The sequence below is a fragment of the Helianthus annuus genome, chromosome 17, assembly GCF_002127325.2.
Source record: "Helianthus annuus cultivar XRQ/B chromosome 17, HanXRQr2.0-SUNRISE, whole genome shotgun sequence".
Lineage (NCBI taxonomy): Eukaryota > Viridiplantae > Streptophyta > Magnoliopsida > Asterales > Asteraceae > Helianthus > Helianthus annuus.
The window spans coordinates 170726998-170799086 of NC_035449.2; the positions used below are offsets into that span (position 1 = coordinate 170726998).

Sequence of the window (72089 nt, forward strand, 5' to 3'; positions counted from 1 at the left end):
TAAGTTTCTGGGGAAGAAAGGACCACATGTTACAGTTACACAGTGTCCTCCAATCCCAAGGGCTGAAGTTCGAAAACAATTTGGCAACAAGAAATTACCAGCAATGCCAAAACAGCAAAATCACACCAAGCCCAAAGGAAAGGCACCGGCTCAAGTCCAGAAGAAGCCGAATCAAAAGAAGAAGAAAAATGTTAACTTTGTGAAATCGACGGGAACGGACAAAATTGAAACGTTTGAAAATAAATCTAACTTAGATTTTGTCAAGAAAGCTACTGTTTTGAAAAGAAATGAACAAAACAGTTCACAGCCTAGTACCTCGGGTTCACAAAGTTCAACATCATCGGCTAAGAGAACACATGATTCTTCGAGGTATGTTGAACGAAGATCATGTTTTGAGTGTGGAACCATTGGGCATATAATTCGAAATTGCCCTTATCTTCATAAGCAAAAAGGAAAGGTTGATGATCCCCGTGGCAAGACTGACCGTAAGCCATCTGTTTCCACAAAACAAGATCCCCGACTTGCAAAAGAAAGGGAGAAGAAGCAGAAACGCCAACAGGTCAAAAGGATTGAAAAAGCAATTAAAACCGATGTGGTTCAAAAACAATCTGTTTCTGTAAAATCAACAAATTCAAAAACTTCAAACTGTAATGAAGTTAAAATTTTAAAGAATGACACTGATAAAACAAAACAGACATGGAAACCTAAATCGGTTACTGAATCAGGGGGACCATCACAATTTACAAACCATCAAAGACAAGAAGTTATTGTCATTGATGAAAATGGAAGACCCAAGACCACAATGGCTTGGGTCCCTCTCTCCAACTAATCTCTGAATGAGTGTGCAGGAAGTTCCAGGAGGAACTATTGATAGTCTTAGGATTGTTGATAGTGGAATGTCCTTGCACAAGATAGGCGACAGAAGAAATTGTTGCCTTTGATGGAGAGAGAGGAAAGAAAAAGAAAATGTGGCTGAATGAAGTTGCAAAATTCGACCAAATGAAGAACGTGTCAAAATTTGGTCATTATGGTTTTTGATCGGGTCCACAGGAACGAATGAAGTGAAATGTGTGTCGATGCCTTGGCGTGGATTGAACATCCGCACACCATTTCTGAAAGAGAAAGTCAAAGACCTTCGCTGGTGAAATGTGGAAGACCAGCCGGACCCGGAGGTTTATGAGCTTGTTGCTGTCAAGAGATTTTACAGTAGTTGCAAATTCGACTTTGAAGTCCACACCGGGTGGATATCCAGTTGGGAGAGTACTTAGATTCCTTGCAATGCACGGAACAGTTGCAGGATACGCATTTAAATTCTTAATCTCTCCTATACTTGTCGATATTTAAGCTACTTTGTGATTTATTATTATCTCGAACAGCACTCTTTGACCTGACACGTTGATCTCAGATATCACCTCACACGTGATTGTTTCAATATGAAACTCATCAATGTTGTCATGGTCCGCACCGCTTACCGACATGCCAACTCATTTTTCCAAAATTTGTTAAATCTTTTCTGATAAAACTTAATTTTGGTAAACGGCATTAAGGTCAAGCACAAGAGTAAATCCAACATCGGAAAATCATTTTTGTAAATACCTTTGTGTTTTAAATTTATCTTAGTTTATTGATTTTAGGGGGAGTAAGTCCAAAAATCTGAAAATCCAAAAACATCGAAAAATTCAAAAACACAAAAACAATAGAAAAACAAAAATGAGTTTCCTGGCGAGCAAAAGAGAAAATGATAGTACATCAGTGGTCTATCCTAACCTCTTTAAACCTTAAATGCAAAACGATAAGCAGCTCTATATAAGATGTATCGGTAGGCTCACAATCATTTTAAAATGTGCAGGGTGATATAAATCTTAATCGACTGAAGACCAGGTGGGAACCATTCATTGGCATATGGTCTTAGTACCGAAATTTCGTTTGATAGATTGCCGAGGTTCTGAGATATTCGGTCTTTATGCTGCTTATCATCTGGGTATCATGGTTGTATCTTTTACCGAAAAATAACGGGGACGCAAGTCTAGATCTTCCATGATACTATACATACGTGTACATATTGCATACTGCATTCGACCTCAATAAGTGATAAACAATCACATGTCCAAATCAAATAAGTGATAAAATGTCACATTTATCCGGGTGTCAAGTTCGTCTCTCTGCTGTACGAAAGTACTGACCTGTTCACGGACTTGCACCTGTGCCCTCATGCATACGAAAATCAAGTTCCTCATCAATAAGTGATTATATCACATAGGACTTGTTTTCAAATCAAAATAAGTGAGTATCTCACAATTTATACGGTCAAACAGATGATAATCGGTATACTCACCGGTAAGATGAACTCTCGTGCATACCTTGATACGGGAATGTGTCGTGATGTGGATGAACACCGGTCGGTAAGTATAAATCATACATTAACGTATCCTCTAAACATGATTACATCTGATAAGTTGAGCTTAAGTGGACAACAATACCGATAATTGTTATAGGATGCTTCTTAATGTTAACTAACTGAACAACAAGAGTGTTTTGGCATGACCGTACACTGATATGATTCTCTTACCCTCGAAACTCGCAAAAAGAATGTCTGTATATATTTATTTACTGCTTAACTTTTATTGCTTTTCTTTTAAAACAGTTTCATCGTTTGGTGCATATCAGCACGACATTAGCGGTGATGTCGTTTGATAACACTCAAAGGATTTTAAATTGTTGTCTTTTAACTTCAAAAATACCAAAAAGATTTTAGGTCTGTTTTAATATAAACTTTATAAAAGCCAAAAAGATTTTATTTCTGCTTTATTTTCGATAGTACGATGTTGGAGCTCGAGTCTTCGTTGCCTGAAACCTGACTGAAAACCGAACTGACTAAATCTTCATAAACGGTCGAAATTTGCATGTTTTGAAAGTTAGAATTTAAAATTGATAAATTTATTAAACTTTCAAACTGTCGGACGGTGTTTGTTTGTGACATGGTCATTCGTGTGTCATTTGTTTATACTATATTCCAAGCAGTTGTTCTCATTACGCGTTTAGATTTCTTGCATGTGCAGATTCTAAAGGCTAGGAGAACATGGTCGATGACAAGCTCTGGAATGAAGACACGACGAGAAGGCGCTCAAAAGATGAAGATGATCGAGTTGCCGCTGGCCATCATCAACACCACAAGGATCTCACTTCATAAAGATAAAGTATTTCACGAGCATAACTCAAGGGGGAGCTTATGTTAAGGGGGAGTTTGTCAACACACTTCCTACATGATACGGGTAGTTTGTTGATACACTCTCTGCTTTCAAGACGTGAAGACTTTGAAGATCCTCCGACTTTGAAGACTTGAAAGGACATCAGAGTCTTGAGAACTCGAAGACCCAAGACCGTCGAAGTTCGAGACGAGTCTACAACCATAGAAGATAAAGACAAAGCTACAGCCAAGGGGGAGTTTGTTGGTGCACTTGTGTCTGTACTTTGTCTGTATTCGGTCACGATGTAAACGATGTCCTGTTCTTGTGTTGTAAGTTGACCAAGTCAACCATCCTCCGGTTTGACTTGGACAACAGTTGGTAAAAGTTGAAAGATGTACTGCCTCGAAGGACAAGAGATCGAAGGATGATGTGGATCCTTCGATCTCATCGAAAGATATGCTTCGAATGATTAGACCTCGAAAGATGATCTTTCGAGGTCCCTGCTTATCCTTCGAATACTTGTCTTCGATAGATGATCCTTCGGACCATCTATCGGATCCTTCGATCAAACATCAGATGTTTCGGGTATATATACCCATGCAGTGTTGAGGACAGAAGGGAGATGCACACAGATAGTCACACCGAGAGATAGAGAGTTGAGAGCATCCTGTCCGAAACACTCACACACTTAGAGAGTTTATAGAACATTTCTGTAAACATTGAGCTTGTAACCGAACCCTCATTGCATTAATACAAGTTGTGTTAATCGGTGAACTTGTGTGTTTGTTTCTCTACTTGCTACTAACTCGGTTTGCTTGCTAGCTTGGATTCCGCACTCGCTAGTAGGTTTGTATAACAAGGTTTAGGTTCGTAATCCTCCGCGAAAAGGGACCTACATCCAAGTATGACTGACCAGCAACCGCCTGATGTACAACAAGATAACCGGGGTTGCCCAACTACGAAAGCAAAACAACAAAAGAATGAGGAGCTTGAGAGACGTAAAGATAAACAACCCCAATCACAGAGGAATGACGACACGCAAAAGACAGTTGTGCGACGTAGTCGTTCAAAGAAAAGTAAAGCAAAAAAATACAATTATGATTCTAGATGAAGACTTTCCACTGTTGGCGGTGCACAGGTACATACGTACATACATACATATTTTTAGAATTCTTTTTCAATCTTTTATTTTTAAAAATTTTTGAGTTATTTTTTATTTTTTTACTTTTAGAATTATTTGACTTTTTTTTACTTAATTAAGTGATTTTAACCCATCCTGACCCGCTTGGGTTTTATCTCAGTTTTTTCCTCTGTGTATTTCCAATTATAGGTACAAAAACATGATCGATCGTTTTAAGGATTGGCTTCTGTATTGGAGATACATAACACATATCGAAGATGCCCAGTCGGACGGTAACTGTGAGTTTCGATCCATAGCTATGGGTTTTGGGTTGGAGCAGAAAGAGTGGAAGTGGGTCCCCCAACAGCTACTCGACGAGATGTTCATTAACAAAGAGCGGTGGTGGCCTATACTCGACTCTTTCGATTAAAGATGTTACAATGAAGTGTAGCGATCAATAAATTGGTTGAATGTGGAACCTACACCAAAGGCATGCTGGATGTTGTTTCCCTACACGGGGCTGTTAGTCAAACTTACTTCCTGATGTTCGATGGTCTGGGGGTTTACCCGAACCTTTCAGTTTTATCGATCGCTTATGTCGAAGGTGGCCATTTCATCATGGTTAAGTTAACGGATGATTGCCCGATGCCAATACCAAATGGACTTTGGAGTATATACCGAAGTATAAAAGCTATGGAATGAGAGACAATGTACATGTCTCGTATTATACAGGGTAGGGTGTTACTAGTTAGTAATAGAACTCAACGAAAAGAATTTATTAACTTGTCATAGGTGTAACATCCGTCAAATATGGCGTACGCAACAATTTTTTTATAAAAAAATGTTAATTAGAGTGTTTTATAATATAAAAACCCTGAATTACATCACAATATTTTTTTAAAAAATAAGAACCATACGCATCGTATAAAACTTATGGAAGGATTCTTTATAGGGTTTGTGTAACTGTTACAAGAAACTGCTGAATTTAGTAAACAGATGGAACAACCCAATAGTTGTGGGGCTAATTCTCAAAATGGCAGTAGTTTTTTTATAAGGACTAGAAGATGACTTTAACAAGGGTTTTTTTAGTGCCAAACACTTTTCAATGATATTGATTTAGAAGCCAGGGTTGTGAAATGTTAGGCATGCTTCCATTTATGATTAATTGATAATTCAGATTACTGCTTTGATGATTCTTCACACTCTTTTCTTGACGCAATGTCTACAATTTTGATATCCCCAAAGGTTTCAACATAATGTCTACAACCAGTAGTTGATTCTACAGTTGATAATTCAATGTGTGGTGTAATGCATGAACTAGCAGTTTCGTTTGTGTCTTGGTCAAAGATTAAACTTACGATATCTCTAGCAATTAATGCAAGATTTTCATTACCATGATCCATAGCAACCATTCCAAAATGTTTGTCATTCAAACCCTCAGGCAAGCTACTCCAATCTACAAAGTTTTGAGTAAAAAAGCTTTGTTGAGTAGTTTCTGGTGCAGGGCATCTGACAGTTTGTGAAACAACTGGTAAGGAATCCTAGGATTGAATATGTGATTGTGAGGGCATTTGGACGTATCCATTTGTGTTGGACCATCTTCCAAGTATGCAATATACTGTGTGGATGGACCAAAAACATTTTGAGAAGCGTTTGATATGCATTTGAAGGGATTGGTTATTGTCCAATAGTTGAATCAGAATGAGTTATTTGGCTAGGATATGTCACAAATGAGGTGGGGTTCTATGAAGAACTCCTACATTACCTGGAAAAATGACCTAGTCTATGACATTTGTAACATTCAACAACCTTGGACTTATCCTTTTCAAATTTACGCTTACCCTCTAACCCTAGAAACCTTCTACCAGTTTTGTTGTAAAATTTGTTTGTCCCGATGCTCAACAGTGCAAGCTGGTACAGAAGGTCAAATTCTTCTTGATATGTTGGTCCATAGGTCTTTTTCATGCATTACTAAAGCAAAATTTTGGTTTCCAGCAGATAATGAGTTGATCTAGGAATTGAAACCACTAGTTCAACAAAGTGATAATAACCCTGATCACCAATACTACTGGTTGATGAAGATTCGTTGTGGCTAAATAAGGCAGTGTTTCCAAATGAATAAACATCAACAACCTTTCTAACCAACAACTTTTGTTTCTGGTCAATTTCTCTTTCAAATGTGAGGAGTCTGCCATGAAGTTGTGTTAGAGTTAGTTCTTTGAAACCAATATATTTTCTCAAAACAATTGCAACTGTATCCCACTTGTCAGGGAGTGATCTCAAAAGTTTGTGACTCGGAGCAGCATTTGTAAATGTTTCATCCGTAAGCCTTAGCTCACTGATTAAGCAATTGAATTGCTCAAACTGTTGAGTCAGAGATTCTACCTTAACATAGGTAAATGTTTCATACTGTTGCATTAAAATTTCCCTTAAGTTCTTCGGTACTTCATTTATACCGCCAAATTGTTCATTCAAAGCATCCCACGATTCTTTGGCATTCTCATAATAGAGCAATCCAGCATAGATTTCATTGGGTAAGGCCATGGCAAGTATCCCGAATGCCTCAGCATCAAGCTCCAATTTCTGAAAATCTTACTCGGAATAATCAGCGGACTTCTTAGGAATATTAACATTTTGTTGTTTAGTATTTGGTACAAAGGGGACATACGAACCAAAAACCACAAATCTCCAGCAACTTGTTTTCTGCTGGGACAAGTGGTGACACATCCTTTGTAAATGTTTCATTAGTTAGCCTTAGCTCACTGATTAAGCAATTGAATCGCTCATACTGTTGAATCATATATTCTATCTTAACATGGGTAAATGTTTCATACTGTTGCATTAAAATTTCCCTTAAGTTCTTCGGTACTTCATAAGTACCACCAAATTGTTCATTCAAATCATCCCACAATTCTTTGGCATTCTCATAATAGAGCAATCTAGCATAAATTTCATTGGGTCAGACCATGGCAAGTATCCCGAATGCCATAGCATCAAGCTCCAGTTTTTGAAAATCTTGCTCAGAATAATCAGCAAGCTTCTTAGGAATATTAAAATTTGGTTGTTTGGTACTCGGTAGGACATACGAACCAAAAACCACAGATCTCCAACAACTTGTGTTTTGTGGGACAAGTGGTGTCACATCCTTTATTGTCAGATTTTGAATTCATGGCGAACGAGCATCAGAGGCATGTTTGTCGATCTGGTATTGTGAGGATCATAAGTGATTGCATCTCTCTGAGTTTTGTTGAGAATTACTTAGAAAACAGAGTATCAGAATACATATAATGTTCCGATTGGTCTAATTCTTCTCAAGTCCTTTTGATCACTCAACTAGTTATCAATATGAACCTTATCTTCTGAATCAACACTTAAATAAATTCAGTGTAACCGGGCTTCGATACCAATTGTTAGATCTGAAAGTTTGTGAATTGTGTGTGTTTTTGATAAATTTGTTTATAGTTAACAAGTAATAAAGAAAACAAAGATAATAAACACATCATCATAAACACTGCTGGATTTTGGAATGATTGTTAATGATTCATATATTATTCATATGTCAATCTATAATCAACAGTATAGTAGTACTCCCCCTCACCAGTCGAACTCTCTCCCCCCCCCCTCTCTCTCTCTCTCTCTCTCTCTCTCTTAGGTTCTTCTACTTTTCAACTCCTAGAGTTGAAGTTTACTGACTACAGAGTGAACTATTTATAAAGGAGAGAACTGTTAGTGACGTCACCATGAAAGTGACCCAAAACAACCCATAAAATGTGTAACTGTGAGCAGTTGTCCAGAACTGCTTGACAGTTGGAAATAAACAACTAAAACTAAACAGCTGGAAAATTACAAGCAAACAACTCGGACTCTAAAACTACTAGTGGAAACCAGTACGTTTGGAATCCAGTACTTATGGTCTTTCTTTGACTTGTTGAAATTGGTCTTTTGGTCTTCAGTTTTCATTGTGTTAACTTTGACAATTGACTAGTTGACCCAACACTTTTCATTCAAACACTTGTACTTATTGTCTTATATCTTTGAGCAGCAGTTGTCTATTACAGTAGTTTGGGTGGTTGTTTGCTAACTTATTCCATCAGGTAGGGAGATGGTTTCCCTTTGGTTTCGGCTTTCATCATCAGCACATCTAACATAACCCAACAGTATCCCAAAATGTTATGCTTATTGTCCCATATTTTCTCTTGAATCGCCTTCACAATGTTTGCAAAACAAACAAACAAACAAATACAAGCATAAATCCGACAACAAACAAAAAAAATGTGTACATAAACTGCCTTGCGCATTACCAATTGCCCATAACCAATTGTGCATGTCCAGTTAATAACGCATGTCAACATTTTAGTTCAATTTCGTATGACAACAGTTCAACACTTTTTGGTTCAAGTGCATGACTCATGCGCTGCTCTTCCATGAATAGATTTATGCACTTATGTAAGGTCACCTAAAATAGGATCCATAACAAACAAGGATCACGTAAGATGTGCAGAATCCATCATATATACATATACTGTAAACAAACTATAAGAAATGAGTAGAAACAAAGAAATCTTCACAAATATGTTGCACTTGTATTATCACCATAAGACACACAGTTAATCAAGTACACAAAAGTCAAAAGTCTACTCACACAAACACCCAAAACCCATATATATATATATATATATATATATCACACCCCAACCGATGGCGGAATCATCGGGGCGCGGCACTGATCGAAACAAATTGTCCAAGAGAAATTCCATAACAACTACTTTACCGAATAGTTAATATTATGTCCAATCCCATAACCTATTAAGCAAGTCAATTATTATAGACATCGATATCTCATAGACAAATAACATGTTCTGACAACTCAGATTTAAATAAAATAAATTGACTTTGTTTCTAGCCTCTCAATCCAACTTGATTCCATAAAAAGCAAGCAACATCCTAGCACCTTAAACACCTGTCACATACGTTAAAATAAAGTCAATACACATAGTGTAAAGGTGAGCATACAAGTTTGATATTAATACAAGACTTCGAAATCGTTTACGCATAACCAGCATGTAACATGTACAAAGTGAAGGCAAGTAGGTTATCGACAGAGAAATATACACAGACGTGACTACGAGTTGTAGAATGCGCAACACATATCCCCACTGGGACACATGAAGTAAAGCCCTTAACAACCCCTGTCCATGACTGGTGCTGAGTCCAAACTATAGTACTATCGTTGCTAAGGTGTCAGGCAACAATCACTGTGTTAACATAACATAACATACAAGCATTCATCGAATAACACGTAGCATGCAATATCGGTCAGTGTATAAATAGTGTTTGCATTGTGTGCCGATTGTGTTTTGAATAAGTAACATATGTAACACCCAAAAGTGCGTAAAGCAAAAAGGGTTCGGGTATACTCACAGATTGTGTTTAAGTTAATAAACATTCTCTTGGATTAAAGGGAGCACTGAGAGATTAGCCTGAACAGTTAACGATAGCATAAGAGAAGATCAGTGCGATAAACGGTGAAAAGTGACTAAGGGTCGGATGGTAATCCTGTTGGTGCATCCGTCTGTCGTCTTCGTCTTGTATCGAGTCTTGTATAGAGTTAGTTAGATCAGGGCACGAAAAACGAGATAGTGGAATATAGTAGAGATTTCGCTTGAAATGACAAGAGAACATTTCAAGCGAAATCACCTAGTTCTGATTCCGCTTGAGTCTAGTTGTTTGATTCCGCTTGAAGTAAATGTAATGATTCTGCTTGAAATGAATATGCACATGTTCAAGCGGAATCAGGATGCCTATTAATAGGCAGTCCCAAGCGAAATCTCATAGTTAGTTGTGTGCTGCCGAAGTGTCGTCACGCTGTAAAAGTCATTTTATCAATCAAATCGACAGTTTAAAGTGTATTCTTGCTGAATTGACCTCTATTTGTCTGTTTCCGCCGTTCAAACGGAGCAAAACTCTTCTGATCGACTCGTTCGGGTCTGAAAACGATCCTACAAGTGGTATCAGAGCTCAGGAGGAAGAGTTCATACCAATTCAGCTGCATTTTCTGATTTCTACACTTTCTTTTTCAAATTGAACAACTTTTCACGGTTAAAATCGGATCAAATTTTCACAGTATATGCGTAATCATGATTTAACAAATCCTTAAAAGTTTCAGGCTAAAATTCGAATTAAACTGGTAATTTTTGATATTCCGCTTGAAAATCAGCGATTGTATGATGACGTCAGCAGCATTTTGAGTCTGATTTCGCTTGAAATCAAGGTTCCGCTTGAAAGTTCTTGCTAATTTCGCTTGAGACGAGTTATTCCGCTCCAAATTGTTTTGTGATTCCGCTCCAAATTGCTTGGTGATCCCGCTTGAAAAATCTTGGTGATTCCGCTCGAACCAAGGTTTCGCTTGAACAAGTATTGTCTTGATTCCGCTTGAATCAGGGGTTTCGCTTCAAAGTGTTTTTGTTTGAAGTTGGTTATTTCGCTTGAACTGACTGTGTGTGAATTTCTTGAAATCCGAATCATGGACTAGGAATTTTATAACGCATTCGCTACTCCGGTTACCCCGATCACTCTTGCCCAGAACACGATGTTGGAAAATGAAACAGGAACTATGCAAAAACCACCCAAACTCATGAACATAGAGGAGTATAAAGGTTGGGAAGGTCGTTTCGAGAACTGGGTTCAAGCAAATTATCTAGATGCTTGGGAATGTATTGAAACAAAATACGTTAGACCGACAAATGACGATGAAGAGGAAATTGCTATCAAGGATATGAGCATTGATGATAAAAGAAAATATAAAAATGAGAAAATGATGCTAAATCTGTTGCAACAAGCCGTGAAAGAAGACATCATGGTCTTATTACAACATACTGGGAGTGCGTATTCGATTTGTAAAGCATTACGATCTAAGTTTGTTGGAAGCCATGAGATGATCAAAAACAAGAAATCGCTTCTGAAAAAAGAGTTTGATTTATTTCGTGGTTTGAAGAATGAAAGTACAAAGCAGATAATTGAAAGATACTGCAATCTGTTGGTTAACATGAAGAGAGTTAGTATCAACAAAGAGAATGAAGAGTTAATTGAAAAACTGGCTGATGCATTACCACATAAGACTTGGGGTACATATCTTATGATGCTAAGAAACAAGAAAGGTTTCAACAATCTGACACTTAGCAAATTCATTGAAAAGATTGAGGCTCAGGAGATGGAACAGAGAAAGATTTCCAGAATGAAAGACTTCGATGGTGAACAAGACATCGGGCTTTACTACAAAGCAGGATTGAATGAAAAATCCACAAATTTTTCTCCAAAAGTGGAAACTGCTTTCAATGCCAAGAATTCATCTGGAAGTTCTTCAACAGGTTCAAGCAGCAAAACAAGTTTCTCATCATTTCCTTCATTTGATCCAAACTTGACTGTGACAAAGAGTGGTAGAAAGTTACAATGCAACATTGTTCTGAATCTGGAGAATGATCAAGATTACACTGAAGAAGTTGCAAAGAGTCATATGTCTTTGTTGGGAACGGTTTTAGAATCCTATGGAAGTTTTGTTGCAGGTCGAATCGGGAATCCTATGCTAACTAAAGAAGATTACGACCAGATTGATGCTGAAGAGATGGAGCTAATGGATATAAAATGGTGTTTGGCTAGCGTGTTGAGGAGAGCTGAAAAATTCAAGCAGATCACAAGAAGAGATGATCTCCGTGAGGCTAATATTTCTACTTTGGGTTTTGATAAATCTAAAGTCACTTGTTTTCGTTGCAGGGAAAAAGGACACTTCAAGAGAGAGTGCAAGAATCGCGAAGCAAGTGGAGCTCAAAATCCTTGCAACAACAACAACGATTATTATCGGAAGGCCATCTACCATCAAGTTGCTCAACAACCAACCCAGCAGCAGGCATAAACAGCACATGGAAGGGTTGTGATTGAAGAATATTCAAAGAGAGCTTGTATGGTGAATCAAGATGAAAAGAAGTCATCAACAGAATTCAACTGGGATAAATATATACCAGCTGATGGTAAAGCATGTGTGATTGATCAAGATGATGAAAAATTACCTGAAGGGTTTAGCTAGGAGAATTTCAATTGGGATGACTATAATCCTAATAAAGCTCCAGTTCACACAGCTTTTGTTGCTAGAGTTAAAGAAGACAGTGATGATGATACTGAGTATTATGCTAAACAGATGAGAGATCACCTGAAGATGATGGTTGAAAGTGATAGTGAAGATGATAAAGCCAAGAAGAAAAAGAAAAAGGTAAAGACACTGGTTAGCAGTGATGATGAAACAGTACCGGTGGTAAGAAGAAAAGTTAAAGAAGTTCCAGCTTTCAAGATTGATGAAGAAGCTGTTGCAAAGAAGAGTCAAGTAATTTGTGAAAATTGTGAAGTTATGAAGAAACAAAACAGTTCATTGATTCACAACATGAATAGATTAAAGGAGTCCTACGATGTGTTGAACAAAGCAATGAACATGTACAATGACACAAGTGAAGAACAGGCAACGGCGATGAAGACACTTCAAGGAGCATTCATGACAAAGCAAAAAGTTGTGAACAACTATATCGAGAAGTGTGCTGCTCTTAAACAGAAACTGGAATTACAAAGAATTGAAACTGAAAGAGTAAATCGTTTGTTGAAAAGTTACTCATGTACTTCTTATGTCATTGACAGGATTTATCCAACTGTTGAAGGCATGAAGGCATTTGAAGAGGATGAAGTAACTGAAGAAAAGAATGCTGGAAAAGTTTCTGAAGAAAATACTTCAGAAAAGAAGACTGGGAAGAAGAGTGACACAAAGAAAAAGGATGACAAGAAAAATCCTGGTAAGAAACAAGGTGTCAGTTACAACAAGTGTCCACCCCCGCTGGAAAATGGATATTTGCCCAGAAATCCAAATTCTGAAAGAGTCCAAAAGGCTACAAACTTACAGTGGGAGTCGGAGTCGTCAGTCAATTTTCCAGAATGTATTGATGTCACGTTTATATCATCTGACACTGATCAACAATCTCAATTGATGAAGAAAGTGGTGGATCATGTGTTAGATAACGATGAAACTGAGGAGTCAAACTCGGAGTCTATGTCAGAGTCAAAGTCTGAGTCCAGCACTCCGGGTCAAAATGAAAAATAGGGCAAAAGAGTTTATGATAAAGAATTCCTGTTATCAAAATCTAATTTGAATGATGAAACATTTAAAGTAGCATATACTTTGAATGATTCGGACAAATTATATTCTGATGAGGAATTTCCAATAAGAGGTGTTAAACCAGAAATGATAAAAAAAGGTTTTCAAACTAATAGAAATTAATATTTCTGAAATAAAAGATGAAAATCTTAATGAAAAACCTAAACCTTACACCTCAAGAGTTAGACAAAGATTAAACAAGAAAAAGGGTTACGGTTCTGGTTCTGATTTTCAAAAGAAACCAAATCATAACGGTAATTTCAAAAAGAAAGGTCTTGGTTTTACTCCAACAGAAAAACAGAAAAATGAAAAATATGTTCGAGATTTTAAATCAAAGATGACATTTATTTCAGGTACATCTTCTGAAGAAGAGAAAGAAAAGCTATTCAGAAGGCAGTCAAACAGTGAGTTCCTTGCAAAGAAGCAAGAAGAAATGAAGACTGTTGATCAGAAGAAGAAAACTCGAACCTATTTCAAGTGTGGAAAAAGTGGTCATATTGCCATGAACTGTTTACAAGCAATCCAATCCAAACAGGGAGTTTCAAAACTGAAAGAAAAAGTGGTTGAGTTTGAACCACCAATTGATAGAACAAAATTATTCAAAAATTCAAAATTTGAAATTGGTGAATGTTCAAATAGATTTTACAAGAAAAGAGCTAAATCTGACAACCAGAAATGGGTTGCTAAGAGGTCTGTTGATAGTTCTAGCGATGATTCTGATAGGTCAAAATCAGATGAGTTATTTTCTGGCAATGAATCTGATTCCACAAAATCAGATGAGCCACAGGTTGTTTCAAAAGGTGAAGGATCAGTTCCGATTGTGGATGATGAGAATTTTCCACCACTTCAGGCTGAAAATTTTAAGAAGAAAATTGGTAAAATTGAGATTTCAAACCAATTCTATTCTGACAAAAAGGTTTTCGATGTTGAAAAGGCCTTTAACCCCAAAGTGAAACACATCTTTGGAAAAATGATTGACCGAAAAGTCAAAGGGGTTAAAGAGTTCTATGAAAAGAAGATGGGGGGTAAGAAACCGAGTGTTGGTAGCTCGGTAACACCCAAGGCTGGTCAGGCTTGGGTGGATATATTCTTTGAATAGAAAAACCTGACTTGCCGGACCTCCCAGGTTGGTAAGCGTGGAGCAGGAATCGGCATATTTCTTGAGAAATTCACGGAAAGTGATTTCGTTGTACAAGTGGTACAGAGGTTGGTTCTTTCAACGTGATTAATCAAGGTCATTAATTTGAACTTGATATAATCTTTATATATTTGGTTTTAAGACAATATGATGAACCACATCCCCGAACTTACAAAGTGGTAAAATCAACTAAACTTATTTTCCGGAAAAATCATTTTGATTAAAACAAACTTAAGTGTTTTGAAATCTTAATGAGAAAATGGTTCGTTGAAAGGGGGAGTTCTGATTGTTTATGCCTAGTGGATGGCGAATTGAAGCCTGAAACAACAGTTGTCACTTTGCCTGTACAGTTTGTTTTTAAATTTTCTTTAAATGTGTTTGCATTTTAGGAGGAGTAAAAATTTTCAGAAAATCCAAAAACATTAGAAAATTTGAAAAAGACAAAAACATGATAAAATCAAAAACGAGTTTTGTTGAGAAAAAGAGGAAATGATAGTACATCAGTGGACTGTCACAACATGCTAAAGAAATGGAAAGATAAAATGTGATAAACAATCTCACTATGGATGTGTTAGTAGGTTTTTGCACATTTAGTAGATTGTGACGAGATATAAACCTAAAATTCAAACTTGCTTATATCATGGGGAAACATTTCTTGGATATATGGGTAACCCCCGAAATCTTGTTTGAAAGGTCCCTCTTTCTGAAATACTAGGTCTTTATACTCAGTGATATCTGGGGTATTATCCCGGGACTTCTGCTGAATAGAAATTCTGACCTAGTCCCCGTATAATACTTTCTGCAAATGCTTGAAACATAGCACAACCCTCAGCAAAATTGATGAAACAATAAAATTGATAATCATTGCTGTTGAAGAAAAGATCCTCTAAAGGGGACACACCTAAAGTCGAGCCGTCATCTCTCTGCTGAATGGAAGTTCTGACCTGAGCTCTCACGGTTTCGCATCTAACCCTTTACAGATATCATCTGTAGTATACTCACCTGTAAGACTAAATATTGGGATCTAGATACGGGAGTATATTCAAGTAGTGGGACATGCGAATAAGTTTATGTTCTTAAGACATTAATCTCGTATCTCGGAACATTTGAACTTTGTGTATGAATTTAAGTGGACCAGTATACTGACAATCTAGGTGAATTATTTAGAACTTAAAATGAAATCAAGCTTAACGGTGTTGGTGATTTGTCTCATAAACTGATATAATCCTTTTACACAAACTCACAAAAATATGTTTGTAAATATTTCTTTACTGCATTTCATATTATTCAAAAATCCAAAAAAATTTTAGTGTGTTTTAGCATAAATTTTGAAAAATTCAAATAGATTTTCGACAACTGGTGTTGAAGAGCTGATGTTCAAAATCTCAAGTGCTAAACATGATGAACAAATGGTTTAGATGAAATTGTTTGAAATGTATGAAATGAAAACAATATTCTTACAAGTGGTTCATCAGAGACTAAATGATAAATCATTTTGTGATTTTTACAAGTGGTGTCTGAGTGTGTTAAAGTTTAATATCATAAAACTTATGTTTACGGTAGAGAATGTGCAGATTTGAGCCAGGCAACGATCTTTAACCTGTGAAAGCCAGACTGCGATCCCAGCTGATTGAGAGGGGGAGTCTGAATGACAAAGAACAAGGTTGGTTGGTGATGAATTTAAAGACTCAATCTTCGAGGGGGAGTGTATGTTGGTGCTGATGCCTAGAGTAGAAGTCAACATCCGAGGAAAAAAGTTTGTTGGTGATGATAGAGAAGAGAAGCTAGAGATTGAGGATGCTTACAGTGTCAAATACTTCAAAAAGAAGCCCAAAGATTGATAAAGATTGAAGATTCGAAGACTCGACACTGAAGACTCCGTCAACATCCGAGGGGGAGTTTATTGGTGCATCCGTCTGTCGTCTTCGTCTTGTATCGAGTCTTGTATAAACTTAGTTAGATCAGGGCATGAAAAACGAGATAGTGGAATATAGTAGAGATTCCGCTTGAAATGACAAGAGAACATTTCAAGCGAAATCACCTAGTTCTGATTCCGCTTGAGTCTAGTTGTTTGATTCCGCTTGAAGTGAATGTAATGATTCCGCTTGAAATGAACATGCACATGTTCAAGCGGAATCAGGATGCCTATAAATAGGCAGTCCCAAGCGAAATCTCATAGTTAGTTGTTCCGGTTTGCAACGAAGTGTTGCCGAAGTGTCGTCACGCTGTAAAAGTCATTTTATCAATCAAATCGACAGTTTAAAGTGTATTCTTGCTAAATTGACCTCAGTTTGTCTGTTTCCGCCATTCAAACTGAGAAAAACTCTTCTGATCGACTCGTTTGGGTCTGAAAACAATCCTACAAATCCGATCGGATGGCTATCTGGTCGGTTGGCCGTTTGATTGGATTGACATTCGTTTGGGTTGGATGTGTTTGTGTATGATGGCTTTGAAGTTTTCATTGTAGCATTTTGAAAACAAAGAAGTATCTCTACATTCGTTTGGGATCGGATAGCGATCCGATTGGCAGGACACTTAGTGAGAACAAGTTCACAGCAGGATGGTCACTCAATCGGATAGTTATCCGATCGGGTGGCATTCCGTTGGAAACTGATGATCTTTGAAAATTATTAAATGTCGAAGTTCCAAATGTCAAATGGTCGGATGGTCGTTCGATCGGATGGCTATCCGATCGGACGGCAATCTGTCCCAACGAACCAAATCGTCTTGAACTTGATTATTTTTTAAAGTCTTGTAGTTTGGTTGAGACGGTATGATAACGCACTAAACAACAGAACCTCGTCAAGTCCCAAGTCGTCCGATCGAATAGGAATCACCCTAGTCCGTTCAGTTAACTGTTCATGACGGTGGTTCATATTCAATCCGAAATCGGTTGTCTCTTTAATAGAAACTAGATCTCAGCCGACGCTTCACTAAGAAATGAATAGAAGATCTGGGTGAGCTCCGATTCTATCGGTTTTGAGTGCATTGAGTGTAAAAGAGTTGAAAGAAACATGGAAAAGCTTCTTTCAATCCTTTAACTTGGAAAATGTTTAGATCTATACAAAATCGTTGTGAAATCACGTGGAAATCCTTCAGATCTGAGTTATTCTTGGTGGAATGAAGCCAAACCTTGAAGTTCATAAGAACTCCATGATGACATCACCCTAGAACACCTCAAATCCGTTGATTGCACGGTTAAAAGTTAAGATTCGAAAGAGAAAATGATGAAGAAGTGTGTGTAGATCATAGAAGTACAAGATTTAGGTTGAAAACTTACAAGAATCGCGAGAAATCGAGAGGAAAGAGGTCTGGAACGCTGCTGGTCGAGTGAGGGAGCTGTCACATCACAAATGATGTGATAGGGGGTATTTATAGGTTGGCAAAAAGGGAAAGGTGCACAAGTGTCGAATAGGAGAGCAAGTGTCGAATAGGATGACACTGATCGGATAGCCATCCGATCGGATGGCCATTCGATCGGTTGGCCATTCGACCGAAGGGTCCAACGAGTTTGAGTTTCGGTGTTTCGTTTAGTGTGTTGGGCATTACGATGCATTTAAGCGAGTTTTGGTTAAGCAATGCGATAGATTAATAATAAACACACAAATACTATATCTAACATGCAATCATCATAATTAACTTGTGTTTAGCGGTTTGCGATTAAATTGCGATAGAGTTGCGATTACGTTTCGATTAATCACTACAAACATAAAGTACACATGCACAAGTAACACATAAGTAGCACACACACGTAAAACAATATTCAGTATCTACCAATCAAGGCGCGAACGCGATTGCGATGCGATTAGCGATAGAGCGATAAAGCGATAAAACATGCGATAAACATCGATTAAATCTCGATTATTAATAAATACTCCACATAATACAACTAAAGCGATTAAAATAAAAGATTCGATTACAAGTCGAAGAAGTCAAATCAGTAATTAAGCAAGGAGTGACAGATCGCAATTAGCAATCTTTTCTTCCTTTGACTTCAATCTTGACTTTTACTTTGACTTTCGTAACCCGAGGTGTTACAGCCTCCCCTAGTTAAGGGAATTTCATCCCGAAATTAGGCTTAAGCCGTAACAAACAACTACGGGTACTTCGCCTTCATGTCGCTTTCGAGTTCCCAGGTGAACCCTGCGCCACGTTTGCCTTCCCAGCGAACCTTCACAATGGGAATGTGTGAGCGCCTGAGCTTCTTGGTTTCTCAGTCCATGATCTCGACAGGCTTCTCCACAAAGTGTAACGTTTCGTTCACTTGCAGATTCTCAAGTGGAACGTGTAAATCTTGCTCGGCTAGGCACTTCCTGAGGTTCGATACATGGAAAATCGGGTGGACGTTACTAAGTTCCTCCGATAGTTCGAGTCTGTAGGCCACTTTTCCGATCCTTTCCAGAATCTTAAAGGGTCCAACATATCGTGGTGCGAGCTTTCCTTTCTTGCCGAATCGGATCACACCCTTCCAAGGTGATACCTTTAGGAGTACGTGATCGCCAATGTCAAATTCAAGGGGCTTGCGGCGTCTATCGGCGTAACTTTTCTGATGACTCTGAGCTTTCAGCAGGTTGTCTCGAATTTGGAGGATCTTATCAGTCGTTTCTTGCAATAGCTCAGGACCGGTTAATTGCGTATCTCCGATCTCGTGCCACACAATCGGCGATTGACATTTTCTTCCGTATAATGCCTCCAATGGTGCCATTTGTATGCTAGAATGATAACTGTTATTGTACGAGAATTCGACCAAAGGTAAGTGCGCGTCCCAATTACCACCGAAATCTATGACACGCGAGCGAAGCATGTCTTCAAGAGTACAAATCGTTCTTTTCGTCTGACCATCGGTTTGGGGATGGAATGCGGTACTTAGATCAAGCGTAGTACCGAGAGCGGATTGAAATGTTTCCCAAAGTCGCGAGGTTAACCGAACATCACGGTTAGAGATGATGTCACGAGGTGTACCGTGTCAACATATAATTTCATCGGTGTAGATTCGGGCTAATTTTTCTGCCTTGTAGTCTTCTCGTATCGGCAGGAAATGAGCAGATTTAGTCAAACGGTCAACGATAACCCAAATACTATCGTGACCTAAGGTTGTACGTGGGAGTTTCGTGATAAAGTCCTTGGCTATGCTTTCCCATTTGAACATCGGGATCTCGGGTTGCACAAGCAAGCCAGATGGTATTTATTGCTCGGCCTTGACTTTCGAGCAAGTCAGGCACTTCGAAACATAGATTGCGATATCCTCCTTCATTCCAGGCCACCAATACCTTTGACGAAGGTCATGGTACATCTTGTTGGCACCAGGATGAATAGAATATCGAGACTTGGGGGCTTCATCTAACAGGATTTGTCCCAAGTTGGTACGCTTGGGAATCCAAATTCGATCCAGATAATGGAATATCCCATTCGATTTATTCACTAACTGCTCGCTGTCATGGCAAATCCTTTCCTTCTTTAAGGTGCACTCAGTGAAACAAGCATGCTAAGCGTCACGGATAAGAGTTTCGAGATGATGTTGGGCTTGGATATTACGAACGCTATGAAAATAGCTTCGTCTGCTTAGAGCATCAGCAACGACATTTGCTTTGCCAGGGTGATAACGAATCTCACAGTCGTAATCGTTGAGAAGTTCTGCCCACCGGCATTGGCGCATATTTAGTTCTTTTTGGCTGAAGATGTGTTGTAGGCTCCTATGGTCGGTGAAGACTGTACACTTGGTACTGTAAAGGTAGTGTCAACAAATCTTCAACACAAAAACAACTGCGCCTAGCTCGAGGTTGTGGGTCGTGTGGTTCTTCTCGTGGATCTTGAGCTGACGAGATGCGTAAGCGATAACCTGTCCCGTTGCATGAGAACACAACCATGACCAAGGTTCGAGGCATAACAATAGACTATAAAGTCATCGTTTCCGTCGGGCAAAGCGAGAACGGGGGCATTGCAGAGCATATGCTTGAGAGTCAGAAAGGTAGTATCTTGTTCGGTTCCCCAAACAAAAGGCTTATCTTTATGCGTCAACGAAGTAAGCGGAACAGTGATTTTCGAAAAGTCAGCGATGAATCGTCGGTAATAACCCGCCAATCCAAGGAAAGAACGAACATCGGATAGTGATTTTGGAGTAACCCAGCTCTTAACAGCTTCGATCTTCGCTGGGTCGACATGAATATCTTGACTACTGACGATGTGACCGAGGAATTGAACCTCCTCCAGCCAAAATTCACACTTGGAGAACTTGGCATAGAGTCGATTCCCCTGGAGTAACTCGAGAACCAAACGTAGATGCTGAGCGTGTTCAGTTTTCGACTTCTAATAGATAAGGATATCATCGATGAACACGATAATGAAGCGGTCAAGAAATGGTTTGCACACACGGTTCATCAAATCCATGAAAACCGCAGGAGCATTGGTTAAACCAAAGGGCATTACGACGAATTCATAATGGCCATAGTGGGTTCGGAACGCGGTTTTCGGTATATCTTCCTCCTGAATGCGTAACTGGTGATAGCCAGAGCGTAAATCAATCTTCGAAAAACATGTAGCACCTTGCAATTGATCAAACAGCTCATCGGTCCGAGGCAGGGGATAACAATTCTTGATAGTCAGCTTATTCAATTCCCTATAGTCGATGCACATCCGGAACGACCCATCCTTCTTTTTGACGAAAAGGACTGGTGTGCCCCAAGGAGAGGTGCTAGGGCGAATGAAGCCTTTGTCAAGTAATTCCTGGAGTTGACTCGAGAGTTCGCGCATTTCGAACGGAGCGAGGCGATAAGGAGATTTAGCAACAGGGTTGGCTCCAGGAATGAGGTCAATACGAAAATCAATATCACGACTCTGGGGTAAACCAGGTAACTCATCAGGGAAAACGTTAGGAAAATCACGAACTACAGGAACATCTTTCACTCCTGTCTTTCCTTTATTTTCCTTCTCCGCTACTACAATGTTAGCTAAGAAAGCTCTGTATTCCTTGCGGAGATACTTGCTAGCTTGGACACACGACATGAGTTTGAGTTTCTTTGAAGCGACTTCACCATAGACACATAATTGATCACCATTAGCGAGCGAGAAGCGGATCATCTTATCGAAGCAAACAACTTCAGCATGATTCTCACGAAGAAAATCCATACCTACTATGACATCAAAACTACCAAGCTGCATTGGAAAAAGACCGATAGGAAAGATGTGATTGTTGAGTTCGAGAGTACAATCACGAAAAATAAAATTGACAGCGACGGTTCTTCCGGTGGCAACTTCAACATCGAACGTCGAGGGGAGATGGGCGCGCTTACGATTAAGGAGCTTTTCGAATTCAAACAATACAAAACAGTTATCGGCTCTAGTATCAAATAAACACGAAGTATATACACCATTCACAAGGAACGTACCATTAACCACGTTGTTATTTGCTTGTTCCTGGCGGACATTAATGTTGAAAGTACGTCCGCGGGCTGCTAGCTGCTGATGTTGTTGTTGTTGCTGCTGCTATGGCTCTTGCTTCACCACTCGATTGGGGCACATGTTTGCGAAGTGGTTGGGATCACCACACCCAAAGCAAGCTCTAGCGTGCATCACGGGTGCAGGAGCCGCTTGTTGGCCTTGAGGAGTGGTAACTAGAGCTTGTTGAGCAGGAGCTTGACCTTGAGCTGGAGCTGGAGCTGGAGCTTGACGTGGACCTGTACGGCAGTTGGCGGTGAAGTGGCCATACATATTGCAGTGCACACAGTATCTGCAAGTGATTCCCACTGGGTGATGATAGGTACAAGTAGGGCAAGCCGGGTAAGGACCAGTGTATGCACGCTTTGCCAGCGGTGCATGGTTAACCGGTGCCGCTACTTGGCGGTGTTGAGGCTGCGGTTGAGCAGGTACGGCTTGGAGAGGAGCGGCAGCTGTAACAGCGCAATTTTTGCTACTGTTGTTGTTGTTCTTTCTCTTGCGATGAGAGGACTTTGAAGACTGCGGTGCGGCGGCGGTTTCAGCGGTAGGAGCAGCGGTGACTTGGTGGAGATTCTTGGAGGCTTTATCCCAGTAACCAGCTTTGACTCGCTTGTCGTTTATCTCAGCGGCGAGTAAGAAAGTTTCCTCAATTGTTGACATCTTTACAGCCTGAACAAAATCAGCCACGCAATCCGGAAGAGCACGGATATACTTTTTGATGGTGATTTCGGGCGTCGAAACTTGACCTAGACGTATTATGCTTAGTTGCTTGAAACGAGCGGTTAAACCAGCGTTGTCACCATCCTTTTGCTTGATATGCCAGAACTCGTCCTCCAACTTTTGGAGCTCGTGGGGAGGGCAGAACTCTCGCATCATGATGTCTTTCAACTCATCCCACGTCAGCACGTAAGCTGCATCATTCCCTCGTTTGTTTCTCTCGGCCGTCCACCAATCTAGAGCACGGGATTAGAAGACGCCGGTGGCGTTAACCGTGCGAAGGTTTTCTGGACAGCCGCTCTGGCGCAAGGTGACTTCAATTGAATCAAACCATTGAAACATGGTCGTAGGGCTATCTTCGCCGGTAAATTCTTTCGGGGTCGCAGGCTTTGAACTGCTTGAAGCTAAAAGTAGACTTAGGAGCATCAGTCCTGGACTCTACAGAAGACTTGCTAGCATTTTCATTCAGCTCACTAACAATATGAGGAATGGCCTTCGCCATTTGCTTAGCGACGAGGGCGGTGATGCGTTTGTCGTCATGATTTCGGCGAGCGGAACGGGAATGAAATGATCCAAATGACGACATTGTCTGCAACAGACATCGCCATGGGACTCAGATACAAATTTCAATTAACCCTAGCATAGACTCTCGATCTGCTCTAACTACTTCATATATAAAGCTCAGGAACACGTTCACGTAATCACATAGGCACAAAGTCACAGAAACACATAAGCATGTATGGCACAGAAGCACGTAAGGCACACAGAACACAGAAACCACACTATATTTTGCACGTATTTACCTACATATATTGCACGTATTCACCTATCATTCAAAGTCCGCGAGTTCAAGAATAGCGATTGCGAATAGCGATTGCGAATAGCGAGTGCACAGCGAGTAACATAGCAAATAGTATAGCATAAGCGAGTAACATAGCATGCCATTATCCACAAGTAGCGGCGATTTGTTAGCGTTTTGAGGCAGATGTGCAGTGCGTGTTGTGTGTGTCGATCAAAACGAGAAGCGAAGAGCATATAAATCACCAAAATCAAAACACATAAACATTCAAAAACCACATAAAACATACAATAGTCCACATAAAAGCGACAAATATCAGAGTCAGCAGTTGCGGGCTCAGAATCGAAACACATAAAATCAGCGATTGCGAGCTTGAAATCGAATATATAATGTCTAAGGCTTAATAGACGTTGACTACCCAAAGTGATTCGACTATTCTCGAAGACTTCAAGTATACGTTTTGGCCTAATAGACTGTGCTCTATCACCGACACATGATGAATGGCAAGCATCCTTTCGGTTATTCACGCAACTCGAGGCGTTGGAATTCATCGAGACTTTGGTGAGAGTTTTATAAAACAAAAATAGAGAACGGAATGAGTTTCCAAGGTTCGGGTTTCACCCCTAACTTAGCGACTTCATTCCTGTTTGTGTGATAGAATCACGAGATTGAGAGATATTCGCGTCGAAGTATGGATTTCACTCCTGATTCAACGCAAATTCTCTTGTTTGTAGTAAAAATGCGGGTCGAACAAGCGATTTTAATCGAGAGTTTACGGTTTTCACACCTAATCTCGATCCAATCACTCGTTCATTTTCGAAATTAGTGCAGTGCGACTGCCTTAGGAAAGGCAGTTGTGATAGTATAGCGTGAGTGCGAGCGAGAATAGCAAGTAAGCTGGTACAAAACCCCTACAGGGTATGCATAAGTCGGTCCATTGGTACTTAGACTATAGACTAGGTCGTTTCTAAGACATCGACCCGCACTAGGTCGAGTCTTGCCTAATTACCTATAGTTATGGCTCCGATACCAATCTGTCACACCCCAACCGATGGCGGAATCATCGGGGCGCAGCACTGAGCGAAACAGATTGTCCAAGAGAAATTCCATAACAACTACTTTACCGAATAGTTAATATTATGTCGCATACCATAACCTATTAAGCAAGTCAATTATTACAGACATCGATATCTCATAGACGAATAACATATTCCGACAACTCAGATTTAAATAAAATAAATTGTCTTTGTTTCTAGACTCTCAATCCTACTTGATTCCATGAAAAGCAAGCAACATCCTAGCACCTTAAACACCTGTCACATACGTTAAAATAAAGTCAATGCACATAGTGTAAAGGCGAGCATACAAGTTTGATAGTAATACTAGAGTTCGAAATCGTTTACGCATAACCAGCATGTAACATGTACAAAGTGAAGGCAAGTAGGTTATCGATAGAGAAATATGCACAGACGTGACTACGAGTTGTAAAATGCGCAACACATATCCCCACTGGGACACGTGAAGTAAAGCCCTTAACAACCCCTGTCCACGATAGGTGCTGAGTCCAAACTACAGTACTATCATTGCTAATGTGTCAGGAAACAATCACTGTGTTAACATAACATACAAGCATTCATCGAATAACACGTAGCATGTAATATTGGTCAGCGTATAAATAGTATTTGCATTGTATGTCGATTGTGTTTTGAATAAATAACATATGTAACACCCAAAAGTGCGTAAAGCAAAAAGGGTTCGAGTATACTCACAGATTGTGTTTAAGTTAATAAACACTCTCTTGGATTGAACGGAGCGCTGAGAGATTAGCCTGAACAGTTAACGATAGCATAAGCAAAGATCGGTGTGATAAACGGTGAAAAGTGACTAAGTGTCGGATGGTAATCCGATTGGATTGACATTCGTTTGGGATGGATGTGTTTGTGTATGATGGCTTTGAAGTTTTCATTGTAGCATTTTGAAAACAAAGAAGTATCTTTACCATTCATGTCGTCGATCGAATGGTCGTTCGATCAGATAGCGATCCAATTGGCAGGACACTTTGTGAGAACAAGTTCACAGCAGGATGGTCACTCGATCGGATAGCTATCTGATCGGGTGGCAATCCGTTGGAAACTGATGATCTTTGAAAATTATTAAATGTCGAAGTTCCAAATGTCAAATGGTCGAATGGTCGTTCGATCGGATGGCTATCCGATCGGACGGTAATCCGTTCGACGTTCAGATCTTTAAAATGTTTTGAAACAAAAGTTTAAATGTGGAACCAAATGCAATCTGATCGGATAGTAGTTCGATCGGATGGCTATCCGATCGGATGACTATCCGATCGGACGGCAATCCGTCCCAACGAACCAAATCATCTTGAACTTGATGATTTTTGAAAGTCTTGTAGTTTGGTTCAGACGGTATGATAACGCATTAAACAACGGAACCTCGTCAAGTCTCAAGTCGTTCGATCGAACAGGAATCACCCTAGTCCGTTCAGTTAACTGTTCGTGACGGTGGTTCATATTCAATCCGAAATCGGTTGTCTCTTTAAAAGAAACCAGATCTCATCCTACGCTTCACTAAGAAATGAGTAGAAGATCTGGGTGAGCTCCGATTCTATCGGTTTTAAGTGTATTGAGTGTAAAAGAGTTGAAAGAAAGTTGGAAAAGCTTCTTTCGATCCGTTAACTTGGAAAATGTTTAGATCTGTACAAAATCGTTGTGAAATCATGTGGAAATCCTTCATATCTGAGTTATTCTTGGTGGAATGAAGCCAAACCATGAAGTTCATAAGAACTCCATGATGACATCACCCTAGAACACCTCAAATCCGTTGATTTCACGGTTAAAAGTTAAGATTCGAAAGAGAAAAGGATGAAGAAGTGTGTGTAGATCATAGAAGTATAAGATTTAGGTTGAAAACTTACAAGAATCGCGAGAAATCGAGAGGAAAGAGGTCTGGAACGCTGTTGGTCGAGTGAGGGAGCTGTCACATGAAAAATGATGTGACAGGGGGTATTTGTAGGTTGCCAAAAAGGGAAAGGTGCACAAGTGTCGAATAGGAGAGCAAGTGTCGAATAGGATGACACTGATCGGATGGCTATCCGATCGGATGGCCATTCGATCGGTTGGCCATTCGACCGAAGTGTCCAACGAGTTTGAGTTTCGGCGTTTCGTTTCGCGTGTTGGGCGTTGCGATGCGTTTAAGCGAGTTATGGTTAAGCGATGCGATAGATTAATAATAAACACACAAATACTATATCTAACATGCAATCATCATGATTAACTTGGGTTTAGCGGTTTGCGATTAAATTGTGATAGAGTTGTGATTACGTTTCGATTAATCACCACAAACATAAAGTAAACATGCACAAGTAACACATAAGTAGCACACACACGTAAAACAATATTCAGAATCTACCAATCAAGGCGCGAACACGATTGCGATGCGATTAATGATATAGTGATAAAACATGAGATAAACATCGATTAAATCTCGATTATTAATAGATACTCCACATAATACAACTAAAGCGATTAAAATAAAAGATTCGATTACAAGTCAAAGAAGTCAAATCAGTAATTAAGGAAGGAGTGACAGATCGCAATTAGCAATCTTTTCTTCCTTTGACTTCAATCTTGACTTTGACTTTGACTTTCGTAACACGGGGTGTTACAATATATATATATATATATATATATATATATATATATATATATATAGAGAGAGAGAGAGAGAGAGAGGAAGGTTAACATACAAAAAGCCTTATCATACTTCACGTACACGACAAGCAGAACCATCAGATCAGGGCCATAATCACGCATGGATCAGTTAATCACGCATGGGAGCAGTTATTTGGTGATAATCACGCGTGGGAGGTGATAATCACGCATGGAGGTGATAATCACGCACGTTATAATGTACAAAAAAATAATCACACACGTTATGTTTTTGGTTGCGTAGGTTAATGTAGGTTAAGCAGTTTTGTACATTATACTTTCTCTCTCTCTCTCTCTCTCTCTCTCTATATATATATATATATATATATATATGTACGGGATCAGAAGAAAACGGTGAAAAGTGTGAAAACGGTATGAACGGATCCTGACCAGCCACATGGTATAGCGCGCTAAATGATGTACAGGGGTATGGTTGTCATTGTCTACGTTCCCTTGAATAATGGCGTTATGATTCTGTTCCAAACAAAATTTCAATAGAAATGCCGTTTTGATCGTTATGCTTATTTTCAATGGCGTTTTTTTTAAAGTACTTTTTTCTAATGGCATTTATGTCTCAATGGTGTTCTATCGATATCCAATAGATATGGCGTTTTTGTCGTTTTTTACTTGTTTCAATGGAGTTTTTTAATCTTTTTTTTAAATGTTGTTTATGTTTCAATGGTTCTATTTGCTAATTATTCAAATCATGGCATTTTCATTAACATGTTTTATTTATTATTCATTATGGATTACTCGTCATGGCATTTTCATGGATTTCTCACATATATACAAAAATATTATCGAAAATCACATAACGAAACATGTAGATGCAATAATCTAAAAAACAAAATGCATTAGTTAACATTAAAATTATACAATTCACGGCGTTTAAGCTAATCTACATATAGAGTCATCCTTTCTTTTATTCTCTTGTGTCCTATTTCATACAATTCATGTATTCTTTCGCCACCTAAATTCAAGAATTTTCTTACAGATTTGGTTACTTGTGTTCTGTTTTCATTTCCGCTATGCAGTAGGATTTTTGCAATGCATTTCAACCTTAGGTCGTTTAGCTGTCTTTGTTGTAGTTGATTTGGGGCATCTTCTTTTGCCAGACCACATGTCCAACCAAGTATCTGCCCCATATATGTTTCCATATGATATAACCATACCAGTTCAGTTGGTTTATTTGAACGTTTGGTTTAACGTTGTGCAAGAACTGCTGGTTGACAACCGCATTATCACTTGCATGCCCAATTATAGTGAATAATGCTACAAGGAAATTTAGGTAGAAGTTTCTACCGAAGCTCTCCATCTCAGGCAAGATGTCATCAAGTAGAGCTTCACACCTGGTCTGCCAATCCATTCAGTCCCTTCAAACTGTGCTCTCCACTCAGCCACTACTTGGTCTTTAGTTGTTGACCTTTTTCCCCCTGCACGAGCACCATTCTATTGGGTATACCCGTTAAAGAGTTTATCAATTCTTCATTGATATGTACGGTATGGTTACCAACAAAAAATATAGGTTGTTTATCCTTTCATTGTAATTTTGAACCAACCAGTACCCAAGCATTGTCGGTACGCTGTTTATTTTCAACTTTAGTGCAGCACCAAACCCCATTTGTTCTACTGTCTGTCTTTGATTTTGGTTTAGATTTATAAACCAACCAGTCAAGTTTGTAGGTTTTACTCTTGACATAACCCTAGCCCCATTGAACTCATAAAATGGTTCTTCCTCAACCTGCTGACTTAAGGCCTTCCTCTTATTGGCGTTATAGGCCTTGCCTGTGTGTATATTTATTCTCACTCTCATCCCCTCCTCGCCTATAAAACATGATTAATTTTCATGGAGTTTTATTTTATGGCGTTCAATAACATAAATGATACATGTTTTTCATAAGAAAATCACAGATGATACATGTCGTTCGGTAAGACAATCACAGATGATACATGGCGTTTAATAACACAAATGATACATGTTTCGGTGTTTTGTAACAATTCTATCAAATGATACATGTTTTGCGTTTAATAACACACACGAATGATATATGTTGTTTAATAAGACAATCACGGATGATACATGGCGTTTAATAACACAAATGATATATGTAAAATTGCGTTCTCATACATTTAAACGATATTAAACAAACAATAAATGTTTTGGCGTTTAGTAACAAAGTATCAAAGTATATTACAAGATATATGGAGTTTTACAAACAAACATCATAAAAAGTAACAATTTGTACCATGTTCTCATGTTCTCTTGTTATCTTCTTTCGTTGCTCGGTGGTTTTTTGGCGTTGTCGAGCAGATGACCATTCACCTTCCACACTCATAGAAACTGCAAATTTATTGTTAAAATTAGAACGCCGAAAACATCATAAAAGTAGCACAATGTAAATCGAAGTTAACTCACTATTTTTTTGCCTCTGGATTTGGTTTGATCTTTCGACGCCATAATATTTGTTGTTTCGAGTTTTCTAAGGTTTTCCCGTTTTCTGTAAGAGTTGAGGAGGTTTCTCTGGGAAGTATATATGTTTCGATCACGTTAATTTGATGTGTTTTGGTAGATGTACATTTACCTTTTTGCCCTTAATGAAGCACGTACACTTTAAAAAGTTTATGTTATTTACGAAAATGCCACCGTGCAATCTCAGTCATAAATTGTTTTGATCTGACGATCCATAAGCGATCTCAATGTTCTCACACTTTTCACCGTTTTCCCTAAATCCTGACCCTATATATATAGGGTCGGGTTCATGCGAGAACCACCTTTATTACGAAAACCAATGTGAACACAACAAAATAAACCCACTACACCACCCCAAAACCTAAAAAAACCTAACTCCCCAACCCCCACCCCCTAAAAACCTGCTACTTTTCGTCAATAAAAAAATGTTTTTAATTTTTTTTGGAGAAGAAAATTAGCGATTTTTATTAAAAAAATTGTGTGTTTTTTAGATTTTTTTGGTTGTGTTCACATTGGTTCTCGCAATAAAGGGTGATTCATTTTTACTACAAGTCCATAGTTATTAAGTGTTAAAAGTCACTCTTTTACTTTATTAATAATAATTATATTATATTAATAAATATTTATAAACCTTTAAATTTAAGATTAAAATACTTATATTACTAAGAGTATAGATACAGGGGCAGACCTATTAAGAAAGTATGGGTTCCCAGAAACCCATTCGGTTTTTAATTTTTAGTGTAAATATACATAAAAACTGAAAAGGAACCTATAAGTAAAATATAATGGGAACCCATAAACAAAAAAGCCTTGGTTCTCAACTGGTTATGTCTGTGGTATTCTCCCCAAGACACCCGGGTTCGAATCCCGTATGAGGCGCAATTAATATTTTTTGTTCCGTGAGCTACTTTTAGGGCATATGCTTGTTTGTTTATAGTAAAAGAAAGCAGAAGAAGAATAAGAATGGTAATGTTTCTGCTATATCCTAAAATCTTAATCTTTATGGTTCGAGAAAACAACTTTGGCAGTGACAAAAAGAAGGAAGATTTTGGGAATTGCCATTGTTTGACTTCAACACAATAGTAAATGCAACAAAACATTTTTTCAGATGGTTGTAAGCTTGGTGAAGGTGGGGTTTGGGGCCTCTTTTACAAGGTAATATTACTCATAAGATGGGCAACCACTTCCTCATCATGTTTTATTTACGAAGATCTATCATTTTTGAAAATGGAAACTACAATCTTACAATAAATGGTATGAGTTTTTGATGTCCATTTGACTTTAACCAGTTTGACTTGTTCAACCAATTATGTGATGAACCTTACCTGATTCGAACTATCGAACCGACCCGATTTTTTTTAGGTTCAGTCATATGAAATTTGAGTATCTAAAAAAGTGAACCCAGTGAAAAAAAATCCTGGATCCGCCACTGTATAGATATTTTGTTTAAAACTTGTTAATTTGACGCTTTTGACATTCATTTCACAGTATCACCGTTTTCGCGTTATTAGTGAAACACCTAACGTTTACTATTTAAAATTCATCATTTAATCAAATAAACTCCTTTTCCATATTAAAATACATGTAACTGTTATATTTTAGTCATTTAAATATTAGTGGAGGTTCATTTGAGAAAAAAATTTAATTGAGAAGAAAAGGAACAAAGGGTACAATTGTAAAATATTAAGTGGTTATTTTTTCAACTCATTTATTACAATCTTTAACTAATTAATTACTCATAAAGACTATTATTCTCTACACTAATTTTCATTGTCTACACACATAAAAAGTTATCCTACACATTTCGAAACTTATCCTACACATACTTAAATTCATCTTACACAACTCGTAATTTATCCTACACACCTACTAATTTGTCCTACACTCTAAATTAATTTTTTTTAATTTTTGAAAAAGTAAATATATTTTGAAAATAAGTTAAAAATTTAATGTTTAGCTATTATAAAGGAAGACTAGATATTAATGATCTATGTAAGTTTACAAATATACCCTTACATTAATATTAAATGCAAATCTACTACTTCTAATAAAACAAAATAATTTTTAGCCACTTGTCATAATCTTAACCCATTAGTTGACACTTGGCATTAGACTAATACCTATTTACTTCTCATGACCGCCAAAACCACATCCCTCACGCTTCTTTTCTTTTCCTTCTTTTTTCTTTAACCTAATTAAGGCTACACCGTTTCACATAATAATCTCTTCACCTTCACTCCAATCATCTTCCAAGAATACATTCCGTTTCCATATATAACAATGAAATTCGTTGGATCTACATATATAGATTGTTTTATATTTAGATTTAGATTCTTCTGGTTCTTCATCTACGTCTACCTTTTCTTAATTCGATTCAGAAATTCTCATATCAATATACAAATCTGTAAGTTGTTTATTAGAAATTTCTTCTTTAATCATTATCATGTGTTCTTTCATTTCTTTATTGTCTTAAAATTATGTTTAAGTTGAATTAACCCTAAATTGGATTGTCATTGAAAAATCTGTTGATTTTGGGGTTTTAAGTTATGGTTTTCTATAAGAATATGTTGTTTATGCAAAACCCTAAACCCGATTTGGATGCTGAATAATTTTAATTTCTGATTTTTTTCATTCTATCAAGTTTATATGAAACCCTATATCCGATTGTTATGTAATATCTGTGTTAAGTTTTATTTGAATTGATGTAAATTAATATTTATTTGATTGTCATTGTTAATAAGTTTGTCATTGTGATTCAACAGTTTAAATCCGATTTGCATCAAAAAATCAGTTGATACGAATGGTCTACTGGTAGTCATTTAAACTTATGGAACTGTCAAATTTATCAAAATTTACAAATAAAGATTTGATACTTTGTTTTTAGAGAAGGGTTACTGGTAGTTTTTATACGAATGGTCTACTGGTAGTCATTTTCTCTTTTGGTATCCTCATTACTTCAACGATGACTGGATGCACTAGGTTTTGGCGTTATAGTACCGGTAAATCGTACGAGACTTATATATTAATAAAACAATTCATGTGCCTTTTATATTGTTTTGGGTTCTGATATAGTGGCGTTAAAGTGTGGTTTAGAAGTTTTTATATTGGACTATTGGGTCCCACTCGTGGTTTTGGTGTGGACTGGAATATCTTATGCTAAGCCATCTTTCTACCTACTTTTGTGAGAGTGTTTGACTATTTCAAATGTCGAAGATGCCCTTTGATAATGATGGGGTTATATGAGGAGTTGCAAATTTACATTCTTTCATTTGACGGAGCAGGTTCTAAAGAGAGTGATCCACATTCAAAGCGCATTGTTAAAAGTGAAGCATTTGATATTCAAGAATTAGCTGATAAATTGCAAAATGGTCCCAAATTCTATGTAATGGGATTATCAATGGGTGTGTTATGCCTCCTGGTTGTTATTTACCTAAGATGGTTTAATTCTAAGAGCCTTTTCTATATGTAGTTATTGACCCAATAAGGATTGTTTTTGTTGATGTAGCTGATATAATATTGTTTTTCCTTTTCATTGTGCAGCCGAAAAAAAAACCTTGAGCAAGCTAAGGGCCAATTGTTCCATTCATGTTTTGGTCATCTCATTGCACCTCTTCGACGAAAGAAAGAAGTCAGCGCATAACATAATATTTATGTTGGTCTTGTGAAAGGTTAGATTGACCAGGTAAATTGCCAACCATTCAGCTTTAATGTAGTAGTTTTTGTAATCATATTGACACACCACTCACCAGTTAGTTATTGAAAAATGTAAAATTTTCCGTAAAAGAAGTTATTTTTGTGTCAACGACCTGTATCAAAAGGTTGTTTTTGACCTGTTAGTCCTGTTTGTATGGTATGAAAAGACAAGCCTGAGAGGGTGTGGTTTTGAGTTAAATTTTATGTTGAGAATAATGGAGTATAGAATAAATGAATTATATCCTAATCTATTGTTTGAGCCTACTTATGCCATTCTCCCGGGTACCTTTTTCATGTTACATTCATGAGACATCCAAGGGTTTGTCTTTTTTTAAATACTTATTAAGTTATAATTGTATTTTATCTTCTTTTTCAAACTAAATTGTCAGCTTTAGTAAATTGGCAGATAATTAAGATGCTAGCAATGGGTTGGGTTGCGTTTCAGTTTTGGGGACAAAAGGTTTTGGTGGTGCAGTTGAGGGCAGGGGCGGAGCCCACGTAATAATAGGGGAAGCACACGCTACGGCTCAACCCCGTAGTCGTAGTGTATTTTTTTCGGTTTTATACAAAGGATACCCCTAAATAAATACGAAGATACCCCTGACAAAAAATAGGATAGTTGATGTTATTAAAATCCCAATTTTTATAAGCCCGGACCATTGCGACCCAAAAGTTATAGAATAAATTAAGCCCAAATTATAAAGTAATATAATTGAAAGAAGCCCATTTAGTAAATGCCAAAGCTTAGCCGAAGACCCTAAACATTAAATATGGGTTTAGATTAACAATGGTCATCGGCTTTCTTACTCATTGACTATTATGTGATATGCTATTTTCTTAAATTTTTAATGGGCTTTTTAATTTACATTGTTGGTGACTTTGGTGACTAATTTTCTTAGTCGATTCAAATAATTTGCAAGTATGTTGTGAAAAGAGGAGCTTTAGTCAAGTATCTTTTTAGTTCACAAGTAAAATTGATATGTAAAATGGGTTACTAAAAGAAGCTGACTTCGGTTCATTTTGCACATCAGTCAAGCCTAAAAGTCAAATTTAGAACAGTGAACACTCTTTATAGCTAAAAACAAACACGCACTCAAATCAAAGATCAAATTCTTTTGTAATTACAGCAATACCATCCGCATTCCATATCATGCTATGCAAATTTTCTGTCTTTTAATCGAGTTTTGGAGAATATTATTATTTCGTTACCTTTTAATGTTTCAATGTTGTGTCAGGTGTAATGTGCGTGTTTGAAATGAGAAAGAATGAGAAGGATGGGAAGAAAAATGGAAGGAAGAACCCGAGAGTGAGCCAATGGAAGTTGATGGCAAGAAAGCTCCAGACAAGGAGACTGAGAATAAGGATACAGAAGTTGCTGATTCAAAAGACGGAAGAAGAGGATCATGAAGAGACCCCGGAGAAGAAGAGAACGAAAAAAGGCGCAAAAAGCAGGGTGGTGATGAAAAAAGTAACAGCAAGACAAAAGCATCAGTGGAGAAAAAAGTAAAGGAGAAAAAAGAAAAAGAACCAACAACTCCTGCTGCTCCAACAATTGAACAGCCTATATGGCAACGGAAGTCTGTAGAACGACGGTTATTGTCATTGAGAAAGACGGTACCAAGGAATTCCATATATTACTCATCATTCAGTTTTAAGTCCACTTTACATTTATTTTATTGATTCAATGAACTTATTTCAGGAAAAGGGGAGGGTATTGTGATTGCACCTCATGTTGCTGGTCGTCTTTTGGGCGGTATCGTTTAGAAAATAACTAAATATGGAGAAGATGTTATATATGCTGTTGACTATAATCGTCGCAAAGAGAGGTATTCCCTATACCAACTGCAAATATATTGAATTTATTCCGTTGCATAATGTTGTTGCTGATTTTTTATTTTTAGGCATTTAAATGGAACAGTTTTGGAGTCTTTTGTTCGTCCTGCAGTTCTTATAACAGATGCATATAATGCTTTGAGTAATCAACCTTCTAGACGTTAAAGAGATCATAAATTTTTAGGTATTTTTTAACTAAAATATGTAGTCTGAAAAAAATATGTTTCATTCAGCTATTTGCGTGCACCGAAATTTGCAAACCGATTCTTATAAATAACAATCATATTTTTGTGTGTCTTGAAAATTTAGAGGCTATATTAAACACTCTACGAGCCCGCGGGAATGTATTGTTGCCTGTGGATACTGCTGAACGAGTACTGGAACTGCTTTTGATATTCGAACAGGTTAGTCTGCATAAAACGTTACATGTTTTCACTCTACGAGCCAGCGGGAATGTATTGTTGCATGTGGATACTGTTGGACGAGAATTGGAACTGCTTTTGATATTCGAACAAGTTAGTTTTTTGGACCTAAACGAAAACCGAAGCGATCCGAATTAGAAATGTGTCTAAACAGACCAAATATAACCTATTAACATTTTTATAGGTATAGATTCTTAGTGTTTCTTAATGACTTTTGTTTGTTTTTTTATAGGTATAGTTTCTTAGTGTTTCTCACCGGTTGTGTCTAATGGAGTTAATTAACGCCTACTATCTAATCTTCTCATGCAGGTATGTTTGATATTTTTTTCTTATTTTAACTGAAGTTAATGTCCATATTTGTAATTCACTTCGTTAATATTGATCCTATAAGGTATTGCCGTGGGAGACATGAGATGGGAAAAGATTGAAGGGAATTGGATTTAAGTTGTTTAGTAATGTGTGATATCTAGGACAAGCTGACATTAAAGACATTTGTTTTACACCTGAATATTTAAAAGAGTCTAAAATAGGTTATGTCTAAAAAGTGTAAATTTCCTCCAAAGTAAGATAATGAAAAGTATACAAGCGAAGGACAGTCACGGAAGTTTTTACAAACATGCTGGAAACATAGATGCCGACTAATCTACTCATGATATTTGTTTTGATGTCAGGTTATTCATCACACACTTTTGATAATTGCAGATGCATATGTAATGTTAACAGGGGAAGGTAGCTTTACACATTGATGCTTCTTATATATGAGTTTGCTAAACCCAACATCTACTTCAGAAGGCATGCTTGGTACCCGCCGAAACGGGTGAGTTCATGTTAACACAAAGCACTTCTTTTCCCAAAATTGCCAATGCTTTTGGTTAATGATTAGCATGCCAAACGATTGTTAAAGATATGTTATTTTAATTTTTTTAATGGAACCTATGCATTTGAATAAAATAATTTAGGAGGTTTTAAGCATCAAAATTACACTCTGGTTAACTTTCGCTGTGTTACCTAAGGATGAGCTCGGTACCGAAAATGTTTTGATCGATTAATGCACTATAGCCAATAACTGACTTTGTTTTTTCGTTTAGATTTTTAAGATAATGGGAGTGAGTCCTGGAGTGGGCATTGGTGGTCGATCTGAACAATTTTGTAGCCAATCCATTAGAACTAAGTGTTAAGTTGGGTACCTTTCTTAAAAGTAATAATATGTTAAATTGTTGCATATAAAGCAATTGTATGGTATATCATCTTTCTTTGCCATAGATAAAACTGAAGCTTATATATATTTCATATAGAAAATTAGAATATGCTAGAAGATGTCAACAGAGATAATGGGAAGTTTGTTATATTTTCGTTTGTTTTAGCTAACTACATTAAAAGCATAGCCTAAAGGCTTTATAAATTCAGTTCATCATTGGGTATCGTGTCATGCAACAACTTAAATGATGATTAATGCAAAGTTAGGGTGCTGATAATATTAGTCGATTTGTTTTGCTTTTTTGTCTTAGGGTATGATTGTTATTGTTTATAAGACCGCCCGTAATGGGGCGTGTTTTGTAAAAAAATTTCGAAAAAAAGGCCAAAAACGCCCGATAACCACTACATACCGGCGTGATTGGGCGTTATTTTAGGCGATTTGGTATTTGGCTTTTTTTAAATCACGCTTCAAAGGGGGTTTGACTGGCCAATCAAATGAGGGCATGTGGGTTTAGAGAGAGATGGAATGTGGGGTTTGAGTTTGCCGGATTTTTTGCCGGAATTTCTGATGGAGGTTCAGGTCACGAAGAAGAAGAAGGCCCCTGTAGTTTGTTTTAAAACTTTGATGTTGACACATTATCCCCCTATAGTTTAAACTTTAATATCTTTAACATTTCAAGTTTCAAAAATGCTATATCAGCCCCTAAAGTTTTGTTTATTAAAAGTCTTATTTGGATCTTTTATGAAACTTAAATTTTTGCAATGTAATTTTTTAGTATTGGTTTTTTAATTTAATGACGTATTTTAAGTTTTTAATTTAAAAATAAAATAAATAATTGTGTAATGATTGGATGGGGCGTTATTGGGCATTATTCCGCTACGCCACTTTTGCAAAAAACGCCCAATAATGTCCCCATGCTGACTGGACTGCCACATGCCAGAAAACACCAATGGGTGGGGGCATTATTGCTCAAACCACTACGCATGGTCTAAGTAGACACCTTGATGATGGACTGTAAACACTTTCTATTGGCAAGATCAGTACCTACAAATAGGTAGGTAGGTCTATGTTTATGTGTATATATATAAAATACATATATGTGTATCATTAATAATGTTATTTATCATATTTTTTTATATTTTCTCTAATGCCATGTGTATGATTTCTCTGTCATTATTTTATAATATGCTTTAAAGGTGGCTAAAGCCATAATTGATAAAAACAAAGCAACTGAATATACATGTTTGGGAAGCATCTGGTAAGAGGAATGAATGATGTGTACCTGCAAGCTGCTCCTTAATAAGTTGAATGTTTGTTCAAAAGTTATAGGATTAACAAAGAAATGTTCAAAGCAAATGAGGTGATTTTGGACAAGTTAAATGTTCTTTGGACAAATAGAGGAATTTATGTAATATTACTTTATTTGCATTACTTTTATTTATACACTTATGATTAATGCTATTTAAATTTTTCCTACATTTGTTTTTATTAGTTATATATTTAGATTTACATTATGATTATAGTACTACTGCTTTCTTCAATCATAATTAGCACATACGTTATTTTAATGTTTTCTATAAGTAAAAAGTGTTTTCATTACCCAGCCTGTTGGCACGACAATTTTGCCACATCTGAAAAAGAATACAAATATATGATTGTGTGCGTGCTTTAATATGTAGTTTTTTTTTTCATCTCGGGCAAAGAACTCCACCACCCAATCCTACCGGTGATTACTTTGTAGCAAAGAGTATTTGTCAATTAGCATGTGTACCGAATAAATTACTTTTTGTATGGTTTAGTTATGTGTTAATCATAAATAGCTTTACTATGATTTATTTCATTGATTATTGATTATTGATTATATTTGTTCTGCTCAATATATGTTAATGTCAAAATAGGTTCGGGTCAGTCAAAACGGGTTTTGCTCAAAATAGGTTCATGTCAATATGTGTTCCGCTCAATATACGTTAAGGTCAAAACTGGTTAAAAATGATTTATTTAATAAAATATATATCAAATAACCAAAGTTATAAAAAATAATTAAAAAAAAGAAATCTATCCGGGTTCTAAAAATTGCTATAAAATCATTTGTACAATAACATCTCAATACCTATAAAAAATGAATCAAAACATATTTACCTAAGTGAGAAAAATCATATTTTTATACGTTTATATTGAAAAGTTTTTTCATTACAAAGTTTATCTCATTGCCAGTATATATTATATGTTTGTGTTAAGCCACCCGCGAAAATCGCGGGATCTTAGGCTAGTCTATACTATATAATAAAAGAAATCAATAAAAGGACACATGTCACTCATTGAAGCCATCTATTTTTGTAGATAATTAATATCAATTAAAAAATAATTATAAAATTAAATTTAATATAAATTTAAACAATTTGTATAGGAGATAATATAATATTTAAAATTTTGTTATAGTTTACTTTTTACCACAAAACTTTATCAAATTTTATCTTTACTCTTTCTTAGCCCTTAAGTTCAAGAAATGTAATTTTTAACCACTTAACTTTTTATGAACTTTGTAAATGTCACTTTGACCCCCTAAAGAGTTTTTGCCTTGACGATATAAATTCGAGTTAGTCGGGTCGCGTATAATACGTTATGATTGTACGATATAAATCCGATTTACGTTACGTTTTGATCCAATCGCAATGCAACTATAGGATATATCGAGTTCAATCGGATACGTTAAAACATGCGTTTTCATATGGTTAACACATCACATAGCGCTTGGACTAATCCTTTCGATATAAATTAATATAATGTAAATGATTTATTTATTTTATTAAACTAAAGTAGTTAAGGATAGAACCTATTTCAAAAATGTTTATACGGGGTAAACGAAAATATTTTATATCTTTATAAACCTTATGTATTATATGGATTGAATAAATCAAATTTTGTATACTACATAATAAAAAAAGTTATATTTTTAAAAACCCCTATAAAATTACATGTGCTCAACCCGTATAACACATGAGGTTCTTAAAAATGTAAATTTTTTCATTATTTATTATATAGAATTAAATTTACTCAATCCATACAATATATGGGGTTCTCAAAGATATAACTTTTTTATTATTTAATATATAAAATTACATTTATTCAACCCGTGTAATACACGGGGTTCTAACCTAGTATTAAATAAAGTAAAATGAAACATTCTTATTGGTTGAAACTTATTCTTTTTTCTTCTTATAAAAAATTTGTTCTCATTTGAACCTTCCACTTAAATATTATTGCTTATATTTAGTTGAACACTACTCAAACTTGGCAATTTTTAACGCGTCAACTTACGCAACGAAAATCGTCTAAAGTCATATATTAACATCATGAGCTTACTACATACATTTTATCACTTAGTTTATGCTTAAAAATAAGTTCTATTTTTTGTTTTAAAATAGGTTTAAAACACTAGCATTTTCATACCGAAAATGCCAAACTTGACTTTTTAAGCATGTTATAAAAATAATAATGTATATACATCATATACCAAAAATACAATTTTTATTCCTTGAAAAAAAAAACATAGTTTACTTCTGTCCCAAACGAAACTGAAGTAAAACTTTCAAATTAAGGCTAAATCTAGGGGCGGACCCACTTAGATCCGTAGGTGGGCGGGCGCACCCTATAAACTTTTGGTTTTATAAGTATATGTACGATTCAATTTTGACTCCGCACCCCATGAAAATTTGACACCGCGCCACATGAAATTGATAATGAAAGAATAGTGGAAGTAAAATGTGTTTAAGCTAAAAAAAAGAGAGTGAAAATGGTGTTAATCGGATTAGTTGCAGGTGGGGCAAAATGTTGGAGAAGAAGACCTTATTTAGAATAGGGGCAGTTTTGTAATTTTACATACTCACTCAAAATCTTGTTGTAGAATGACACGTGATCCTTTACCTTTTTAATAACTTTTATTTACTATTACTCAATTCATTATTTTTTAATTTTTTTATCATATTGAATTATTAGTTTGCTTAAAGATTCATATCCCCCAGTATTAATTAATTTTTTAGCAAATGAATTTGGAGAATTATGAAATGTAAGGGGAGAAATTGACGGAGATAATAATACTAAAACAAAGGTATAACCTAAGTTCGTAATTATAATTAGGGTAAATTATATGTTTTGTCCTTTATGTTTGTATCGAATTGCAATGGATGTCCGTTAACTTCAATAATTGCAGTGACAGTCCTTTTTTTTTTTGTTAAAAACATTACACGCTAAGTCCTTTACCACTAACACAGTTAAAATTTACAGTTAAGTTTAATCAAAGAAAGGTAATTTAGTCTTTTTACCAATCTAATTAAAAAACTTATTATATACCATATCTGTTCCCCTTCCTCTCCTCCACCACCACCACCACTAACACAACAACCCACCAAGGGGGACTTATGACCATTAGGTCATGGGATCGATTTCCACAAAGGGGGTTTTCCCAGATTTATTGGGTTTCCTCCTGAATTGCTGTATAGGCATTATTGTCTAGTGGAGATGGATATGATCGGATGGTTCTGCTGGTGGCACAATGAAACTCCAGTGGTCCGTCAGTGATCCAAATTTACCGTTCAAAAAAAAACACAACAACCCACCACCACAACACCCAATACCCATCTATTCCATTAAATTTTGTTACTCACATATTTTGCCAACAACACCGCCCGCCGATTCCATTATTTTGGCAACAGAATTTTCATTTTTTAGCGATGGTCGGAAGTGGTGGTCGAAATGATGGTGGTGACTGGCTGTTATAGAGAAGAAAGAGAGAGATGGAGAAAATATATGTGTTCTGTATGTTGGTGTGAGAGATGGAGAAATATGGGGAAGACAAAGAGGTGTGAAAAGACATAATTGCCCTTACATGAGTTGTATGTAATATGACTTAACGTTTAAAATTAACTAAGTTAGTGGTAAAGGACCTAGCTAACGTTTAATATGATTTTCACAAAAAAAAAAAAAAAAAAAAAAAAAAAAAAACGATTGCGACTGTAATTATTGAAATTAAAGACTATCCGTTGCGATTCGATACAAACGATGAAAAGTGTAATTTACCCTTGTAATTATATATATACACATAATAGAATTAAAAAGGTATTGGATTTTTAGAAAATTAATGGAACTAGATTTAACCAACGCAAAAGACAATTGTGCTTATTTCTTTTTTGTCCTTCAGGCTTCAACCTAAGAATTGATTAGGATTTTGTCACTGCATAATGTTAACCACAGTGATTAAATGGTTGAAAATATTTCCTTTACTTTTAAAAAAGAGAAAGACAGGCTGAACTTTGTATTTGGTGATTATCATATATATATATATATATATATAGAGAGAGAGAGAGAGTAAGGTTAACATACAAAAAGCCTTATCATACATCACGTAGGAGACAATGGTAACCGTTGGATCAGGGGTATAATCACGCATGGGACCACATAATCACGCATGGGACCACATAATCATGCATGGGACCACATAATCACGCATGGGACTATAATCACGCACGTTCTATGATAATAACGCACGTTATATTTTTTGTCATGTATGTTAATGTAGGTTAAGCCTTGAAGTACATTATACTTTCTATATATATATATATATATATATATATATATATATATATATATATATATATATATATATATATATATATATGGGAAAGATAAATCGAAAACCCATGTGAGTTGAGAAAACCCAAATAAACCCTATGTAACATTTTTATTTTTTTCTAAAAAAAATAGGAAATGTAATATAAATGTACACGGACCTATTTATGAAAAAAAAAATGAAAAAAACGCTTACTATTTTTTTTTTAAATGTTGAAAATTTATATATTACATTTTTTTTTGGACATAGATATTATGTAACCTGAAATTTTGTAACATTTTAAAAAAAAAAACTACTTGGTGTTTTTTTGTGTTTCTTTTTTTAAAATGTTCAAATATATGTATATTACATTTCCTATTTTTTTTAGAAATGTATCTTGAGTTTACATAGTTTTTTTACAAAGGTTTTCTGAGTTTTCTCAACTCAAGTGGGTTTTCGATTTATCCTTCCCCTATATATATATATATATATATATAGGGGAAGGTTCATTTGAGAAGAAATTTAATGTGAGAAGAAAAAGAAGAAAGGGCAGATTAGTAAAATGTTATTTCATTTATAACTCATATCATTAATTTTTCTCTCTTTAATTAATTAGTCAACTAATTATTAATTATCCTACATATACTCTACAAAATCTACACATATCAAAATTTTCCTACATATACCCTACACATTATAGAATTTTATCTTACACAGTCGAAATTTATCCTACACACCTCGAAATATATTCTACACAACTCGTGATTTTTCCTACACAACTATTAATTTATTCTACACTTTAAATTAAGTTGTTTTTTTTATTTGAAAAAATATATATATTTTGAGAAGGAGTTACAAATTTAATTTAGCTAGTTATTAAATGGGAAGAATACACATTAATGATTTAGTAAGTTTACCAATATACCCTTATATTAAAATTAAATACAAATATTAAATGAAGTAAAATGAAACATTCTTATTGGTTGAAATTTCTTCTTTTTTCTTCTTACAAAAAAATTCTTCTCATTTGAACCCTCCACTATATATATATATATATATATATATATATATATATATATATATATATATATATATAGGGAGCCGCTAAAATGAAAACCACCCCCAGTTGTAAGAACCGCGAGAACCACTTTCAACCAATAGGATCATGCCAACCAAAAGGGTATTTAGGTCATTTTGTTTACATGTCATGTCCATCATGTATGTCTTGTCTCTTATTAAAAGCTTTCACATCTCAGTTCATTTCACATTTCTCTCTCTTATATCTTCACCCCTCTTTTACATTCTTCATCTCTGATGATGAAGATCGTCATCTTCACACATACACAATCTTTATTAAAAGCCTTTCACATCTCTGATGAAGATCATCATCTTCAGCCTTTATATCTTCATCTCTGATGAAGATCATCATCTTCGTTGCCACGTCTTCCGATCTCGACGACTCCACCGCCACCGCCACCGCCACCACCGGTGGTTGTACCAGCCGACGCCAGCCAGGTAGTTTCTGTGTGTTTTTTTTCTCTTTTTCAAAGACCAGTTCTTCTGGCGATGATGATGTGGAAACCCACACATGAGCCTTGTTCTTCATCTGAGAGATTAATGGCGATGATGATGTCGGTGGTGCCGGCGATGTTGGTGGTGCCGGTGGTGCCATCGACGTCGGTGGTGCCGGAGTTTGAGTGGTGGGTACAAAAGACGGCGACTGTGGCAGTGGTGTCGAGAACGGGGACGGCGGCGGCGACGGATTGGTAGCGTAGCAGCCGGTAGGGCTCCGGCAAGTGACGTTAGCAGGTGGGTTTTGATTCAGTTGGGATTTTTATTCAAGTTGTGTTTTGCTTGATTCAAGTTGTGTTTTGAATCAGTTGGGTTTTGATCAATTGTGTTTGCGATTTTGTAAAAATGTGTAGGGGTTCATTTTTGAGGTGATTTTGTGGTGGTTTGCTTGATTCAGTGGGCAAAGGGGCTTGTTGGAAGCTTTGTGCCCTTTTGGGGGGGGGGGGGGTCCAAAGGTTCGATATTGTTTCTGTTGTTTTTGCAATCACACAGTTTGTTTTTGAATGAGTTTTGGTTTGATTATGTTTGTTTGGTGGTGGGTCTGTACATCATGATTATTTGATTATGTTTATATTAGAGATGCTTTTGGTGGTGGGTCTGTACATCACGCTTTTGATTTGATTATGTTTGTTTGGTGGTGCTGGGTTTGAATCTGGGTTTTGAATCTTTGTGGGTTTTGTCTTGTGGGTTTGAATCTGGGTTTTTAATTTTGTTGAATCTGGATTTTTATTGCTGTTGAATCTGTTGAATATGGGGTTTTGTTGCTATTGAATCTGGGTTTTTGTTGCTGTTGAATCTGTTGATTGATGATCTTGTCCCTTTTGAATGTTCAAATCGTTTGAATATGTTTGAATGTTGAATCTGGGCTTGAAATATGTTTGAATGATGTTTCTTGTCCCTTTTGAATGTTTAAAACAGTTGAATATGGTGCCTCATTTTGAATCGGCAGTGATGATGTAAAAAAAAACTGACAATGGCGCGGCAAGGACGGCGGAGGGTAGGTTTTTGAACCTGCAACCCCATTTTGCAGCCGTTGATTATCGGAAAATCTGAGCCAAAACTTCGTTTTTTTTTTCTAGAATCCACTCGTTCTTTTGATTTTTGTTTGTTGGGTTTTTATTTTTTTATTTTTAAGCGTCGATGATGATAACAATATATCTGAGACGCTTCACCGAGTGTGCGATTTTCTGGGTGCGTTCGGTTTTGCGTAAAAACGGTTTTGTAAAAAAAAAAGTTAAACCGTAAACTTTTACGTAAAACGTAAAACGTAAAACTTAAATTTTTTTACGTAAAACGGAAAACGTAAAAAGTTTTTCGTAAAGCGTAAAAAGTTTTAGGTAAAACGTAAATCGTAAATTTTTTTTAGTAAAACGTAAAAAGTTTTACGTTAAACTTAAAACGTTTTTGTAAAAAAAAAGTTATACCGTAAACTTTTTAACGTAAAACGTAAAAAGTTTTACGTAAAACGTAAAAAGTTTTTCGTAAAACGTAAAAAGTTTTTCGCCAAAACTTCGTTTTTTTTTCAAAAATCCACTCGTTCTTTTGATTTTTGTTTGTTGGGTTTTTTTTTTTTTTTGAGGCGTCGATGATGATAGCAAACTATCTGAGACACCCCCCGAGTGTGCGATTTTCTGTTGCGTTCGGTTTTGCGTAAAAACGTTTTTGTAAAAAAAAAAAGTTAAACCGTAAACTTGTTAACGTAAACCGTAAACTTTTTATCGTAAAAACGTAAAAACGTGAAGCGTAAAAAGTGTTACGTAAATTTTTTCGTAAGTTTTACGTAAAACGTAAAACTTAAAAAGTTTTACGTAAAATGTAAATTTTTTTTCGTAAAACGTAAAAAGTTTTACGTAAAACGTAAAAAGTTTTACGTAAACCATAAAAAGTTTTACGTAAAACGTAAAACGTAATTTTTTTAGTAAAACGTAAAACATAAAGTTTTTTTAGTAAAACGTAAAAAGTTTTACGTTAAAAAACGTCGAAAAAAACGTCGGAAAAAACGGCGCGTTAAAAAAACGCCGATTGAGAAAAAACGGCGCCTTTAAAAAACGGCGTGGAAAAACGGCGCGTAAAAACCGCGCGCAAAAAAACGGGGCTAAATGGGGCGTAAAAAAATTGGGGCAAAACGGGGTGAAAAAAATTTCGGCGGAGACGGAGCATAAAAAACGGCGCGCAAAAAACGGGACGTAAAAAACGTCACGGTAAAACGGGACGCCAAAAACCAGCGCGCAAAAAAATTCGGTTTGTTAAAAAAATGTTAATTTAAAAAAAGATCTTAATAAAAATATTTTTTTAATAAAAAAATATCACAAAATCTGAATTAAAAAAAAATGATTTTAATAAAAAATTATTATACAAATCTGAATTTAAAAATATTGTTTAACATAAAATTCTGTTTTTTTAATATAAAGTAATTAATGAATAAGACAAATAGACAATTAAATATAATATATATATAAAGACAAAATAGTGTAATTTTACTATACTACCCTTTTGGATTAAAATATTAAAGACATAATAAGACAAAATCTATTTAATATTAATTTTAGTTACTTTAAATCTCATCCATCCATCTCCTTAATCTAAAGGCTAGAAAGTGGTTCTCTCAGTTCTTACAACTGGAGGTGGTTTTCATTTTAGCGATCCCCTATATATATATATACCTATATATATATGTAATATTAAATATATATTATGTTATATCTAATCTAGTATCCATTATAATCAGTTACATAATATAGATCAAAATATATAATAACCTATTAAATAATTAGTTGGTAATTGTTGATGAACCATATTACCCTTATTAACTAATTAGGTTTCCTCCTGCGTGCTTATATAAGAATAATTATGTAGAGGTTAAAAGGTTACACACTTAGACATAACCTAATAATCATAACATCATCATCATCGACCTCCTCTCCAATAACCGATTACCCTTTTCGGTTTAATCATCACCATCATCAGTTAGCACCCTAAGGAGAAACCAGACCACCTTGACAAAGATGTCGAACTCCATGGCTTCTTCTCTCACTAGATTCTCCACAGCACTGTGTGCGGTGACAAGTATGTTTTTATGTTTTCTCTTATGTTTAAATAGAACCGATCAACAATATATGTATGTACACTATTCTGCAATATATTGTAACTTGTAAGTTTTTTTACTTAATTTCAAAGAATACAATATCATATTATTGTGATAACATCTACAATATCGGCTATTTATTACAAAACCCAACAGGGGTAGCCACACGATGCGACTTTCAGTCAAAGTATGTTTGCCATATTTATGTTGGTAATGACATGTATCTGTAAATTTTAATCATGATATAAAACATTAAAGGGTGGAATCACTGGATCAGCTTTAATTCATATATAGATGCTAGCTAGGATTAACTGTTTCTGAGTTTGACTTGAAGTCTCTAAATCCCTACAAGATTACCTAGAATGCAACGTTGTTAAGCTTAACTTATATTTCGAGTAAATATACTAAAAAAAAAAAGAGAAAAATGCCCGGATAGTCCCTGTGGTTTAGCCTTTTTTCACCTATAGTCCTCAACTTTCTAAAATTACCTGAATAGTCCCCAAGTTTTCAACTTTCGTTCCCGGATAGTCCCTGAAACAGATGGGGGTTAGTTTTTTGTGTTAAGTAGGTGTGAAATTACTAAAATACCCTTAATATAAAAAATAACTATTAAGTCATTAAAATAAATTAATTAGTATATTAAATCAGGTGGGGCCCACATGGTTAAAACCCATCTCTCTCTACAACCCTTCTCTCTCTACCAGATATGCACCATCAGCCACCATCTCCAGCCACCATCACCTGCCGAGCACTGACACACCACCATCACCACCCCACCATCGGACGACCACCTGCCATCACCACTGGCCCGCCATTATATTGTCGCATGATTCCATCTTCATCTTTAAAAGTCATTTATACTCCAATACCCATCTATTAAACTCAAGAAATTCAACAATAGATATGCTGTCCATTTTTGGCATAATCATCACTTTAGTTCACAGTTGCAAAGGTCTAAATCTACTTACAATTGACACAAGTCACAACCACCATCGCCCACCTACAAACCTGCAAATCGAACCAAACCGCCACTATCACCCACCTATGAACCTGCAAATCGAAGCCCTAATCGTACCTGGCAGAAAATCCCTTCGTCTCTACCTGGCAGAAAACCCCTTAGTCTCTACCGGTAGAAATCCCTAATCGAAGCCCTAATCGTACCTGCAAATCGAACCAATTCCGTCGTCTACACTCGATGGTCTGATTTCAGATATGTTTCAGAAGAGATGAGGGGTTAGAAGAGGGTGTAGGGTGGGTGGGGCTGGTCGGCTGGTGATTGTGATAGGTGGTGACGGTGAAGGGTGAATATGGTAGAGAAGGAAGAGAGAGAAGTAGTGTTAAGTGGTGGTTGTGGCAGGGGTGGTTGTGATGATGGTGGTAGTGGTTAGTGATGATGGCGGCGGTGGAGGTGGAGGTGACGATGGTGGTAGTGGTCAGTGATGATGGCGGCGGTGGAGGTGGAGGTGACGATGGTGGTGGTACCAGAGAGAGAGAGAGCAGGGATGAAGAGAAAGGGATAATATGTGGGTGTATATATTTTGTTTTATGATAAGGGTATTTTAGTAATTTCACACCCACTTAACACCAAAAACTAACCCCCATCCGTTTCAGGGACTATCCGGGAACAAAAATTGAAAACTTGAGGACTATTCAGGTAATTTTAGAAAGTTAGGGACTATAGGTGAAAAAAGGCGAAACCAAAGAGACTATCCGGGCATTTTTCTAAAAAAAAAAAAAAGAAGAATTACAATATTATGTTATATCTTTCTCTATCATTTTGATTCACATAGTGTTACATAGGCACGGATCAATTGATAGTCAAGAGCAATACAAACCATTTCTATATCTTTGTAGAAGTGAGTTTTACATGTATTACATCTATTTATACTACAACTTTCTAACTTAACTAACGGAATCTTTATAGGTAATACCAACTAACTATAACTTGTTGGTTTCAGGGTTGGCAAACACACACAAAACTCAAGTAATACACAAACTGTGTTCTCTTAATTCAGGGTCGGCTAAGCCCATGTGCAGAGTGGGCCTGTGCACAGGGCCCAAACCAGCATGGGGCCCAAAAAAAACGAAAATTTTGTATGTTCTTATATAGGCCCAGGTTTTAATGAATTGAAATAGGCCCAAATACAAACAATAAGGGCCGAAATCCCAGATGATTAAAAAAATTCACGCACGAACGAGGGAAAGTGGGATTTTGGAAACAAAAAGACGCTGATCACGTGTCACACCCCGACCACGTAGGACAACAAACCGTGGCGGAAACGTCGGGGAGTGTTGCAACAGAAGCTATTGTTTCACAACCATGGATACAAAATAGTTTCGTTTTATTGATAAAATTAAACATTACATTGTCTTAACACATAGAACAAACAAGTTTTATATCGTCTATCATAGTTGTTATGTCACTAAGGCCTTGTCCAGATCCTATGTGACGCATGCATCCTAGAAATCAATCAAGCATCAACACCTGAAACATATGTAAAAACTTAGTCAGCAAAGAAATGCTGGCGAGTACATAGGTTTTATAAGAGTATCGGAATCATGGCTCGTTTATATGTTGCAGTACTTTATTAGACTACAAGAGTCAAATACAACCTTGTTTTGAAAAATGTATTGCAACATAATTAACCAACTCAAATAAAGTTGATTATAGTTTATAAAATCTTGTAGCCATGCTTCTTAACCCCAAAAACATTTGTTTTAGAAAACCGACTTGTAAAATATCTTGTAAAAACTCGTTAAAAACTCGTATAGTTTATATCTCTTAGAAAAACATCGTTGTATGACATCATTTCAAAATCGTTTACCCAAGTGAACTAAATAACGCCACGATATGTAATATGATAAAAACACTTATATATAGGAAGTACCAGCGGCGTATCCACCATGTTTTCATCACATTACACCCGTCCCGTTATCTAAACACTAACCAAAAACCAATCGTTTACCCAAATCGTTTAAGTTGTTAAAATCGTTTCGAAATCGTTAACTCGTTTAAAATCGTTTAAATCATCCTCGTTTTAATTTGTGAAAAACTATTTATGGTCGTCTTGCTAACAACATTCAAACCTTCGTGACTCGATCACCTTGCTTCTCGCTTCTCGAATTAACAAACCACCAAAGGGTAAGTTAACAAACATCAGATTCAGTCGCTACCCACAACCCCCACACATAACCATGGGTGTAGTAAAGTAACGGGATTTGTCAGATCCTATGGTACCATAACCTAATACTGGTCGGTTGGGCCAAAATTAATGAATGTCATTTGTTATGTAACTACAACCATCAAGTTTTGTTCACATTATTGAAATCGTTATTAGTTTTGTAAAAATCGTTTTAATCGTTTTTGAAACCATCGTTTAAACCTTGAAAACATTTTGTACATATGAATCACCCCAAAACATTTAAAAACAGTAAAATAGGGGAACTATGTACTCACATGAAGTGCAAAGTATCCTCAATCAATAGAACTCAAGCAAACTCAAGCAAACCAGAGAAATCAAGTAGCACCTAGTAATCGAACCACTAGTCAAACAATAGACGCCTAAATCGGACGATTGGATAGAATGAGGTCTTGTAAACCAAATGAGTGTTGGAACTCATGTGATATGGTTTAACAAAGCCTACATCCGAAATTGAAACCTAACCTAAGTGCTATCGACCCATCGTGACCCATTAAGGTAGCTTACGCTACTTTAACGCGTCGTGCGCGCAAAAGCGCGTTCGAGACGTCTAACTAGTCCTATGACAAGTATTATATGCCTCTTTATGTTTAAATATGTTACATAATCAGTTACGTGACAAAAGTTTAGGTTACACACGCTTAATCACCAATTATGTATGAAAAGGGTATTTTGGTAATTTACCTAAGGCATATAAACTACTTATCATGCGACTAATTAAACCTAACTGACCGTAAGGTATAACCTTGGAAGGTTATTCCCTATACAACTATAGTCACTAAGTATGTTTGGTCGGATCCTAATGATCGACCAAACGGGTCGTGTTCGAAAGTCTAAGCGGGTGTTTAGTCTGCTTGACTTACGACTCTACACAAGCACTAATCTAAAAAGTGACGAGCTAAACATGTCGAAACATGTTTAGTTAAGTTAGAAAACAGGTTTTGATATCAAAACAAACGGTTTTGATACCATAGAGTAGTTTGGTTACAAAATACGCGAGAATACGCATTTTGGCCGAAACTACGACTCGTCACTGAGCCTAGATAACGTGGTAATCAGTAGGTATAGTCATTAGGGACTATAACCATCATGATTACGCTCACGTTATGAAGTTCAAACGAACTCCGCGTTGACCATAAACTGGTCAAAGTAGAAAGTCAAACGCAGTTTGACTTTAACGATAAAAACGAATGAAAAGAACGAAAGAATACTTACAAAAGGTCCCCGCAAGCTCTTGATCTGATTTACTCTCAGGTATGAAGCATAAACTTCAACTTAGAGAGCCAAAATCAGATTCAAGTGTGCTTTGGGAAGAAAGTGAGGGTGGGTATTTATAGATTTCCTTGAACCGTTAAGATCGTTCGTCGAAAAACGTGATTTAATCTCAACCGTACACATGTGCCCATGGTTTTGTAATACCATGGGCACCCCTAGAATGGCACATAGTATTTTATAAACCATTAAATACCAGCCCATGGTTTTGCAAAACCATGGGTTAAAACCATCAAACCTTCAAAATTGGACTAGGTTCATTGAATCTAGTCAGAAATTTCAAAAATGGTCCCTGCACTTGTAAAACTTGATTTTTTTTTGCACTTTTAAGTCTCTTTAACCCCATTTCAAGGCTCTAAAATAAAGTTAAACTATAGGGATCTTAAAATATGCTCAAAACATCTCGGATGTCGGTTCGTTTGGTCGTACGGTTGTGTTGTTCGGTTAATTATGGCGGAAATCGTAATGAACGCAAAAACGATCCAAATTACGCGACGAATGGAATTTTATCATGCCAATCATTAAAATAAAATATTTTAATGATTACATAAATTTTTGGATGTCCAGATATATTCAGGACGTAAGATATGCGCAAAAATGCAAACTTATGCACTTTTGACGCTTTTAGTCTCTATTGATCAAATACGTTCATTTAAGCATACCGAACCCCTCAAAGCCTATTTCTAAGATATGTATAGGATATTTAGGGTATGTTTAACTTATGATCAAGTTCCGGAACGTTCGTTACTATACAAATCGGTATAGTTTCGCAGTTTGGCACAAATAGTCCCTGCGATCGAACAAACTTGATTTCAACACACCAAACCATCCAAAACTTATTTCTAAGTTATGTGGAGGTTATTTAAGGTATGTTAAGCCTATTTCACTATTCCGGAGTGTTTGTTGCATTAAACTGGTTATATTTACGCATCAGTGCGTGTATAACCTTCCAGAAAGCGATTTAGAGCTTGAAATCGGAATCTAATTAAATTGCAAAATCACCAAACACAAAAACTCACATAATAACACAAAAACACATATAATAACACCAAAGCACATTGTTTTATTGATAACCAACATTGTTTTATATTGAACCACGACTACAGAACACAGTTGTCACATCACGCAGAGCCGCAGAGGAGACAAAAGGTCGAGGTTAATCCGGTCAATCGTATTGCACGCACAGGAGTCAGGAGACAAGGATTTCGGAATCGAATCGGTCAATCGGATTATCGGAGTATATCAGTAGCAAATCGCAATTATCATCAGTCTGAGGTATGTTAATATCAGTCGAAAATTCATATGTTTTTTGTGATTTTGTCTTTTTGATTTCGTTTTTTGATTGAATCAATGAATGTATTTTTCTTTTTGATTTCATAATATCAGTCGATTCGATTTCATATGAATGTTTTCATTGAATGTTTTTATTGAATGAATGTCTTTTTGATTGAAATATTGAATGAAATCATGAATGTTATTTGTTAATATTGAATGAATGTATAATTTTTGTTAAATGATGTCTTGTGAATGTGATTGAAATTTTGAATGAATGTTTTTTTTTGTTAATATTTAGAAATTATGACTCCCGTTCCTAAATACAAATACCCATCCGGCCATCAAAAACGTAAGAAGAGGAAGCTAGAGGAAGAGAAAAGAAAGGCGGACGACGTAAAACAAAACCGAATAAACAAGTTTTTTTCAAAAGAAACTCAAAATTCTAGTTCTAGCTTGGGTGACGATAATGTGGGTCAAGAAGCTAATGTGGGCGAAGACAATGTGACCGTAGGTGAAGAAGGTAATGTGGGCGAAGACAATGTGACCGTAGGTGAAGACAACGTGAACGTAGGTGAAGATAATGTTAATGATACCGTAGATGAAGATGATGTTAATCCGGTTCCGGATATTGATATTTTTGATCCTAGAAATTGGGGTGGGCTTAGTAATGACATGATTAAAGAGTTGGTTACAAAAGGTCCAAAAAGAGATATGGATGTTAAGGCCCCCGTGCATAAATTTGGAAGACATTTTTCTAATACCATGTACACTAGAATTCTATCAAATAGGGAGACGTGTGATAGAGAATGGCTAGTGTATTCGAAAAAACTTGACAAACTCTTTTGTTTTTGTTGTAAATTTTTTAGAAAGGGGCATCCGAAAGGTGGGTTGGATGATGAGGGTTATAAGGATTGGAGACATGCTAGTGGTAGACTTAAAAAACATGAAGTTGGTTTAGAACATTTCAAGAATATGAATGAATGGTTTGAATTGCGTCAAAGGTTGAAATGCAAAGAAACAATTGACAAAGTGGCATATGAGCAATTTAAAAAAGAAAAAGATTATTGGAAACAAGTCATTATACGGATTGTGGGGCTTGTGAAATTTCTTGCAAAATATGGCTTAGCTTTTCGTGGGACAAATGAGAAGTTGTATCAAAAAGGCATTGGAAACTTTTTGGGTTTGGTTGAAATGTTGGAAGAGTTTGACCCGATTATGAAAGAACATGTGCGCCATGTTTTGAATGAGGAGTGTCATGTACACTTTCTTGGCCACAATATTCAAAACGAGTTGATACAATTATTAGGGGATAAAGTTAGAATCGAAATCATCAAGAAGGTTAAGCAAGCAAAGTATTACTCCATCATTCTCGATTGCACGCCTGATACAAGTCACCAAGAGCAAATGTCCATAATTGTGAGGTACGTGAATTTTAACTCTAGTTCTATGACCGTTGAGGAATCATTTTTAGGTTTTTTGGTTGTTAATGATACCACGGGATTAGGACTTTTTGAAGTTACATGTAAGGAATTAGAGTCGCTTGGTCTTGATATTGGTGATATTGGTGATATGCGTGGTCAAGGCTACGATAATGGGGCAAACATGAGAGGAAAAAACAAAGGAGTTCAAACTAGATTTTTAGAAAAAAAATCCTAGAGCTTTCTATAGGGCTTGTGGTTGTCATAGTCTAAATCTAGCATTGTGTGACATGGCTAACACAATTACTAAGTCTAAAGAATTTTTTGGAACAATACAACGGTTATATACTATCTTTGCCCATTCTATTAATAGGTGGCAAATTTTGAAAGACAATCTTAAAGGATTAACTCTTAAATCATTGTCTACTACTCGTTGGGAAAGTCGTATAGATAGTATTAAGCCTATAAAAAATCAACTTGGAGATGTAAGAAAAGCTTTACGAGAAGTTAGGGAGACGGATAGAAATGCTAAAATCATAAGTGAAGCTAAATCATTAGAAGAGTATGAACTTAGTGATTTTGAATTTTTGGCACAAATTGTCACATGGTTTGAATTATTATCAAAGGTGAATGTGGTGAGCAAACGGTTGCAATCAAAAGATGTTGTTCTTGATGTTGCTATTGATGATGTGGACAAATTAATTAAATATTCTAAGAATTATAGAGAAGTGGGGTTCTCTAAGGCGCTTGATGAAGCTAGAGAAATTGCAAATGAAATAGGTGTTAATGGGGAATTCCGTCAAAAACGTGTGATATATAGGAAAAAACAATTTGATGAATCATCAAGTGTAGAAGAAGTAACATTTTCACCCGAGGAGGATTTTAGAGTAAATTATTTTTTATGTATTTTTTATCAAGCTATTTTTTCACTTGAAACAAGATTTGAACAATACCAAAAGTTCGAAAAAATATTTGGGTTTTTGTTTCCAAAAAAGTTGAAGACTCTAAATGAAGCCAAGCTTAAGGAGTGTTGTCATCGCCTTCAAGATGCATTGAAGTATGAAGGAGAGTCCGATATTGATGCTAAATAATTGTATACGGAGTTGAACTTGATTAAGACATTTTTACCGAGACACATTGACAACCTTTTGATGTTTTAGACTATATCTTCCAACGCAGTACAACTTATCCTAATGCTATAAATGCATATAAAGTGTTGTTGACTATTCCGGTAACCGTGGCAACGGCAGAAAGAAGTTTCTCAAAGTTGAAGTTGTTGAACACCTGTTTACGTTCTACAATGTCACAAGAAAGGGTAAACGGGTTGGCGACAATTTCTATTGAAAGTGAAATATTAGATACTATGGATTATAAGGAGTTGATCGAGAGCTTTTCTTCAAAAAACGCTAGAAGAACCACACTTTTCGCTTAGCAAGTACGTTCTATAACTTGATATTTTTGCTACATTATTTTTGTTAATTTGTTTTATCTATTTGATAACAATTATCGTAGTATTTTGGGTTATTTGATTGAATGATTTATGAATTTATATTATATGAAGATTTGCGAATAGGGCCCAAATTTTTTTTCTCGAACAGGGCCAAAAAATTTTTTGTGATTTTCGGAGACGGCCCTGTCTTAATTTGATCGAATCAAAGGTTACAAGAGTTGAATAAAAAACTATATCTAAACATGCTTATATAGGAAATAAAAACAATATAAAACACCCCACGTAACATGGTTCATCATATCCCATGTGCCATATCCCCATGATCACCTATTTACTCGGTCAACCCTAGACTAAATCTTCATTAACCAACAATCTCTCACAACCGTTTGACCTATTAACATGTTGATCCGGTTCCAATCCAACCCGTTTTACAAACCGTAACCCGTGAACCAAACCCGATTAACCCAACAATCACCCCCTTAATCGGTTTGTTCACACCACTCGTTCACGACACCCGAATCACCGTCTCCTCTCGAATCATCTTGACTTCTACCGGACTCCCGACCTCAACCACGGTCACGCCCAAAGCCTTCGATTAACTCGACCTATCCTGGACACCCCGGTCTTCACCTCGACCACGTCCAAAGTCGTCTTCTACTCAACCTATCCCGGACCACTGACCTCTCCTCGGTCACGTCGAAGGCCATCTCGGATCGTGATTTCACTATTCTGTCAAACTCTTCCTTGACAAGCACCACTTGCGTATCAACCACCAATTAGACCCCTACCACCTGTACCGTCTTCGAGTCGCTAAACGAATATCTCAGCCACCCCGCTGTTTCGTTTCTACCGCGATACACCCGTTGGTTTTTCTACCCAAAGAATTCTGCACCCCTTGCAATTCTTCTCCTAGGCTAGAAAGAGTATCCGACAACTAAAATACACGATCTCTTCTTCGTTCTTCGATCAAAAAACTGGGTTAACAAGCCCGCTGATTTGGCCTAATCACAACTCGTCTCTGCTACCCTCTTGACCCACTAGAACTGAAACCTTTATTTTTCCTACTCAATCAATCGTGTTGTTCACCCTATCTTGAAAACCTACACCTGAATCGATTGCACCCCCTGGTTCACTTACCATTGCCTTTGATAATCCTAACAACCACGGATCTTCAGTATTCATCATTGGTTAACACCTTCGTTCTAAACGGCACTTCCTCGCGACAACGGCCGAATCGTAACACCTCTTTCTCTCTGTGTTCTACTGTTTGTTGATCTCCCGTGTTATGTGTGTAGTAACACCCCCTATTTCTGATTCGAATCAGTAGCCAAAGCCTGTGATTGTCGACCCACCTACGGTTCCGCTGCGATGGCAGCCCGCACCCGAAGGCTTCTCCTCCCTACCGAACGGTCGACTCTCAAAACGACCCTCATTTAACCTTCGTTTAACCTTCGCTCTGATACCAATTGTTGGTTTCAGGTGTCACGGCCCCCGACCCGGTTTGACCCGTTTCAGGAGCCGCGGGACAGGAATCCCGTGGTATTTAATTTAGGCGACAGCGGAAGTCTTTTTAAAACAGGATCTTTCAATAATTTAAACTGCTCGTTTCATAACTTAGGGATAAATTCCCGTATTTTACAATAATGTGATTTTCCAGGGAAATCTTTATTTTCAAAACAGGTTCATTTTATTTATTTACATTGAGCCACTTTTCTAAGCTGGGAGTGCTCCGTGGCACTTTCCTTTGCTCACACCAGATCACCTGAAACATGTTTGAAAAAGGTTTTGTCAGCGGGAAATACTGAGTGAATCATTCAGTTTACTAAAACGACTCGTTTGTTATAATTTACAGTATTAAGGGGAATTACAATGTTTCTGATATCAAACCAACTACCCACAGTACTTGTCACTCGACTACCCATTGGCTGTCTCGTTGTCCAAATGGTGTCTGTGACTGTGGTCAGATCACCCCTTGGCTAACTCGTTGTCCAAGTGTGACGGGAAAATAAGTAATGTATACAAAACCCCACATACCGGCTGTAATTTGGTGATTACATAGACTTAATCCCTGTTAATTATAACCTTGAAAATAACTTTGGAAAATAATTTGGAGTTTTGTAAAACAGTTGATAAAAAGAGAATGACTCACATTGCAGATTTATGAGCAGAGTATAAGCTTTACTGATTAGCCTTCTAACCTAATTTAAATAACAATGCACACACAAACGGGATTAGTAACTAATTCAGTAGTTTCGTCAATTCACGAGATTAAACCCTCACAACTATTATCAAGTGCGATACTTAACCAACGCAGTGTTGCAGTTGCCCCTTCATTACCTGCAAATTCTGCGGGTTTACAGGCAAGAAATTCTTTGTAAGTGCAACTAGGTGTTGCAGCTTTCATTCTTTTTTGGAGTGGGGCCTGTTGCGGATCATGATTGTCATGATTGTCGCCTCCATTTATGCTTTTACTGCCGTTATCTTCCGGAGTACGTTTACTAGGAATTAATTGTTGTGGTTCGGCAGGTTTTTGAACAGCAGCCACAATTTCTGGAATAACATTGGCTATCCCTCGAGCAATAAAGTTCTCAATATCTTGTCTAGTTATATATTGATCTTCCTGATTTTGCTCAGACTGATTTACTTCATTAATTGGTTCACTATTAGCGTTTTCCATCTGCTAATTAGTAGGAATTATTAGTGTCTAATTATTGATAACAAAATCACAGATAAACACATAAATCATTATAACATGTAAGCATAGCCAAAATTGTCGATGCCTCGACTTTTTGTTTTGTTTTATATATTATACCTGCTTCAATACACACTGTTTATCTTACATTGTTTTATTGCCCATTTTACGGAGTCAGTTTTACTATATTAGTTATAATACAAACAAACTTCTCCAATCCCCTCCTATCTTTTGGTTCACTGGCAGTTTCAGTAACGACGCTCCCTCTCGTCGTATTTCCAGGAGATTTGTTCCCCCATTTCCTGGATCCTATTCCCGGTGCCTATCAGTTCTTCACCAAACTGACGCAGTTCAGCTAAATTTTCATAGCTCATTGGTGGATTAGGGATAGGTTCTGGATCAAATTGTGGGAGAAAACTATAGAGACTATTGACTATATTTTGGAATTGCCAGTCATTGGTCCACCATTCCTCCATTTGGCCTAACGGTCGTGTGTGGACTAGTGGGTCTGGAATAGCTGGTTCTAGGTTTATTGGGAATTGGGCTGTAACAGGGTAAGAGAAGAGATTATCGTTGATATGCTCTAGTATATCACAATTATCCAGTAGACGGTCTATTTCGTCCTGGAATGTGATTTCCTCAGGCTGTTTAGAGCTTTCTCCGATCTCTATTCCCTTTTGCTTTAGGTCTATCCCTATTTCTGTCCCTGCTGGTTTGGAACTTTCTCCGGTTTCTATTTCCTTTCCCTTGCTCACACTTACAGGATTTTCTATTTTAGGAAGTCTCCTAGGTTTCCTTCTGCGCACTTTCCTCCATCCTACATATCTTCTTCTCTTTTTAGGTTTTGCTTTTTCCAGCGGTGGAGGTTGGAATTCCAGCGGTTCCTCTATGTCAGCAATGTAACCAGTAAAGTTGTGGGAGACTTCAATTGGCACTGGATAGAGGTTGAGATTCTGAAATGCTTTCGTCATCTCATTCATGCTGAGCAGCATATATGCAAAATGCACAAAATGCTAAGTAAAACTTTGGAACAAAGTTTAACAAATAAACATTTTTATTGCACATTTAATTTGTACAACATAACAGGAAAGAGAACACACTCAGATTTATTTATTTATTTACTGGGAAGTGTTGTTACTAAACTTAGGGTTTTAAAGGTTTGCATGTTCTGCTACAGTATCTAGCATATACATGTTTGCCCATTTTTCATCTAAATTGTCTAATTCCTGGACTTCTGGATTAAACCTCACTCTCTTGGCTTGGGGTTTCTTTTTCTCTTGACCCTTTCTAAGCATTGAATTCCTTTTCTCCGGGGTAAGAGGGTTTTCATAATTTGCCTTACGGACAAAGATTCCTTCTTCTAAATTGGTGGGAGATTTGGAGGAAGAGGTTCCTGGTTCTTTAGGTGTACTATCCAATTTGTGGTAGATAGCAGAAATCTTTTGTTTACCCATACTGTAATTTTAACAATTAGTCAGTTAATGCACACATATTCACAGAATGGCAATTAGAATTTTCCTAAGTACTTAAAACAGTGAGCTTAATCAGTAAGCTTAAAACAGTGGCTCTGATACCACCTTTTTCCTGTCACGGCCCCCGACCTGGTTTGACCCGTTTCAGGAGCCGCGGGACAGGAATCCCGTGGTATTTAATTTAGGCGACAGCGAAGTCTTTTTAAAACAGGATCTTTCAATAATTTAAACTGCTCGTTTCATAACTTAGGGATAAATTCCCGTATTTTACAATAATGTGATTTTCCAGGGAAATCTTTATTTTCAAAACATGTTCATTTTATTTATTTACATTGAGCCACTTTTCTAAGCTGGGAGTGCTCCGTGGCACTTTCCTTTGCTCACACCAGATCACCTGAAACATGTTTGAAAAAGGTTTTGTCAGCGGGAAATACTGAGTGAATCATTCAGTTTACTAAAACGACTCGTTTGTTATAATTTACAGTATTAAGGGGAATTACAATGTTTCTGATATCAAACCAACTACCCACAGTACTTGTCACTCGACTACCCATTGGCTATCTCGTTGTCCAAATGGTGTCTGTGACTGTGGTCAGATCACCCCTTGGCTAACTCGTTGTCCAAGTGTGACGGGAAAATAAGTAATGTATACAAAACCCCACATACCGGCTGTAATTTGGTGATTACATAGACTTAATCCCTGTTAATTATAACCTTGAAAATAACTTTGGAAAATAATTTGGAGTTTTGTAAAACAGTTGATAAAAAGAGAATGACTCACATTGCAGATTTATGAGCAGAGTATAAGCTTTACTGATTAGCCTTCTAACCTAATTTAAATAACAATGCACACACAAACGGGATTAGTAACTAATTCAGCAGTTACGTCAATTCACGAGATTAAACCCTCACAACTATTATCAAGTGCGATACTTAACAATCCAATGGATTTACAATGAATGACAGAGCATAGTCCGAATTCGAACAGCACTCAAACATTCAAGTCGAAATCACAATGAATAACAAAGTATAAGCTCAATTTGAGCAGCACTCGGACAATCGTTGGATAGTTATAATCGATCGGACGTTGAATCGTAATAGCGATCGAGTTATTACCCTGATTGCGGCAGCGTTTCGAAATTAGTGTGTGTTTAAGACTGTTTCTGTTATATCTCAGCGACTATTTGGAATTTTTTTCGTCGTTTCAGTGTCAGAATTCAAGTCCCAAGGCCCCCTATTTATACCCGAAATTTGCACCTCCCGCATGTCGCGGAAGAATCCGTGGCACTTGCCGCGTATCGCCTGGGATGTCAACTTAGGGTAGGGTAGGTTAGTCACTGGTATAGGCCTGGTGTGTCGACAGTTTATGAATTCCTAATTCAGACAACGAATTTCGAAGATAATTATCATTTAGGGTTTAACCCCCTTGAGTTTTAGGAGCCCTGATCCTGATTCTGATTATTCTGAAAATTTTAGGGTTAGTGCAGAATTACTTGGGTGTCTCAATTAGGGTTTTCTAATTGACTAATTATCGTCCTAATTATTGATTTTAGTGGCAGTTGTTACATCCTCCCCACCTTGAGAAAAATCTCGTCCTCGAGATTTACTGAAATAGATGAGGGTACTTTCGCTTCATTTCTGATTCCAGTTCCCAAGTGTATTCTGGTCCTCTCTTGGATTCCCATTTGACTTTTTGATGTGTTGCAAACACATCTTATTTTCCTTGTGTATTTTGTATGTTATTTTATTAGTTTAGAGTCATTTTTATAATATTTAGACATATATTTTATTATTTATTATTATTACAGGTCCCGGTATGAAAAAAAGATTAAATATGAGCCTAAGCGATCAAAAACTTGATGTGCAAATTATGGTCTATAAAAAAACTAAACCTAATCTAGACACCCTAGTTTTAAATTTATAAACTAAGACTCTCTAAATGCTAGACCACTGACAGGCAAGTGTACCTATCGTACGTAGTAAAGCCTAATGAAGTCCGAGTATCGAACCCACGAGACACTAGCGACACTAACTAGACTCTGACTCACCTAATTATTTAAGTGGTTTATTTTATTTGATTGAATTTTGGGGTTTTAACTAATTAAACTAAAGGAATTAACTAAGACGAACTAGACTACCTAGACGCAGGCTGAAGGCTACTAAGGTGAAATTAAGGATGAGAAAGTACTACCCAGGTTTGAAATCCTATTCGTGACTATCAATTTTCTCTCGGCAATGGTAACTATGATGGAACCAAGTTCTAATAATACGACACTCTAAGACTAAAGATAAGTTGGATCACCTCCCGGTCTCTCCAACAATACTAAAGTACCCAAAGACTAGATCTCCTCTCGGTCTCACTAATCACAATACACCCTAGAGTGCACGGGGTAACCTAAAAACACTTGACAAGACTTAGGAAAACAAATAATACTAGGCCACTTAGACAGATCTCCTCCCGGTCTCACTGCACCTAAATACCTAGCACCAAAGATAATCCTAACTATCTATCTCCTCCCGGTCTCAAGAATAGGTAGAACACTAAACTCCTCTAAATTATCAAACAACGTTCCTATGGAATACGTGCACCATAAACCATAAACTAGTTACAAACACAAAGTAGGTAACCTAACATGCATCTATACATGAAAGACATTCACAAAGACATATGAGGAACGATTGAACGATAATAAATTAAAGTAAAGTATGCACACACATCTAGTCAAAAATATTTAGGTCTCTTACTTTAATATTTATCCATCACAAAATTACCAAAACCGAGAAATTACCAATTGTCACGAATAATCATCACAAACCCGGGTAGATAAACGAACTAGCCAATAATCATAATCAAGAAAAAGAAACAAGTCTGGAAAAAATAGCAAATCATAGTCATGAATTCGAATAACACACAGTATATCAAACCAAGAACTAACTATTTGCGAACCCGGAATCAAATCTTTGTCTCTAGCTTTTGATCTTGACAAGAACTACCTTCACCCTCCAAAAATCGCACCTTAGCCGTCTTCTCCTGCTTTGCGTCTGATGTGCCCGTGTCTAATAAATATTAGCTGCCTCTCCTTTTAGTCGTCCACCACTAGTATTAGGGTTGGCCCACTAAAAACATCTTCTCATATATTGGCGCAGCGGCCCTTGTGCGATCTATATTAAAGTAAGAGACCTAAATATTTTTGACTAGATGTGTGTGCATACTTTACTTTAATTTATTATCGTTCAATCGTTCCTCATGTGTCTTTGTGAATGTCTTTCATGTATAGATGCATGTTAGGTTACCTACTTTGTGTTTGTAACTAGTTTATGGTTTATGGTGCATGTATTCCATAGGAACGTTGTTTGATAATAAATTAAAGTAAAGTATGCACACACATCTAGTCAAAAATATTTAGGTCTCTTACTTTAATATTTATCCATCACAAAATTACCAAAACCGAGAAATTACCAATTGACACGAATAATCATCACAAACCCGGGTAGATAAACGAACTAGCCAATAATCATAATCAAGAAAAAGAAACAAGTCTGGAAAAAATAGCAAATCATAGTCATGAATTCGAATAACACACAGTATATCAAACCAAGAACTAACTATTTGCGAACCCGGAATCAAATCTTTGTCTCTAGCTTTTGATCTTGACAAGAACTACCTTCACCCTCCAAAAATCGCACCTTAGCCGTCTTCTCCTGCTTTGCGTCTGATGTGCCCGTGTCTAATAAATATTAGCTGCCTCTCCTTTTAGTCGTCCACCACTAGTATTAGGGTTGGCCCACTAAAAACATCTTCTCATATATTGGCGCAGCGGCCCTTGTGCGATCTATATTATTTGTATGGCTTTGAAAGACATACGGATCCTTTCCACATGTTAACAGCCCATAAAAAACCAATATGTGGTCAACATATAAATTGCTCGGTCAACTGCAGTTTGTTTTGTAATGGCATGCTTTTGAATTAATACAACTTTCAATGTATTGCAAGGTTTAGTCCCTTGAGTTCACTAAGCTATTTTTAAATAGCTTTTCTTTTATTGCAATTCAACCCTCCAACTTCCAGCTTTATTTATTCAAAACTCTTGATTCCTTGAACTTTCATGACATATTTTCCACTTCAAGTTTGTTGATCGCTTAGGCTCATATTTAATCTTTTTTTCATACCGGGACCTGTAATAATAATAAATAATAAAATATATGTCTAAATATTATAAAAATGACTCTAAACTATTAAAATAATATACAAAATACACAAGGAAAATAAGATGTGTTTGCAACACATCACTTTTACTAGCACTAGTCGTTTGTGTTTGAGAAACTTGATCTTCCGGTCTTCTATTTGTAGGGGTTTCTCTATGAATTTTAGCTTTTCATTTACCTCTATATCTTGAAGAGGTACTACCAGGGATTCGTCTGATAAACATTTCTTGAGATTGGATACATGAAATACATCATGTACTCCAGCTAATTCTTCTTGTAGTTGTAAGCGATAAGCTACTGGTCCTATTCGTTGGATCACTGGGAATGGTCCAACATATCTGGGACTCAGTTTTCCTTTCTTACCAAATCGTACTACTCCTTTCCAAGGAGATACTTTCAAAAGTACTTTGTCTCCGACTTGAAATTCTAACGGCTTGCGGCGATTGTCCGCATAGCTTTTCTGGCGATCTCTGGCTGTCTTTAATCTTTCCTTGATTTGTGTTATTTTGTCAGTGGTTTCTTGCACAATTTCTGGACCTGATAATTGACTTTCTCCTATTTCTGCCCAACAAACTGGGGTTCTGCACTTGCGTCCATACAGTGCTTCGAATGGAGCAGCTTCGATGCTCGAATGATAACTATTGTTATAGGAGAATTCAATTAATGGTAAATGGCTATCCCAATTACCACCAAAGTCAATTACGCATGCTCGAAGCATGTCTTCCAAGGTTTGTATCGTCCTTTCACTTTGTCCGTCTGTTTGAGGATGATACGCAGTACTTAAATTAAGTCGAGTTCCCATTGCCTCCTGGAAACTTGTCCAGAAACGGGAAGTGAAATTACTATCTCTATCCGATACAATGGAGAGTGGGACTCCATGTAAGGATACTACTTCATCCACATACAACTTGGCTAACCTTTCCATGCTAAAGGTTTCCTTTATTGGTAGAAAATGAGCTGATTTGGTTAATCGATCCACAATTACCCAAATAGCATCATTACCTTTTCTGGTTTTGGGTAACTTAGTAACAAAGTCCATTGTTATGAGTTCCCATTTCCATACAGGCATTTCTAGCTGTTGTAGTAGTCCTGAAGGTTTCTGATGTTCGGCTTTAACTTGTGAACAGGTTAAACACTTAGATACGTATTCGGCTATATACTTTTTCATTCCTATCCACCAAAAATTATTTCTTAAATCTTGGTACATCTTATTATTTCCTGGGTGTACAGTATACCTTGATTTATGAGATTCTTCTAAAATCTTATTTCTTAATTCTCCTTGTTTAGGTACCCAAATTCTGTTTTTTGTGGAATTTCCAAATTCCATCATTTCCTTGTTCCAATTCTTTTAGGTAACCTTTCATTCCTTCGGCATCGTCCTTGATTGTCGTTTCCTGAATTTTCTTCAATTGTTCCATTAAATCTACTTGTAGATTTAATCTAAGAGCACAGACTCGCCTTTGCTTCTCGTGATACTTACGACTTAAGGCATCTGCGACTACGTTTGCCTTTCCTTCGTGATATTGAATATCACAGTCGTAATCACTTAGGATTTCCATCCACCTTCTTTGCCTCATGTTTAACTCTTTTTGCCCAAATATGTACCTTAAACTCTTATGATCCGTATAGATGGTAAACTTACTTCCATACAAATAATGTCTCCAAATTTTAAGGGAAAAAATTATGGCTCCTAATTCTAGGTCATGAGTCGTGTAATTTTCCTCGTGCTTTTTCAATTGTCTGGAAGCATACGCAATTACCTTCTTGCGTTGCATTAACACACATCCGTATCCTAATTTTGAAGTGTTGGAACCCGAAGGTTTATTCATGTAGGTTAGCATAGTTTAAGGGTTAATTATGTACTTGTTTATTTCTTATGTTTTGGGTTGATAAATGTGGTTTGGGCTAGTCCTATATGTGTCGCATGGGCTTAGGTTAGTGGCCCAGTTGGTTTTGTATTTAAGCACACCATTACCTCATTGTTTGAGGTTGTTGATTTGGTGAGGTGTGGTTGCGACACAAAGGGAAGGAACCGAGTTCCTGTTGATTTCTTGTATCAGTCATTGCTAGCCATTGAATGCAAGAATTCGGTTTGTGTTTTAATTATTGTTTTCATCTTGATTATTAGCTTATATTCTTGAATCGACTTGTGATTGATTTCCGCGCTTTCACAAGTTAAGGTTTGATATCATTGAGAGATCCTCACGGGTTTTACAATTGGTATCAGAGCCATTGAAGCCATTCAAGGGCTCGGTTTTGATATCATTCGGATTCAAGAATCGTTTGTGCTACTGATCTATTTTGTTGCGTGTTTTTGCAGTGATATATTCAAACTGTTCATGACCGATTCATCAAAATTATACTGATTTTGGTTTGTTGATTTTTGAAAAAGGTGTTTGCTGATTTTACGGGAAGTTGGTGGTCAACAGATTCAAAGATTACAATATCTTTGAATTTTGGAAGTGCTGAAAAATCGGGATTGCGAGTAAACAGATCTTATCGTTTATTCTTTTGCAGGTTTCGACTCACAACCATCTCTGTTGCGGTTCATCACGTTCTGGTTACGACTCGCAACCATCATTGTTGCGGTTCATCACGTTTTGGTTTCGACTCGCATTCACCACGGTTTCGGTTCATCCTGTTTCAGTTGCGACTCGCAACCATTTGCCAGTCTCCACTCGCAACCAAAGCTGTTACGACTCGCAACCTCGGTTTCGGCTCATTCTGTTTTAGTTACGACTCGCAACCACAGCAGTTTCGACCCAGCTGTTACGACTCGCAACGACACTGATTTACGGACATTTGAACTGTTGACTTTTGGACTTAAAACAAAAATCAATTAATTAATTAACTAATTAATTAAACATGTCGTCAAACAACAGTGAATTGACTGCCCTTAATCAACAACAAGAATTGGATTCAAAGCTTGGTACCACAACACGCATTCCTAGGTTAACTGATGCTAATGATTTTCCCGAGTGGAAGTGGCGCTTTGAACAGCATCTGAAGGTTAAGGATTATAAGCTGTGGCGAAGCATTTTGAGAGGTCCTAGGGAAATCATGATGGAAAGCTCAACTGAACCAGGTCTTAAGGTGAAGAAACCTAGGGATCAGTACACTGAAGATGATTTGCTCATTGTTGAAGAAGATGATCGAGCTCTTTCCTACTTAACCATGGGTTTGGGTCCTGATATTGCTATTGGTTTTCGCACCTGCAAATCTGCCAAAGAATTGTGGGATTCTCTGATCGAAGTATATGAAGGAAACGAAGATATGAAAGAGAGCCGAAGAAATCTGTTGCAACAAAACTTCAACAATTTCAATCATATTTATGGTGAAACGATAGACAATCAGATTCAGAGATTTGTGAAGCTGATCACCCAAATGCAAATGGAAGAAATTCATACAACAAATGCATCCACAAACCGACAACTTCTTAATGCACTACCAAAGAGTTGGGATCATCATGTTGCTATGATCAAGAAAACTAAAGATCTCGCTAGATGCACTCTGTCAGAGATGATCTCTCACATTAAGGCATGCGAACTGGATGATAAGCAAAGAGAAACAAATTACAAGAACAGTATGCTAGCTGCTGGTTTCTCCATTGCTCCCGCTTCCTCTAACAACAGCAACACAGCATTATTGTCTCAAGGTGGTTTTCAGATGTTTCGCAATACTTCATCAGCTACTCCAACTTCAGCAAAGGTGCACTCATCTGGATCCTCTAATCAAGTCGTCTCTCCAGCTTCTCCTGCTTCAATTCCAAATTCTGGAAATATCTCTACTGCTGCTTCTGCTTCCGCTGCAAACAACGAAATGATAGCCTTCTTTGCTAAACAATCAAAGGAAAACTTGGATATCGCAGCTTCAGTGATCAACTGTTTGAATGCTTTCATTGCAGGAAAACTTGATCCACCAAAGTGGAGTCCTGATGATCTGACACAGATTCATCCAGATGATGTTGAAGAAATGGACATCACCTGGCAGATGGCAATGGCAGCTTTCAGAGCCCAAAAGTTTGTGAAAAGAACAGGTAAAAACAGGTGGGGAAATGCATGGAATGGAGCTGCTAAAGTGCCCTTTAATCTTCGTTGCTTCAACTGTCATGAGGAAAGACACTATGCTCGAAACTGCCCGAAGCCACTTATAAACAGAGATCAAACTCCTGCAACTCCTGCCCAACCTGCAACTCCTAATCGAGAAAGAGCTCTTGTGACCACTACAAGTATAGCAGATGCTGCTGCTTCTGGAAGTCCACAGCCGCAAGGATTAGCACAAGCACTGGTGGTTCAGCCCAACCTCAATTTTGATTGGACTTCGGAAATTGAGCGTCTGAACATATCAGCTCCAGAGAATCAAACTGCTACATCCAACTTTGCATTCATGACTTCAAGCAAACATAGCCCAAAGCCAGAGGAAGAGACTGCAGCTGATGACTTTGCGTTCATGACTCAAATTCTTTCAGCTCCTGTTAAAGGTCTCACCAAAGAAGAGGTAATTTCCGTTTTCTGTACTCCTGAGTGTAGGGAAAGGGTTGAGGCTTACAGAATACACAACACTGAGCTCATTCAAGATTATAATGACATAAAAAATAAAAATTTTACTTTGTCTAAAAATGAGAAGCTTTATAAAGAAAAGATTGAAGCTCAGCGAAAAGACATCATCAAGCTAAAGGATGATGTGAGTGTAAAAACAGCCCATTTCCTAGAAGCTCAAGAAAAGGTATGCATTTTAACTAAGGAACTGGAAGATATTCAAAACAGATATCAAATTAATGAACTTAATATCAAGAAGTTTGATTCTTCCAGTAAATTGGTTAAAAATCTTTGTGATCAACAAATCGCTTTTAAAGAAAAGAAAGGGCGTGGCTTGGGTAACACTCAGACTCCTCCTCCGTACAATGATAATTATACTTATCTACCAATGACCGAGGAGGAGATGATAAATGCGAGTAAAATGACGTATGGTTCGAAAAACCACAAATCGTCTGTTCATGACAGACATGTTGAGCCACAAAAGTCTACTCCATTGAATTTTGTTCACAAAGGCACAATTGATCCTAATGTTTCATCTTCGTGTGCAGATGATAGCTCTGAAGTAAAGTGTGATGATGTTCATGGGAGTGAACCGGTTATTATTTCAAATGTTTCTGAACCATATTTTGAACATTATTCTGAACCAACTGAGTCTGACATTGCTTTTACTAGTTCTTTGTTTGCGTCGTTTTCAGCTTATGTTTCGTCTTGTGAGCCTGTTGTTTTGGGCAAAACTGATAATATTTGTGTGGATGATTTGAACAATAAGTGTGGTGATGGTTGTTTTTCAACTAATGTTTGTGATCCTAACATCTCTAGTGTTTCAGCTTGTGAAAATGTTACAGGTGAGGTCCCTCAGGATGCATTCAGTGAAACCACTGAAACGACTTCTCAAGAAAATCAAGAGTATCCTGATTCTTCTTCTGAATCTGTCTCAGTGGGTGTCCCTAATGTTGAATCTAGTGGGACCCCATTGGAAACTGTGTTAAACAATGAACCTGAATCTGTGTCACATGATAAATGCTCTGAGAAAATGCATATTGATGAAACTTCTTTAGGCTCAGAAAAGGAACCTGAATCAGTTTTACATGAAAAATGCATTGAGGAAGAGCATATTGTTGAGACTTCTTCTTGTTCGGAGGGTGAACCTGAATCGGTTTCAGATGATAAATGCCTTGATAAAACGCATTTGGATGAAACTCGTACATGTTCAAATTCGGAATCAAGATTAAGTAACAATGAAAGGGATGCTGATCTAAGAGAGAGATCATTAGAAGAAAAGTTGTCTAAAGAAAAACCACAAGTCAAACATGTTCAGAAAACTAAAACATCAAATCACACGAAATCAAGCAAACAGAGTCAAACTGTCAAGAATATTCAAAATGTGAAACGTCAAACATGTTTTAACTGTGGCATTGCTGGTCACATTGCCAGAAATTGTGGTAAACTCCCAAGGACATCGAACAAGAAAACATCAGGGCGAAATCAGAAGGTCACGTATAACCGATATCACTGTTCGGAGTCCATGATGTCTGCAAGGACTAAGACAATGAAGAACAACTATCATAGGACTAGACCTTCTGATCAGGATTGGAATGCAGCCAAACGCTATAATCAATATCAGAATAGACAAACAAATTTTCAGCGTAATCGAAGTAATTCTTTTGGTAATGCTTTTGAAAGTTTCAATTCTAACTGGTCAAGACAGTTTTGGAAACCTAAAGCTAATGGTATGCAATCCAATTCAATAAAATCATGTCATCAAAATGTCGCCAAAAGGGATGTTTCAAAATTTCTGAATAAAGATAATTTAGTGTGGCAGAGAGTGACGTATATTGATGCACAAGGAAAACCCAGATCCACTATGGGCTGGGTTCCTAAATCTAACTAATCCCGCTAATCGTGCAGGAACAGCTGTGGAGGACTACCGTGCGCCTCTGGTACATGGATAGTGGCTGTTCCAGGCACATGACAGGAGACTTATCCCAACTGGTAAATGTCAAAGAGTTTAATGGTGGATATGTCTCATTTGCGGGAGGAGAGTCAGGCAGAATCACGTTAAAAGGAACTGTTCAAAACGGCGTCTTAAGCTTTGAGAATGTTAATTATGTTCCAGAACTGAAACACAATCTGTTAATTATTTCGCAGATCTGTGATCGAGGGAATTCAGTTCATTTCACGAAGAAGGGATGTCATGTTCTTAAGCCTGGGATTGTTATTCCAGAAGACTGGTTCTTGATGACAGCCGAAAGGAAAGGTAATGCTTACGTCATTGATATGAACAAGAAACCGTGTGAAGAGATCACTTGTCTATTTTCAAAAATTTCGGAGCATGATGGTCTGCTGTGGCATCGTCGACTTGGGCATGTGAATATGAAAAATCTGAACCGTCTAGCTAAAGGTCAACTGGTACATGATCTTCCAATCAAGGACTTCATGTTGGTGGAGAAATGTGTTGCTTGTGCGAAAGGGAAAGCTCATCGAAAACCTCATAAGACTAAACCAGCACCTTCGACAAAAGCTGTACTCGAACTACTTCACATGGATCTTTTTGGTCCAGTCAATGTGCTGAGTATTGGGAAGAAAGCTTACTGTCTGGTAATCGTCGATGATTACTCTCGCTACACTTGGGTGTATTTTCTCAGCCACAAAAATGAAACTGCAGTCTTGGTAAAACAATTCATTACTTTAGCTGAAAATCAAGCGAGTACTAAGGTGAAGGTTATTCGATCAGACAATGGGACAGAATTCAAGAACGTTACTTTGGATACTTTCTGCATTGATAAGGGAATCGATCGTCAGTTCAGTGCGCCTCGAACTCCACAACAAAATGGAGTGGCTGAAAGAAGGAATCGTACTCTCATTGAAGCTGCGCGTACTATGCTGGCTGATTCAAAGCTTCCTAGCTTCTTTTGGGCCGAGGCTGTTAGCACGGCTTGTTATATCCAGAATCATGCTTTAGTAAATAAACGTCACATGAAAACCCCTTATGAGATTCTGGAAGGACGTAAACCTTCGGTTTCACACTTTCGTATCTTTGGTTGTCCATGTGTATTATTACTAATGGACTCCAACGAAAAGTTTGAAGTCAAAGGTGACGAATGTTACTTTGTTGGATATGCTAAAGGCTCTGCTTATAGGGTATACAACAAAGTAACTAAAAAGGTCGTCGAGTCGTGCAACATTGAATGGCTTGAAGAGAATGCTACGGACGCTAGAGTTGGTCCAGATTGGTTATACGATTATTCTGCTCTGTTTAAATCATTTAACATTTTGTCAAGTGATGTTTCAGTTGCAGGTGTGTCTATTCCCAAACAACCATTGTCGTTTGAAGATACGGAAGACGAAGCACAGATGCAAGACAACGTGAGGCATCA

At 36.9% G+C, this 72089-nt stretch overlaps 1 protein-coding gene across 1 annotated transcript; it reads left to right on the plus strand.

Moving 5' to 3' along the window:
• Nucleotides 1-53608: 53608 nt before the first annotated feature.
• LOC110925229 (zinc finger MYM-type protein 1-like) lies at nucleotides 53609-54592 on the plus strand. The gene is made up of 2 exons (XM_022169195.1): nucleotides 53609-53700; nucleotides 53803-54592. The coding sequence occupies exons 1-2, from the start codon at nucleotides 53609-53611 to the stop codon at nucleotides 54590-54592; spliced, it is 882 nt and encodes a 293-aa protein (XP_022024887.1).
• The last annotated feature ends 17497 nt before the right edge of the window (nucleotides 54593-72089 follow it).

What these genes read in the sequence shown, in the direction of transcription:
- LOC110925229 (XM_022169195.1), top strand. Translation starts at nt 53,609, where the DNA reads ATGATTAAAGAGTTGGTTACAAAAGGTCCAAAAAGAGATATGGATGTT. An exon ending in AGACATTTTTCTAATACCAT is followed by an intron (nt 53,701 to 53,802) that starts GTACACTAGAAT and finishes TAAATTTTTTAG; the next exon opens with AAAGGGGCATCCGAAAGGTG.